This window comes from Triticum urartu, chromosome 3 (genome assembly GCF_003073215.2).
Source record: "Triticum urartu cultivar G1812 chromosome 3, Tu2.1, whole genome shotgun sequence".
Lineage (NCBI taxonomy): Eukaryota > Viridiplantae > Streptophyta > Magnoliopsida > Poales > Poaceae > Triticum > Triticum urartu.
Genome location: NC_053024.1, coordinates 581,306,888 through 581,378,976, shown reverse-complemented (window position 1 = coordinate 581,378,976; position 72,089 = coordinate 581,306,888). Strand labels below are relative to the sequence as shown.

Genomic DNA, 72,089 nt, shown 5'->3' with positions numbered 1-72,089 from the left:
CAGACGTCCAGCCATGACCGGTTATTGCAATGCAGTGAGAAAGCTGGAGAAGAAATTCGAGGGGTTAGAGCTTCATCACATTCCCCGACTGAAAAATCAAGCAGCTGATGATTTGGCAAAAATAGGTTCCAAAAGAGAAGCCATTCCCAGTAATGTGTTTTTGGAACACATCCACACATCCTCAGTTCAGGAGGATCCCTTCACTGACGAAGCCCCGCAGCCAAAAAGTGCCACGGATCCGACTGAAGTTGAAGTTCCAGCTGTGGTCGACCTGGTCATGGAAGTCTTGATCATCACTCCTGACTGGACAATACCGTACATCGCGTACATCCTAAGGAAAGAACTCCTAGAGGACGAGGAAGAGGCTCGATAGATCATCCATCGATCCAAGGCCTTTACAGTCATAAAGGGACAGTTGTATAGAGAAAGCGCGACTGGAGTCAGTCAGAAGTGTATAACACCAGAAGAAGGTCAGATGATCCTCAATGATATCCGCTCGGGGACCTGTGGTCATCATGTGTCCTCTCAGACCATTGTGGCCAAAGCATACCGAGCGGGATTCTACTGGCCAAGGGCCAATGAAATGGCAAAAGAGATAGTCGACAAATGTAAAGGATGTCAGTATTACTCCAATATGTCGCACAAGCCCGCGTCAGCCCTGAAAACCATTCCACTCGTCTGGCCCTTCGCTGTTTGGGGGCTGGACATGGTTGGACCACTGAGAACGGGCAGGAGCGGCTTCACTCATGTGCTAGTAGCAGTCGACAAGTTCACCAAATGGATTGAAGCTAAGCCTATCAAGAATCTTGATGCTTGCACTGCTATCGGTTTCATCAGAGAGTTGATATTCAGATATGGAGTTCCGCACAGCATCATCACTGACAATGGGTCAAACTTCGATTCCGACAAATTCAGGGCCTTTTGCGCCTCTCAAGGCACACGAGTCGACTACGCTTCAGTCGCTCACCCCCAGTCGAATGGACAAGCGGAAAGAGCAAACGACCTAATTCTCAAAGGACTGAAACCTCGATTGATGCGCGATCTCAAGCATGCAACAGGTGCATGGGTCGACGAGCTTCCATCAGTTCTTTGGGGATTGAGGACAACCCCGAACCGATCGACCGGAAGAACCCCATTCTTTCTGGTCTACGGAGCCGAAGCAGTCTTGCCGAGTGACATGCTTCACAACGCCCCCCGAGTCGAGCTCTACTTTGAAGATGAAGCAGAACAAGCCCGGCAGGACGCAGTCGACCTCCTAGAAGAAGAAAGAGAAATGGCCATGATCCGATCGACCATCTATCAGCAAGACTTGCGTCGATTCCATGCCAGAAATGTGAAGAGTCAAGCCTTCCAAGAAGGAGACTTAGTCCTCCGAGTGGATCAGCAGAAACCACACAAACTCGCTCCTACTTGGGAAGGCCCCTTCATAGTCACCAGAGTCCTCCACAATGGAGCGTACCACCTCTATAATGTCGATCGCCAGATTGATGAGCCACGAGACTGGAATGCGGAGCTACTCCGCCCCTTTTATACTTGAATTCTCACTCGGATGAGATGTAATAAGAAAAACTCCTGTAGTTTATTTATCAAAGACAAGAGCGTTATAATTTTCCCAGTGATTGTTATTGTTTTTGTTTGCGTGAGAAATCCCCCAATGGGTGGCTTAGCTGCGAATCCGTTTCGCCTAAGTTTGTAGAAATAATTTCCTACCAAGTGGTGAGCCAGCCTCCCACTCGGGGGCTTAGCTGCGAACCCGTTTCGCCTAAGTATTTGAAAATCCTACCGAGTGGTGAGCCAGCCTCCCACTCGGGGGCTTAGCTACAGTCCAGTACTCGCCTAAGTATTTGAAAATCCTACCGAGTGGTGAGCCAGCCTCCCGCTCGGGGGCTTAGCTGCAGTCCAGTACTCACCTAAGTATTTGAAAATCCTATCGAGTGGTGAGCCAGCCTCCCGCTCGGGGGCTTAGCTGCAGTCCAGTACTCGCCTAAGTATTTTAAAATCCTACCGAGTGGTGAGCCAGCCTCCCGCTCGGGGGCTTAGCTGCAGTCCAGTACTCGCCTAAGTATTTGAAAATCCTACCGAGTGGTGAGCCAGCCTCCCACTCGGGGGCTTAGCTGCAGTCCAGTACTCGCCTAAGTATTTGAAAATCCTACCGAGTGGTGAGCGACCCTCACGCTCGGGGGCTTAGCTGCTGTCCAATACTTGCCTAAGTATTTGAAAATCCTACCGAGTGGTGAGCCAGCCTCCCGCTCGGGGGCTTAGCTGCAGTCCAGTACTCGCCTAAGTATTTGAAAATCCTACCGAGTGGTGAGCCAGCCTCCCACTCGGGGGCTTAGCTGCAGTCCAGTACTCGCCTAAGTATTTGAAAATCCTACCGAGTGGTGAGCGACCCTCACGCTCGGGGGCTTAGCTGCTGTCCAATACTTGCCTAAGTATTTGAAAATCCTACCGAGTGGTGAGCCAGCCTCCCGCTCGGGGGCTTAGCTGCTGTCCAGTACTTGCCTAAGTATTTGAAAATCCTACCGAGTGGTGAGCCAGCCTCCCGCTCGGGGGCTTAGCTGCAGTCCAGTACTCGCCTAAGTATTTGAAAATCCTACTGAGTGGTGAGCCAACCTCCCGCTCGGGGTCTTAGCTGCAGTCCAGTACTCGCCTAAGTATTTGAAAATCCTACCGAGTGGTGAGCGACCCTCCCCCTCGGGGGCTTAGCTGCAGTACAGTACCCGCCTAAGTATTTGAAAATCCTACCGAGTGGTGAGCCAGCCTCCCGCTCGGGGGCTTAGCTGCAGTCCAGTACTCGCCTAAATATTTGAAAATCCTACCGAGTGGTGAGTGACCCTCCCGCTCGGGGGCTTAGCTGTAGTCTAGTACTCGCCTAAGTATTTGAAAATCCTACTGAGTGGTGAGCGACCCTCACGCTCGGGGGCTTAGCTGCTGTCCAGTACTTGCCTAAGTATTTGAAAATCCTACCGAGTGGTGAGCCAGCCTCCCGCTCGGGGGCTTAGCTGCAGTCCAGTACTCGCCTAAGTATTTGAAAATCCTACTGAGTGGTGAGCCAGCCTCCCGCTCGGGGTCTTAGCTGCAGTCCAGTACTCGCCTAAGTATTTGAAAATCCTACCGAGTGGTGAGCGACCCTCCCCCTCGGGGGCTTAGCTGCAGTCCAGTACTCGCCTAAGTATTTGAAAATCCTACCGAGTGGTGAGCGACCCTCCCGCTCGGGGGCTTAGCTGCAGTCTAGTACTCGCCTAAGTATTTGAAAATCCTACCGAGTGGTGAGCGACCCTCCCGCTCGGGGGCTTAGCTGCAGTCCAGTACTCGCCTAAGTGTTTGAAAATCCTATCGAGTGGCGAGCCAGCCTCCCACTCGGGGCTTAGCTACAGTCCAGTACTCGCCTAAGTGTTTGAAAATCCTACCGAGTGGCGAGCCAGCCTCCCACTCGAGGGCTTAGCTGCAGCCCAGTACTCGCCTAAGTACGTGCGCTTCATCGCCCACTCCGCAAAGACGACGAGGTGCAGGTCGACTGCCACCTTCTCCTTGGGAGCTTCGCCACAAATACAACGTGCGCTCCTTCACTGACCCGCAAGGACGACGAGGTGCAGGTCAACTGCCACCTTCTCCTTGGGAGGTTCGCCACAAATACAACGTGCACTCCATCGCCGACCTGCAAGGACGACGAGATGCAGGTCGATTGCTACCTTCTCCTTCGGGGTTGCGCCACAAATACAAAAGTTGTCTCGAGTGAAGAACGAGTTCCACTCGACAGAGGATTCATGAAGACATTCAATGATAAACCAAGTTCAGATAAATCCCAAAGGATCCAGACCACAGATCGAAGTGCTCAGCATTCAGCCCGAAAGAGTTTAACGGTTACAAAAATCACTCGGCATTCCGAGGCAAATTTAAGGTGAGGCATAAAAGTTTGTTCACTCCGCGGGAGGAGGACTAGCAGGCTCGACGAACTCGTCTAGGTCGACATCGTCGGCGATCCGAGTGGCTGCAGCGATGAAAGTCTCCATAAAAGATCGGAAGTCATGCTTCTAGGTGTTGGCGACCTTGATTGCTGCCAGCTTATCTTGTCGCACCTCCTTGCAATGGACACGAACCAAAGACAGAGCCACATCAACACCACACCGGGCAGAAGATTTCTTCCACTCCTGCACTCGGTCAGGGATCTCGTTAAGTCGAGTCATCAGGGACTCAAGATCATTCTGGAACATGGCCTCTGGCCAAAGTGCCGGGTCGATCAGTGATGTGGCGACCTTCAGTCGAGCCAAGTAGTCCACAACACCGTCGATGCGGGATTCCAGTCGGAGCAGATTCATGGCAGTTTCATCATTCACAGGAGAATTGATTGGGTCCAAACCTGGCTCAATCCGCCCAGTCTCTTCCTTGAAGTTCTGGCAAAACTCTGCATTCACGATCCGAGGATAAGTCAATTTTCGTACATTGAGTCGACACAAAAAAAATCAGCCGGAACAAAATGTGCACCTTCAAGCTTGATGAACAACTTCTTGGCAAGGCTCCTCAGATAGCTCTCCAGGTCGTCCCTCCTGCGAGCGATGCCTTCCATCTTCTCGTACAGGTTGAGATTGTCCTTCTTCAAGAGCGTGCACTCCTGGTTGGCTTCGTTCAGAGCAGATTTCATCTTGGTATTCTCTTCTTCCAACTGGCCGACCGAAGCCAGTTTCTGTTCAGCCAGAGCGGTTCTGTCATCAGCTTCCTTTCGAGCAGCAGCCAAATCCTGATCCTTCTTCGCCAGAGCTTCTCTCAGTTTTTCTGCAAAGAAATGATGCTTGATTCAGATAGAGCAGAAGGATACTCAAGCCTAAGACAAACCAGTCGACAAACTTGTCTTACCATTGGCGCCGTCCTTGGCCTTTTGCAGCTCTGTCTTGGCCAGCTCCAAGTCAAGGTTCAGTTGGATCTGTTGTTTCTCCAAGTCAGCAAAGCGAGTTCCAAGATCACAAGATTTCTGAAATCAAAGAGGAGAAGTTATTTTACAGCGAAAAACGACAAAGACAATAAGTACTAAGACTATGGTCGACTGCCCGTAGTCCACCATAGTCTCGGGGACTACACCCAGTGGGTGCACTTTGCATGCCCCCACTGGTTCTAATCCCACTCGACCGGCCCGCCGGAGTCGAGTGCAGGGAGTAAAAAAAGGGGGAGAGAAAGAACTCAGACCACAGTCGACTGCGGTCTCGGGGACTACACCCAGTGGGTGCACTTGGTGTGGCCCCACCGGTTCTGATCCCACTCGACCAGACCGAGTGGAGGAGACAAACTACCAGTTCGTTTTACACTCGACAAAATACAAAGACTACAGTCGACTGCCAGCAGTCCCGTGGTCTTGGAGACTACACCCAGTGGGTGCACTCAGCGTGCCCCCACTAGTTCAAAAATTCAATCGACGCACCCAGTGGGTGTACAGATGCAAAGATTTTTGGAAAGAGTCTTCAGATAGCATATCCTAACAGAACAAGCGGTGACCAACTAACCTGAACGTTGCTTTGGAGAGCTGAGCTGGCGTCGTAGGCGGCCTGACTGGCGTCCCGCACCGCCTTCATCTTCTCCATCATGATGCCCGCCTGGCGTATGGCTTCCTTGGCAGCATTCGCTTCGTCCTCTGGGACATGATGGGTCGCAAAAACTGAAGGTGGGTCGACAGGGGCCTGAGCAGTCGACGAAGAAGGCAAGGGACTCGACAGTGGCACGGCGAAGGTAACAGAACCCCGATTGGCATCGCCAGTTCCTGAACGACTGGTTCCGCCCTCGGCGTTGACTGTGGCACCTTGCTTGCAGGAGCTTGCCTATTCTTCCTCGTCAAAGGCCTCTCGGGCTCTTCATCATCATCGGGGAGGTCGATAATGTTGGGAGCTGTGCAAAGTTCAATCGCCAAAATCACATCACCCAATGGTGCACATTGCAGTTGAGTCGACCAAATAAAGACAGAATGGCAGAAATCATACCCAGATTGGAAGTGACCACATCCTCCATTACCTCATCCTCGTCCCTGTAAGCTGAGGTCCCGGAAGTAGCAGCGCTGCCAGTTCCAAAGTTCGTCTGGTTAAAACAAGAAAAACAAACAGCACGAGGCGTCGAGTGAATACAAAGGGAGACACTCACGCAGAAGCGACGGGGATGTCAATCTTAATCTTCGGCAACGCCTTCCGAGACTTCGGCTCTGCAACTTTGGGATGCTTTGGCGCTTTTTCGGTCGGGGTTGGTGAAGAGATCCGAGGACGCTTTGAAGACTGACCGGCCTGAGCAGTCGCCTTTTCGCGGGCGCTCGGTCGTTCTTGGTCAAGCTTGGATCGCCTCTCCCTGCGAGGAGGCGACTCGACTTCTTCTTCGTCACTTGAGTCGTCGCTTTCTCCGTCCCCTTCACCATCAGAAGTCCATTCGCCACTGTCGCCGCCGCTCGCCTCTCCTTCCAGATCTTGCTATTGCTCTCCATTGGGCATTGAATACATTTCGATAAGGGCCTGAAAGAAAGCAGGAAGAGTAAAGTCAGTCGACGCGGTATAGACAGCTGCGCGAGTGAATTCAGATTACAATCAAAAGCTCGAAATCGGACCTTCTCTGGTACGTGGGACTGGTCGAATGGAGGAACTCTCCTGGCTCCCTTGGGGTTGTCCTTGTTTCCGGTCATGCCTGATAGCCACTTCTCCAGTGTGTCGTCATCGACCTCCTCCGGGTGAATCCGAGTGGAGTCGTCAAGACCCGAATACATCCACATCGGATGGTCTCGGTCTTGAAGAGGCTGGATGCGCTGGTGAAGGAAGACCTCCAAGAGATCCATACTGGTGACCCCGTCACGGATAAGCTGGACCACTCGCTCGACCAGCACCCTCACCTGTGCCTTCTCCTCCAGGAGCACCTTCAAAGAGGAGGGTTTCCTTACTCGGTCCATGGTAAAAGTAGGGAGGCCAGTCGACTGACCTGGCGTCGACTGGTCTTTGCAGTAAAACCAGGTCGACTGCCATCCGCGAACCGAGTCGGGAAGAATCATGGCCGGAAAGGAACTTTTCCCTCTCATCTGAACACCAAGACCCCCACACATCTGAATTACTTGAGTTCTCTCATCACTCGGATTGGCCTTTTTCACCGTCTGAGAGTGACAAGTGAAAATGTGCTGGAAAAGACCCCAGTGAGGCCGACAACCCAGGAAATTCTCACACAAAGAAACGAAAGCGGCGAGATAAACAATTGTGTTGGGAGTGAAGTGGTGGAGTTGTGCCCCAAAGAAGCTCAGAAATCCCCGAAAGAAAGGGTGAGGAGGCAAAGAAAATCCACGGTCGACGTGGGTGGCAAGGAGAACGCGCTCACCCTCCCGAGGTTGCGTCTCGGATTCCTTCCCCGGAAGCCGCGCCGATTCATGGGGGATCAGCCCTCCTTCGGCTAGGTCGTCGAGATCCTCTTGGGTGATCGTCGAGCGGATCCAGTCGCCCTGGATCCAGCCCTTCGGCAGTCCGGTTCTCGAGGAAGATCCACCCCGACTGGTCGCCTTCCCCTTCGGCTTTGCCGTCGCCTTCTTCGCCCGCTCCATCATCGCCGGCGAGACGCGTACGGAGTGGTGGCGCTGGGGCGAGAGCAAGCGCGGCGAAGGAGCCTGAAGAGGAGAAGAGATAATGGGGACGCACGGTTCGAGAGACCCCCGGTCCGACGCCTTATATGAGGCTGCTTCCGAGCAGCTGACTGGTAGGCCCGGGCGGTCCTGTCAAATCCCGTAACAATCGCACGCGCGATACATGGCGAAAAAGGTGGCGCGGGGATCAAGGCGTCTCCGCCCTATCCCATCCGATTACTGCAGCCTCCCCCGTCCCGCGCGCTTCCAAAAATTCGGATCCTGCGAAATCTGCGGGCAGCAGAACAACTTGTCAGACCGAAGATCTCCTCCGCACCGTCACTCGGAGCCTTTCAAGTAAAGAAACTCACTCGACAAAAAACTAAGAATGGATCAAGGCGACTGAAAAGGAAGTTGCTGTCATCACTCAGGTTCATTGATCCGAAACAAGATATGCTCATGACATGAAAAATGAGTCGGAGAAGTGCTCAACCCCTTCCCACGCAAACCTCGATCCATTCGGGGGCTAATGATGAAGCTATGTACCTAGGGTAGGGTCATGGACCTGTCCCAACTACCCTACCCAAGGACATCTCTAGAATAAATCACCTTTCAATCGACTTGGAGGTGTTCCACTCGACAGACTCGAAGACACTCGACCAAGAAGCAATCACTCGACCAAGACCAAACCACTCGACGGCTAGGAGACCTAAAGGCACTCCGCACGCTAACGGTCAGTTATTAAGTAGCTTTTATGGTCATCATAGCACTTTATTAGGGGCGTTACCAGTAACGCCCGGCCTTAATGTATTTAAAACCCTGCACAACTGAGGGCCGGAGGGGTCCGGCGAACTCTATATAAGCCACCCCCTCCTCAGTGTAAAGGTTCGCACCCCTGTAATTCATACACGCATAATCCAGTCGACCGCCTCCGGGCTCCGAGACGTAGGGCTATTACTTCCTCCGAGAAGGGCTTGAACTCGTAAACCTCGTGTGCTTACAACTTATCCATAGCTAAGATCTTGCCTCTCCATACCTACCCCCCTACATTACTGTCAGACTTAGAACCACGACAAGCAGGACGTAGGGTTTTATCTCCATCAAGAGGGCCCGAATCTGGGTAAAACATCGTGTCCCCTGCCTCATGTTACCATCCGGCCTAGACGCACAGTTCGGGACCCCCTACCCGAGATCCGCCGGTTTTGACACCGACATTGGTGCTTTCATTGAGAGTTCCTCTCTGTCGTCACTTTTAGGCCCGATGGCTTCTCCGATCATCAACAGCGATGCGATCCAGGGTGAGACTTTTCTCCCTGGACAGATCTTCGTATTCGGCGGCTTTGCACTGCGGGCCAATTCGCTTGGTCATCTGGAGCAGATCGAAAGCTACGCCCCTGGCCATCAGGTCAGATTTGGAAGTTTGAACTACACGGCTGACATCCGCGGAGACTTGATCTTCGACGGATTCGAGCCACAGCCGAGCGCGCCGCACTGTCACGATGGGCATGATTTAGCTCTGCCGCCGAACAGTGCCCTGGAGGCCGCACCTGTGTCCGCTCCGACCCCTAGCTCGAAGCCGATCACACCAATCGAGAATGGGTGGTTAGACACCGCCTCGAGGGCTGCAATCTCTACGGTGATCGAGCCGAACACCAGCCCTATTCTCTGCGAAGCCCGTGACTCCAAGGAGCCGGACTCCTCTGCAGACTCCGAGCCCTCCGCGCCCCGACCGATCGATTGGGCGCCGATCATGGAGTTCACCACCGCGGACATCTTTCGGCACTCGCCCTTCGGCGATATTCTGAATTCACTAAAGTCTCTCTCTTTATCAGGAGAGCCCTGCCGGACTATGGTCAACAAGGTTGGGATGCGGATGATGAAGAAATTCAAAGCCCACCCACCACCCACTTCGTAGCCACCGTCGATGATTTAAACGACGTGCTTGACTTCGACTCCGAAGACATCGACGGTATGAATGACGATGTAGGAGATGAACACGAACCAACGCCTATAAGGCACTGGACAGCCACCTCATCTCATGATGTATACATGGTGGACACACCCAAAGGAAGCGACGACGAGGAACACAGGGATGCAATGAGGGATCGTTCACTCGAAAAGCTATCAAAGCGGCGACGTAAGCGCCGCTCCAAGCCCCGCCTCGACAGAGACAGCAGCCATACAGACCCAGCCATAGAGCAGGACGAGCCGACGGACAACGAACATGCCTTCGAGCAAGCGTCCGAACAGGGAAACTTGGATAAACAAACCGAACACCCCGTCCCCGGCGAAAACGACAGTCCGGATAAACTCATGGAGCAGAAGAACCTCCACAAAAGGCTCGTCGCCACTGCGCATAGCCTGAAAAAGCAGAAGTGAAAGCTCAAAACTGCGGAAGATGCACTCAGAATCAGATGGAGCAAAGTACCCAATACCGCAGACAAATATGCCGACAGTCGCCGCACAAAAAGCTATCCAAAGCGAAAGCTACTGCCTGAATTTGACGAGGAGGCCTTAGAGCCCCCGCAGTCAAAAAATAGGAAAGCCATCCGGTCAGATGGACGACCGCATGGCCAGCATGGAGCGGCAAGCGGCGCCGCACACAAGCCGGCACGCGATCCACCAAAGGATCCTCATCAAAAAGACGGCCCAGCCAGATCTATATACGGGCCAAGAAAGCAAGCTCTAGTAAGCAATGCAACACAACAAATATCCGAACATCACGGCACACCCAAATACAGGGGTGCCGCACACCCCCTATGTTTCACCGATGAGGTGCTGGACCATGAATTTCCAACGGGATTCAAGCCCGTAAACATAGAGGCGTACGACGAAACAACAGACCCTGGGGTCTGGATCGAGGATTATATCCTCCACATACACATGGCCAGAGGAGATGACCTCCACGCCATAAAATACTTACCCCTCAAGTTTAAAGGGCCAGCCCGACATTGGCTCAAAATCCTTCCCGAAAACACCATTGGAAGTTGGGAAGAGCTTGAGGATGCTTTCCGGGCAAATTTTCAAGGGACCTATGTCCGCCCTCCGGATGCAGACGATCTCAGTCACATAACTCAACAACCCGGAGAGTCAGCCCAGAAATTCTGGAACAGATTTCTTACTAAAAAGAATCAGATAGTCGACTGTCCGGACACCGAAGCCCTAGCAGCTTTTAAGCACAACGTTCGAGACGAATGGCTCGCCAGACACCTCGGCCAAGAAAAGCCAAGAACAATGGCCGCATTAACAAGCCTCATGACCCGCTTCTGCGCAGGAGAGGACAGCTGGTTGGCAAGATGTAGCACCAGCGACCCAAGTACATCCGAAGTTAGGGATGGAAACGGAAAACCCCGACGCAGCAAGGACCAGCGCCAGAATAAGGGAAACATCCCAAAGAGCACGGCGGTCAACGCCAGATTCAAAAGCTCGCGACAGAATCAGAGAAAGCCGTCCCTCAAGGATAACAGGGATGAGCTATCCAACTTAAACAAAAACTTGGACAAGATATGTCAAATACACAGTATTCCCGAGAAGCCTGCGAACCATACCCACAGAGATTGTTGGGTTTTCAAGCAAGCCGGCAAACTCAACGCCGAACACAAGGGGCTCGACACACCAAGTGAGGACGACGACGAACCCACAAGCAGAGCACCAGAAAACAAAAGGATTTCCCACAAGAAGTCAAAACAGTACACTTACTTCACGTGACGAACAGAACGGCGCCCCCAGAGATACGCGCCATACGGCCTATCCCAAAGGAGTCTCGCCAATGGTTGTTAAAATCGATCACCTTCGACCATCAGGATTACTCTAGAAGTATCCGGAACGTAGGCTGGACTGCCTTGGTATTAGATCCAATAATTGGCGGACTCCATTTTACAAATGTCCTGATGGACGGTGGCATTGGTCTAAACCTGTTATACCAGGACACAATCCGCAACATGGGGATAGACCCAACCAAAATTCGCCATAGCAAAACCTCCTTTCAAGGGGTAACACCAGGCCCGGATGCCCGTTGCATGGGTTCTCTCCGGCTAGAAGTTATGTTCGGCTCCCCCGATAACTTCCATTGCGAACAGCTAACTTTCCACATCGCCCCATTCTCAAGTAGCTATCAAGCACTGCTGGGACGCGAAGCTTTCGCCCGCTTTAACACAATACCGCATTATGCATCTCTTACGCTTAAGATGCCCGGTCCACGAGGCATCATCTCATTAGAGGGAAAACATTGAGTGTTCCTCCCGCGCGGAAAATAGTGCGGCTGCCTTGACAGCCCCACAATAAAGCGGCTTCACCAGCCAAAGCATCTAAACAGGTCGTCAAGACCACAGACACGGCTAGACGAGTCCGGCATAAACATGCAATTGATAAAGGCTTAATAATCGTACACCCCTGCACTAGGGGCTCCGCGCATATAAAACAAGAGACAATAAAGCTCAATTTTACCCATTTCGATTTATACTTTGTTTATTTAGTATAACTCATGTTCGACACGATCTTTCTTTAACTAAGTTCCTCTCTTTTACAGATGAACAACGTGCTACGCCCGTCCAGGATACGGCACAACGGAGACACGGGCGCAGACGTGCAGCTGGGACCCGTTCCAAGGATTCTTTTCAGATTAAGACCCTGCGTAAACCTTTTTTACTGTCTCTTGTTGATACACATCCCCTGGTTTCTTGGTATAACTAAGGAGGAGGCTGGCGTTTTGGCATGTGGCCATGTCAGAGTTTTGCGCGTACCTGGACACTAGGGGCTTATTACTAAGGGCGTTATCCCGCCCGCCCTCATAAAGACCGAATACCTTAGGGAGTGTTCGGCGTCGCGAGTTTGGCCTTATATGCATCAGCTCCGAATCATGTCTTTGGTCAAATGTTGGGTTTGCCCGGCTCCTGTGTTTTGCTGCCTTACGTTCCGCTCTATTGGCTAAGGCGGCACCAGGAGAACTACTGCGATTGTGCCCCGGTTCGGCCAGGCGAGCACCTCAGTAGAGAAAGCCGAAAACTGACTGTCATGATATAGCATGAGACTGGTCAACCACTCGATGACTTACCGGAATCTTTAGGATTCCTCCGCATTAACGAAGGGCCGTTTCCCGGCCAGGCACATACGCGGCCCGAGTTCGGGCGAGCGCAGGCGCCACCAGGGGCTATATAAGTAGCCTCAATGTCAAACTCCTATGGCTAAGTGAAAGTGATAAAGCATCATAGTCTGATTGCCTAGTTCGCTGCGCTATCACCTCCTTTGTAGGACCAAGACGGTGGATCAAGTGTGAAAATGCGCCTTCTGCGAACACCCCCACATTATGTGCGTGGGGGCTGAAGCCGACGACTGCCATCTTTCAGATTATATACACGTATATGTTAAACGGCCGCACATGAGGTATTCCAATACTTGCAGGCACAAGTATAAAAAGCTTCTACAATTTATCAAAATATTGTTTTACAATAATACATGCTATTCGAATATAGTATCCTTCGAGCACTGCGTCTCTATTAAACGAGCGCCTTGCAGAACTTCCTAAAAATAGCGCTCGGCAGGTACTCGGCTTCCATCCGAGTCTGGGGATGCAATAGCGGTGGCTTCCATTTCCGCCCAGTATGTCTTGACACGGGCAAGAGCCATCCGCGCACCCTCTATGCACGCTGACCTCTTCATCGCATTGATATGCGGCGCCGCACCAAGGAACTGCTGCACCAAGTTGAAATAACTTTTCGGCTCTGGCCTCTCTGGCCACAGATGATTCATGACATACTTCATGGCGAGTCCGGACAACCTATTTAGCTCGGCCCATTCTGCTAATGACAGTGGACGCTCTGGATTGTGGAACTGCGACCAGAAGAGCTTTTCCACTTCGCGATCTTCTTGATCTTGGAAGTGTTCGGCCGCATCTGCGACACTCGCTGCTAAATCCAGATAGGTGTCCGCCGTACTCCACATCTGGTCTAACGGAGCATGTTTAGGATCACAGAACTTCCTCCGTAGCATAAAGGGCTTTCCAGCCGCGATCTCTCCGGCCTGACGCAGCTCCTCCTTCATAGATCTCATCGCAGAGCGAGCATCCTTGGCATCGGCAACGGCCTTCTTCAGGTCCGTCCGTTCCGCCTGATCTTCTTTTTCAAGAAGCTTGCAACGGTCAGCAGCATTCTTCAGCCTCATGGCCATTTCGTCCATTTCCTTCTTGCTTCGGCAGTGAGCAGCCTGTTCGGCTTTCAGCTCTTCAATTGCCTTTCCAGCAGCCGCATCACTTTTCCTGGCTTGCTCCTTGGCTCGGGCAAGTTCCGCCCGAAGATTCTCCATGGCAGCAGCAACATCTGCATCAAGCGCACACATTGTAAGATACTGGCATAAAGCTCCTCTTACCAGGCGCCGTCGACGGAATTACATACCTTTTGCCTCGTCAAGCCGCTTGTGGACAAGTGCGATGTCGGCATCTGCCATGTCAAGATGCCGCTTTAGCTCGGCAAATCCATCAGTCCGTCTGGCCACCGGACACTTCGCCACCTACGTATAAAGGCGGCATATTAGACCTGGGATTATGATCCTCTGTGCGCCGTCACTTTTGACAACACACAGAGTCTCAGGGGCTACTATCTACACAGGGCGCATCTTATTTATGCGCAACTGTCCAAAAAGGGTACATTATTTTGCATACCTCAAAACCTGTCAGTAAACTCCTGACGGCCTCGTGCAATCCGCTCTCCGCGGATGAAATCCTCTCAATCACCGTACCCATCAATGCACGGTGCTCCTCTGAGATGGATGCTCGCCCTAGCAGATCCTTCAGCTCCTCCGACCGCGCACCAGACAGCGCCGGACTCGTACGATGGCCCTTTTCGAAGGCCGGACGCGGAGGGCTTTGGGGGGCCATATGACTACCTTCCGGCCCCACTGGATTTGGAGAAACCCTCCGCGACGATACCTCAGGGTCGCCCACCTCGCAAGGCGGTACGGCAGGGGGAGGCGTTCCGCTCTCCATCATCTCCGGAAGAAGATCCCCCGAAGACGAGCTCTGCTGAGAAGGGCTAAGGTCCGAGCTACAAGGTAAATTTTCGATTAATTTTCTTAGATATAAAGCAGGGATTTCTCTCGTTTCTTAAAAAGAAAACTCCTCTCTACTTACGGCTCGGTGGAGGGCTGATCCTCTTGAGGGCATAATTCGGCCGAAGTATCCCCCAGCACAGGACCCTCTGGCGAAGATTTCTTCCCCCGCTTTAAGGCCATGGTCTCCGGGTCTTCAGAGGCGGTCCTCTTCTTCCCCTGAGGAGAGGAATTTTCGATTCCTCCCTTCCGTACAACCTCCTTTGAGAATGTTGTAGCTTCCTTGTCCCCTCCCTCGCTTCCCTTTGAAGGCACAACCTCCAACATCCTGACTAGCACGGGACCCGGCGTGGTCTCGGGGAGGGGGGCCGGACACCTGATTAGCTTTGCTTTCGCTACCCACTCCTGTTTAAAGGACATCTCTTTTAGGGGCAATTTTATGATAAATATACGGATAGCAAGTCCGGGCACAAGGCTACTTACTTGAGTATCCGGACGATTGCAGCTCAGACCTGCGTCCTCCGTAGAATCCGGACACACTACTTGTGGTCCGAAGAACAATTTGTACATCTCCACGGGCGTCATGCCAAGAAAATGTTGGAGAACTCGTGGTCCCTCCGGGTTGAACTCCCACAGGCGGAGGGGGCGACGTTTGCAGGGCAGAACTCGGCGAATTAACATAACCTGTGTCACCACGACCAGACTGATGTCTCTTTCTAGGAGATCTCGGATGTGGCCCTGCAACAGGGGCATGTCCTTTGCCGACCCCCAGTCCAGCCCCGTATTGACCCATGACGCCAGTCGTGGCAGGGGACCCGAGCGAAAGGCAGGTGGCGCCACCCACTTAGGGGCCCTGGGAGCGGTAATATAAAACCACTCTCGTTGCCATAAGCTGGACTCCTCTTGAAAAGAGTCCTTGGGCCATGGAGTACCAGCTTTCTTGCTCATAAAAGCACCTCCGCACTCCGCGTGCCATCCCTCGATCATCTTCGGCTCTACTTTGAAGGTCTTGAGCCATAGTCCGAAGTGAGGAGTGATACGGAGGAAGGCTTCACACACGACGATGAATGAGGAAATATGGAGGATGGACTCCGGGGCTAAGTCATGAAATTCCAGCCCATAATAATACATGAGCCCCCTCACGAAGGGATCCGTCGGGAAGCCTAGCCCCCGAAGGAAGTGAGACATGAACACCACACTCTCACCGGGCTTGGGAGTGGGAATGACCTGCCCTTGAGCAGGCAGCCTATGCGAGATTTCGCCGGTCAAGAACCTGGCCTCTCTCAACTTCAGCACGTCGTCCTCCGTGACGGAGGAGGGCATCCATCAGCCTCGAAGGTCGGAACCGGACATTGTCGAAGGTCCAAAGCGCCTGAAATCTGGAACCTTGGGTGTTGGAACTCGAGGCGAAGGGCGAACTCGTTTGAGATTGAAAGAAAGGAGTAAGGCCTTGGTCTCTTTATAAGAGGTTGAATACCAAGGGCCTTCCCCGTGACCATTTGGGACTCGCCTTTGATCGAGAAAATATACCAACGGGTACAGTTGGGTTACCCACGCCCGTATTGATGAGAATCCCGGAATAAGGGGACACGATCTCTGCTTTAACAAGACGTGCCAAGGAAACTGCCTCGCTAAACGTGCTGAGGTGGGACAGTAAAACGATTCGAATAAAGACTTGGTCGTGGTGTGATGTCACGCTACGGAATACGTCAGCAGATTAGATTTGTGTAAATATTATTCTCTCTGTGGCAATATGTGGAAACTTATTTTGCAGAGCCGGACACTACCTTTGTGTTCAAAATCTTCTATGAAGTGCTTGGAGGAGGAACCCGCCTTGCAATGTCGAAGACAATCTGCGCGCCGGACTTGTCGTCATTGAAGCCTGGTTCAGGGGCTACTGAGGGAGTCCTGGATTAGGGGGTGTCCGGATAGCCGGACTATACCTTCGGCCGGACTCCTGGACTATGAAGATACAAGATTGAAGACTTCATCCCGTTCCCGGAAGGGACTTTCCTTGGCGTGGAAGGCAAGCTTGGCGATACGGATATGTAGATCTCCTACCATTGTAACCGACTCTGTGTAACCCTAGCCCTCTCCGGTGTCTATGTAAATCGGAGGGTTTTAGTCCATAGGACGAACAACAATCATACCATAGGCTAGCTTCTAGGGTTTAGCCTCTCTGATCTCGTGGTAGATCTACTCTTGTGCTACCCATATCATCAATATTAATCAAGCAGGATGTAGGGTTTTACCTCCATCAAGAGGGCCCAAACCTGGGTAAAACATCGTGTCCCCTGCCTCCTGTTACCATCCGGCCTAGACGCACAGTTCGGGACCCCCTACCCGAGATCTGCCGGTTTTGACACCGATAGGGTTATCTTTAAAATGGATTTCGAGAAGGCATATGATAAAGTAAAGTGGCATTTCCTTCAGCAGGCAATGCGCATGAAGGGATTTAATGAGACATGGAAGAACCAGATGGATTCCCTAGTCCAAAAAGGTAGTGTTGGAGAAAAGGTTAATGATGATACCAGTCACTAATTTCAGACTCATAAGGGCTTGAGACAGGAGATTCGATGTCTCCTCTCTTATTCAATATAGTGGCTGATATGCTGACCGTTCTTATAGGCTGGGCCAAGGAGAACGGCCAAGTTGTGGACTCGTTCCCCATTTGGTCGATGGGGGAGTACCCATCTTACAATATGCTGACGACACTATTATTTTCATGGAGCATGATCTCGCAAAGACTCGGAATATGAAACTGGTGCTATGTCTCTTTGAACAATTGTCGAGACTAAAAATTAATTTTCACAAGAGCGAATTGTTCTGCTTTGGTAAAGCCAAAGAGGAACAAGATGCATATAAACAATTGTTCGGATGTGAATTGGAATCTCTGCCTTTTAGCTATCTGGGCATCCCGATTCATCATCGTAAACTTACTAATAAAGAATAGAAACGCATCGAAGATCAATTTAAAAAAAAGTTAAGCTGTTGGAAGGGCAAGCTTATGTCTTATGGAGGTCGGCTGGTGCTCATTAATTCAGTCCTAACTAGTATGCCAATATTCCTGTTATCATTCTTCGAAATACCTAAAGGGGTACAGAAGAGACTAGATTTCTATCGATCTTGATTCTTTTGACAGTCAGATGATGTTAAGACAAAATATCGCCTAGCAAAATGGGATATCATTTGCCGACCCAAGGACCAGGGGGGTCTCGGAATTGAGAAATCGGAGATTAAAAATAAATGCCTGATGAGTAAATGGCTATATAGGTTATCAGTAGAGACTGATGGTATGTGGGCACATATATTACCAAACAAATATTTACAATCTAAATCTCTGCCCAAGTTACCGCAAGACCTAATGATTCGTCATTCCAGAAGGGGCTTATGAGAACAAAAGACATGTTCTTTCGTAGGGCCAAATTCTTTGTTGGCAATGGGATGACAATAAGATTTTGGGAGGATACGTGGTTAGGGGAGATGCCTCTAGCCCTACAGTACCTCACCTTATATAATATTGTACAACGTAAGGAGGATTACGTGGCTATAGTATTACAGGCGGTGCCCTTAAATATTCAGTTTAGGCGATCTTTAGTTGGGGAGTGTTGGAATTCCTAGCTACACTTGGTATGGAGGTTGATGGAGATTCAAATATCCGGCCAATCCTAATTCCTTTCACCGGATGTTAACTAGAAACGGAGTGTTTACGGTAAAATCTATGTATTTGGATCTAATTAATTCTGGCCCAATCCCAAGAACGATACATATTTGGAAAATTAAGGTTCCCTTGCGTATCAAAATTTTTATGTGGTTTACCCACAAGCAAGTGATCCTTACCAAAGATAATTTACTAAAGTGACGATGAGTAGGTAATGCACGATGTTGTTTTTATGATCACGACGAAACAATACAACACCTTTTCGAATGATTCATATAGCCTTTAACATTACTCCTCAAGTTAGCATTGAAGCGTTATCTGGGACGTGGCTATCTGGAGTAGACCATATCACCACATATCATATTCGGATTGGAATATGCGCACTTATTTGGGCTATATGGAACTGCAGGAACGATATGATCGTCAACAGAAAACATATTTTAACTTTCTTGCGGGTCATCTTCAGAGCTACGACATGGATCCGTACGTAGTCCTTACTCACTCCTACGAACTCCAGGGAGCCTTCGGTTACTGGGTGCAACCAGTGGGAGATGGTAGCACGGGCTATATTCAACCGGTTTGGATGACGGTCTCATAATATGATAAGAGTCTAGTGATCTTGTCCTTTTTTCGTGCTGGCTGTGGCAATGAGTTTTTATTTATCATTTTGCTCCATTTGCGAGCTGTAATGGATATAAGACTATGTTTTGCTTCGAACTTTTCAATAATATGACCGCATGCATCTTTCGGATGCAGAGGCCGGGGGTGAGCCTTCTTTTCCAAAAAAAGTGAGCAACCTTGTCAAGCTTGACCAGCGTGGGAGCGTGTAACGCCCCGTATGTAACCTGCCTTATTTGTATTCCAACTCTTGCCATTTCCGGCACTAAGTTATGATATTTCCTCGTTGTTGGGTTTTTGTCTGCGTATTGTTTTGTCTTTGTCATGCATCTTATATCATGTCATCATGTGCATCGCATTTGCATACGTGTTCGTCTCATGCATCCGAGCATTTTCCCCGTTGTCCGTTTTGCATTCCGGCGCTCCTATGTCCTCCGGTGTTCCCTTTTACCTCTTTTCGTGTGCGGGTGTTAAACATTTTCGGATTGGACCATGACTTGCCAAGCGGCCTTCGTTTACTACCGGTAGACCGCCTGTCAAGTTTTGTGCCATTTGGACTTCGTTTGATACTCCAACGGTTAACCGAAGAACCGGAAAGGCCTCGTGTGTGTTGCAGCCCAACACCTCTCCAAAGTGGCCTAAAACCCACCTAAACCCCCTCCATCATCTCGGTCGTTCGATTACGATCGCGTGGCCGCAAACCGTGCTCAATTTGGAGCCTCCTAGCTCCCTCTACCTATAAAAAGGCTTCTCCCTCGAAATTTTCGGATCAAACCCTAGCCCCCTCCCTCTTCTCGTGCCGCCGGACACAAACCACTAGGCCGGACGTGTCCGTCCGGCTCCACCCGACGAACCCCGCACCGCCACGTGGCCCGCCGCTGCCTCCCGCGCCGCCGGCTAGCCAAGCCCAGGGCGGGCCCCCGAGGCTCGGTCGCCGCCGCCACTCGCCCGAGGCGAGCGCCCCTCGCCGCGCCGCCCGTCCCTTCGCCGTGCCGCCCCGCTCCGCCCTGCTCCACCTTGACGCCGGCGCCGCCTCGCCGTCGACGCCGACAAGCGCCACCGTCCGCCGCACTCGCTCCGGCGCCGCGCCACCGCCGCCCTCGCCGTCCCTCGCCGCCTCGCGCCGCCCCGGCGACCGGATCCAGCCAAGTCCGGCCACCGCGGCCTCTGCTCCGGCGAGAAGCTCCGGTCCTCCTCGAAGTCCGTGCCCGATCTAGATCCGGATATGAGAGGTTGACCTAATTTTGCCCTAAGTCCTACTAATTTTAGCGTTTTTCATCGCATCATATCTCTGCATCCGTGGCTCCGTTTCGGGCGTGCAGCATATCAAATTGTTCGTCTCGACGAGTACTTCATTTCATTCCATTGCACCATGTTCATTTGAGTTCATCTTGTTGCCCTAAATGATGTTGCAAGAGTGCTATGCAATGTTAGTTTCAGATTCTTATCAGTAATTGGACATTTGTCATTTTTGCCATGATTAATGTGTGCCTCCTATGAACTTGAGCCCTACATGTGTTTTGAAGTATGCCATGCCATCTTTACAGGGGTGTATACCATGTATTTTTGTGATCTCTGTGGTGACTAGCACAAGCATGCAAAGTAGCCCTCGTAATGTTGCTGATTTCAGGGACTTAGAAATCTTCTAAGTCTTTTCCCTGATAATATTTTTATGCCATGTATTCTTGTTGCTACAGAGTGATCCATGCCTCTTTTGAGCATGTTCAGTAAGGGTGATTTTGAGATAATGTTATGCTCTATCCATCCATGTCTTTGTTTGCAATTATGGAGCACCCTAGCATGACTCAATCGAGCTCTACTTTTGCTATAAAATGTTCCTGGTAGATTGTGTACATGTTAAGCAATTTTGCTGAGGTTGTTGTAGTTGATCCGTGCATGCTATGAGGTTGTTCTTGCCATGTTTAGCTTCTATGTCATGTCTACTTGCTGGGTGTATGCTTATTTTGTCATGCAATGCCTTGTGGTGAGTGCATCGAGCTCGTAAACATGCCTACATGAATCTGTTTTGCCATGTTCCAGTTTTCTACTAAGTCTGAATCTGTTAACGAAAGTTGTTGTGTTCACATGGTTTTCATTGTATTTTCTGATCCCTTTTGGCTCATGGTCAGTAAGGGACTTTTTTTGTATGCTTTGAGTATCTTCATGCCATGCCTTGCTTTGCCATGATATGTTCCTGTAGCATGTTGTTATCTTGCTCTAAACATTGCTTCCTGATGTTAAATCCTGACATGTTGTTATTTTCTCTAAGTCTGTAACCTGTTATCTTTTGCACTTTTTCCATGCTTGTTTGAACCTGCTATTGAGTGAATTAGCCGTAGCTCAGTGTTCATCTTTTGTCAAGCATCTTGAGTGGATCCCTTCCATGTGCTTTGTTGCTATGTTAGACTGCAGTAGCTTGTTGTTCTTGTTGCATTTAGATGGCCCCGTGCTGTTAATCGCAGCTTTGCGCCATTATTGTTTTGCTTGCCATTTGCAAACCGTGCATCCGATTCCGGTGATCTTTATATCGATTTCGACCGAAATCAACTCATCTTTCCAGTGGCACTCTTGGTTTTCCAAGATGAGGCTAGGTTCAATCTTTCCTTTCCAAAACATGCATATGCATCGCATATCACGTCCCGCATATCATGCCATGTTTTGCATCATGTTGCTTGTGCATTGCACCGTGGTTGATCGTGTGTCCCTTTGCTTGTGTTCTTGCTTTGGGTAGAGCCGGGAGACGAGTACGTGATCGAGGAGCCCATTGAGTACGTTTACGAGGATCAAGCTAACATCAACTCGGAGAACTTTGCAGGCAAGATGACCATACCCTCGAAATCACTTCTATCTTTGCTTGCTAGATGCTCACTCTTTTGCTATGCCTATGCTACGATACCTACCACTTGCTTATCATGCCACCCATATTGCCATGTCAAACCTCTAACCCACCTTGTCCTAGCAAACTGTTGTTTGGCTATGTTACCGCTTTGCTCAGCCCCTCTTATAGTGTTGCTAGTTGCAGGTGAAGATTAGAGTTTGTTCCTTGTTGGAACATGTTTATTGTTGGGATATCATTATTATATCTTGTCTACTTTAACGCATCTATATACTTGGTAAAGGGTGGAAAGCTCGGCCTTATGCCTGGTGTTTTGTTCCACTCTTGCCGCCCTAGTTTCCGTCATACCGGTGTTATGTTCCTTGATTTTGCGTTCCCTTGCACGGTTGGGTTATAATGGGAACCCCTTGACAGTTCGCCTTGAATAAAACTCCTTCAGCAAGGCCCAACCTTGGTTTTACCATTTGCCACCTAGCCTTTTTCCCTTGGGTTTCACGGACTCAAGGGTCATCCTTATTTTAATCCCCCCAGGCCAGTGCTTCTCTAAGCGTTGGTCCAAACTGGGCGATGTCTGGCGCCCCCTGGGCAACCAGGGTCTATGCCAACCCGACGTCTTGCCCATACGGTGTGCCCTGAGAACGAGATATGTGCAGCTCCTATCAGATTTGTCGGCACATTCGGGTGGCTTTGCTGGTTTAGTTTTACCATTGTCGAGATGTCTTGTAACCGGGATTCCGAGTCTGATGTCTTGGGAGAAGGAATATCCTTCGTTGACCGTGAGAGCTTGTGATGGGCTAAGTTGGGACACCCCTGCAGGGATTTGAACTTTCGAAAGCCGTGCCCGCGGTTATGGGCAGATGGGAATTTGTTAATGTCCGGTTGTAAAAAAACTTGAAACTTAAACTTAATTAAAATGAATCAACAGCGTGTGTGGCCGTGATGGTCTCTTTTCGGCGGAGTCCGGGAAGAGAACACGGTCTCGTGTTATGCTTGATCGTAGGTTGTTCTACGATCACTTCTTGATCATAGTTTATTGACCGTGCCTTTGCCTTCTCTTCTCGCTCTCATTTGCGTATGTTAGCCACCATATATGCTAGTGCTTGCTGCAGCTCCACCTCATACCTTTTACCCTTCTTATAGGCTTAAATAGTCTTGATCGCGAGGGTGTGAGATTGCTGAGTCCCCGTGACTCACAGATTCCTTCAAAACCAGATGCAGGGACCGATGATACCGCTCCAGGAGATACGGCTGAGCTCAAGTGGGAGTTCGATGAGGACTCAGGACGATACTACGTTTCCTTTCCAGACGATCAGTAGTGGAGCCCAGTTGGGGCGATCGGGGACATTATGCATTTGGGGTTGTCTTTATTTTGGTTCCATAGTCGGACCTTGATTGTATCTGGATGAATGTAATGATATTTATGCTATTGTGTGACGTGGCGAGTGTAAGCCAACTATGTACCTCTTTTCCCTTTTTCATTACATGGGTTGTGTGAAGATTACCCCACTTGCGACATTGCTTACAATGCGGTTATGCCTCTAAGTCGTACTTCGACACGTGGGAGATATAGCCGCATCGTGGGCGTTACAGAGCGGCACGCTCGTTAGACCATGTGTAACGACGACCATGAAGGTACAACTCTTTGAGCTCGCAATCATTTAGGAAGCAGGAAAATCTCCCCCTCATGTGGCGGCGAAGATTGTCATATTTTTTGTCCTCGCCATGCTAGCTACTCCCTCCGTTCCTATATATTTGTCTTTCTAGAGATTTCAACAAATGACTATATATGGAGCAAAATGAGTGAATCTACAATCTAAAATATGTCTATATACATCCGTATGTGGTAGTCCATTTGACATCTCTAAAAGACAAATATTATTTAGGAACGAAGGGAGTAGTTCATATTAAAGTCACCGGAGGCATGGATAGGCAATTTGCACCTCTCACATCTCGTCGAGGAAAGCAATCTTGTCCGCGTCCTCCTACGGACCGTACATACAAGTCAACCACCGGTGGCCTCCAGCGGATAACCATCAAAATCCGTGTCTAAGGCTTCCATAACGAAAACAGAAGAAATATCCAACAAATTGGTTTCCTGGAGACAGACAACATACGCGCATGTTGTGGTGAGCGGTGGTAATGTAAGCCGCGATGATCTCGCCAGAGATCTTCTCCTCTCCCTCGACCAAGCCCAATGTTAATTACTGAATTGTGAATTATCCTAGCTCACAAAGAGGATCTCCTTTTCAATTCTTTCTTCCTTCTGTTCCTCCCTCATTTGTAACATACTTTTTGTTTATGTAATGAAAAAATACCATAGAACAATAGTTCTACGGTTTGCGGCTACAAAAAAGGGAAGAGTAGTACAGTCTCGTACTATGTATCGGAGTGTCATTGTCTTGGACTGATCAATGGCGCCGTACAAAAATGCAAGTGGCGAAAAACAGGCGATGAAGTGTTGGTGCTGCCAACAATTGTTCCTTGGCTGGTCACACTCAACTTACGCAGCCTGGGCTCGCTGACTTTGCTAGCCAGTTGTCTTGCCGGGAGACCCGTTAGTAGGGAGCACATGTGGCTGCATCGTCATTGGCTCCTTCATCCGCTGGGTACCACCCTACATTTTTCTAAGGCGCCTGCTTCATTCAACGAATTGAAGCAACTATGATATGACTCCATCCAATATTATCTGAATTTTGTGTCATCAATAGATGGCGTGAATCCACAGCCCGTGTGGCGACCCCAAGAGCGCCTACATAAAATATCGATAATGCTAATAATCTGACGCCAGATTTTTAAGCATGACAAATCAAAGGTTTTTAATAGCAAATTTAGTTGGCGTGAGGATGGCAAATTTAGTTTAAGACACGACAAAATCCTAGCATAGGCCAGATTTGTCATGCTTACTAACTAAACTTGTCGTCCTCGACAACACAATTTGCCATAAAAAAGTTTAATTTGCCATGATAAAAAATCTGACGTCAGATTTTTAGCGGAGTCCTAAAATATGGCTGAACTAGCACCATACATAGGCAGCACTCGTGTGTTCATAAGGTGAATGCTACGTGTGCGCGCGTGTGTGAACGTGTGCGTTTATATCGTGTCAGACGCAACAAAATAATAAGCCGCGCGAGTAAACTAGTGATTAGTACTGGTGTCAACTGCCAAGGCCGTGCCGCGTCCTGTTGCCCCCACACCTGTTCGTACTACGTTGAAGCTCCACTGGGTCGTGCCGCGGACGCCGCAATCGCGAACGGGCGGCCGGGTACAAAAGGTGGACGCCTCGCTTACCCGTAGTCGCCGTCGGGGAGGAAGCGTCCGCGTCCGCATTTGCTCGCCTGCGCCCGAGCTCTGGAGTCGTCTCCGGCCAGGTATCCGCCGGCTGCTGCTCCTCTCTGCTGTATCGACGCAGCTGCGTTGAATCGGACCAATTCAATTGCTGTCTGGGAGCAGGGCTTGAGGTCAGTTTCTCCTTCTCTTTCCATTCTTTCTACGCCCGCTAATGTTCTGTTTTTTTTTGGCCGAAATTACGTTAACGTTCTGTTGGGTAAAGAAGAAACTCATTGATTTTCCGGTCGCTAGTTCACTTCACCTTTCTTCTTCTTCTTGTTCTGATTGAAGTTTTTTTCACTCGAGCTGTGTTCACAGTCTTTCCTTCATCTGTTCATCACAGTTTTCTTGGTTTCTTGGTTCTTTTTTTTTTGGATTCTCGTACTTCCCCGTTTCCACCTTCCATTTTCCAAAGGCATCTGTGTCTGCATAACTGAAAACTGACATAGTGGCCAATGTTTTGTGGAAACGTGTATGCTACTACCGTGCAAAATTTTACCTGTACATCTGGAGTCATTTACTCCAATTTACCTTCTCGCTAAAAAAAGACCCTCCAATTTAACTTGTGCACGGCCTTAACGGAACCGGATCCTCTAACATTGATAAGGAATGTTAGATAAGCTACAGGATCCTAATTTCCCTTCTTTCTATCCATATAATGAAGACTAAAATGACTTAAATTATTTTGTAAATTGATGATCTACTGTGTACATTTATAGTAATTATATATAAACAAATTGATGGTGAAATAAAATTAATTTCGAATTATTTATATTTATAGTACATAACAACAGTAAACAACCTGCTAGCTACTCCCTCCGGTCCTTTTTAGTCTGCATATAAGTTTTGTCTGAAGTCAAAGCATCTTTACTTTGACCAAGCTAATAGAAATATGAATCAACATTTACAATGCGAAATCAATATTGTTAGATTCATTATGAAATCTAGTTTCATGGAATATATATTTGATATGATAGATGTTGATATTTTTTAGTATATATTTGGTCAAACTTTGCAAAGTTTGACTTGACTCAAATCTAATACGCGGAGTAAAAAGGACCGGAGGGAGTACCTACTAAGAGTCTCTAACTTTTCTTCTTTATTTTACACTAGACTAGCACTGTAGCACCGTGACTTTCCTTTTGAATGTTACGCATTGTACAATGGGAGGTGCTTAGAGAGGTGCTTAGGAAAATAAACCGAGTTTTTCTGAAGCACCGGTGCTTATTTCTACAAGAGAGACGCTTAGTTAAGCGTCTACCCTGTACAAATAAGCACCGATGCTTAAGAAAAGCCTGGTTTATTTCTCTAAGCACCTCTCCTAAGCACCTCCCATCGTACAAGGCCTAAGGATCCGGTTCCGGCCTTAACAGGCCTGATCAAGTCTGAATTTCTTATCTAAAAAAAAGTCTCAATTGCTGTTTTGGACATTGTTAAATGTAATTTTTATCATCAGTTGTGGAGTTTAATACCCCCTCTGCCCTAAATATAATGCTTATTAGAATTTCTTGAATCAAATCTTGCAAAATTTGATCAAATTTCTAGAAATAATTATCGACATATAGAGTACCAAATCAATGCCATTGGACTGATCATGAATGGTATTTTCATATTTGATATTGTCAATATAGATTATTTTCTTCATAAACTTGGTTAACATTAGTGTAGCTTGACTTTTGCAAAAAAACACTATTATTATAAGACGGTGGGAGTAGTGAGTATATTGTGAGTTGACTTACTTTCTCTAATGATTTAATTCAATCTTTTACCCCTAAGTTTCACATCTGTGTCAGGTTTTATCCCATTTAAAGAAATTCCTCTATTTAACTCCATTTAATCAAACTGCTATCAGTATTACCTTAAAAAATGTCAATCTGACAAGTTAGACCCACAAATCACTGCTTATGTGGCATTCCTATGTACCCCCTCTACAACAACAACAACAAAGCCTTTAGTCCCAAACAAGTTAGGGTAGGCTAGAGGTGAAACCCATAAGATCTCGCAACCAATTCATGGCTCTGTTTCAAAATAATTGAAGTTCTAGGATTGTCTTAAGTCAAGCTTCATTAAATTTGACCAAGTCTAGAAAAATATATAAACATCTAGAAAACCAAATTTTACTTCACTAGATTCATTATGAAATGCATTTTCATTAATATCGTAGATGATTGCGGGTTTTTCTATATACTTGGTCAAACTTCAAATGTTTGACTTAAGAAAATCCTAAAACTTCAATTATTTTGGTGCAGAGGAAGTAGATGGTAGTACGGTTTGATGGTGGTTGTGTTGTCAACCGCTAGTGTGGTAGTCTGGTTTATTCAATTCTTGGAGGTCTGACCCTAGGTTGGTGTATGAATCGGTGTCATACACTTTTGCTCTATTCGGTAGATCTTAGGTGCATCCGCAACCTGCTATTGCATCTACCATGGATAGTATGGGCAGTGGACCGTGAAGGATCCCATAGTGTGACTTGGTTGCATGGGGCCAGTTTATGAGTTTCGAGGGATATATGTCTGTGTTGCGGTAGACAAGGGATGCAACGCTGTGTGGTGGTGTAGTGTTCTGAAGGCGGGTGCCATCTGGCACCGGTTCGAGGCGACCGACTCGTGACCACGTCTGTCTTCTTCAAAGCGGGAGCGACCCAACCTTGCCTTCTCCTCAGAGTTGTTAGACAAACATTACAACCGGTGTTTTGGCCTAGTCTTGGCTTTATACTATTGAGGAAATTGCACAAATATAAAACTTTTGGAGCTGGGGTAGCACAAAACCACAACTCCAGGGGATTTTAACAGACAACCACAACTCCAGGACTCGGTAACAAGAAACACAAATTTGTTCTGATTAGTTAGTTAAGGAGAATTATGACATGTGGGTTCAATCTTAAATGATCAATCTGGGAAATTTTCAGCCAATTTAGCCCATCCATTTTAAAATCTGGACAACTTTTGTAAGTATGGGTCAATTTTTCTTCAAAAATTCAAAGTAAAAAAACTATTTTTTACAGTAATTCGAAACATCTTAAATGATCAATCTAGGGAATTTTCAGCCAATTTAGCCCAACCATTCAAAACTTGGACAGTTTTTGTAAGATAAAACTAGTTCATTTGTGTTTCTTTGTTACCGATTAGTCCTGGAGTTGTTGTTTTGTGTTACCTCAGCCCCAAAAGTTGTGTATTTGTGCAATTTCCTCTATATAGTTATACATCTTCCTTTCCATCAATTCGTCGAGACGTAAGCTTTGCGTTTTCTTGGAATAAAAACCTTAGATGGCGGGAATAAGCACCTCCATTTTGAAGGCATCAATCTATTGAATGGTCCTAAGCATTTGTTTTTATGCCTGTTTGTGATCTCAGATTCTTAGCAATTGACACCGGTACCAAGTTGCTGCCAGTTCTCTTTTTTTTCGAAAAGGGGGGCTCCCCGGCCTCTGCATCAGAACGATGCATACGGCCATCTTATTAATCAATAAACAAAGAGTGCCAACAAGGTTCCACAATCACCGGCCAGACAAAAGCAAAAGAAAAATGCAGCTCACACAGAGGCTGGCTAAAAATAGATAGGGAAACTAATTGCCTATCCTATTACAAGACCACCATCCAAACCGGTTGAAGATATCCCGAGCTACCATCTCCCAACGGATAGACCCAGTAACCAAATGCTCCCTGGCCTCCATCAGAGTGAGTAGCGACCATGAACGGATCAGTGCCGTAGCTCGGAAAATAACCTGCAAAAAATGAATCCGTGATGTTCTGTTAAAAACCAAATCATTTCTGCAATTCCAGATAGTCCATAACAAAGCGCAAACTCCAACCCGAATATGTCTTGCTAATGCAGGCTCAACCCCATTAAGCCATGTCCCAAATAAGGCATTGACCGAAGTCGGTGGAGTAATATTAAAAGCAATATTGACCGTCCGCCAAAGAACTTTGGCCAACGGGCAATCAAAGAATAGATGTTTAATCGTCTCATCCCGATCACAGAAACTACACCTAGTAGGTCCTGTCCAATTGCGCTTAATCAAGTTGTCCTTTGTCAAAATAATTTGTTTATGGACAAACCACATAAACACTTTAATTTTTAAAGGAACTTTGACACCCCAAACATGCTTGGAAGTTGGAATAGCATTCGAATTAATAACATCAATATACATTGATTTAACTGTAAATACTCCAGAGCTAGTCAACTTCCAGCGCAATATATCGGGTTGGTGAGACAGTTGAACCTCCATCAGTCTCCTAACTAGATGGAGCCATTGTTCCCACCGATTGCCCGCTAGCGACCGTCGAAGCTGAATATTAAGGGGAACAGATTGGAATACCGTTGCCACAAACACCTCGTGTCGTTGAGCAATCCGATATAAAGACGGATATTGAATGGCCAAAGGTGATTCACCAAGCCAAGTATCCTCCCAGAAACGTGTACTTGTACCGTCTCCAATAACAAATCTCGTCCTATTGAACATAGATTGTTTGACTTTCATTAGTCCTTTCCAGAAAGGCGAATCAGTCGGCCTGACTGCGACCTGGGACAATGTTTTAGTCTGGAGGTACTTGCTGCGTAGGATCTGCGCCCACATGGCCTCAGTCCCGGAAGACAGCTTCCACAACCACTTACTAAGAAGGCATCTGTTCTTAACTTCAAGATTTTCGATACCAAGACCCCCTTGGTCTTTCGGTCTACATATGATGTCCCATTTAGCAAGCTGGTATTTTCTTTTAAAGTCATCACCCTGCCAAAAGAAACGCGATCGATAAAAGTCCAGTCTTTTCCTAACACCAACTGGGACCTCAAAGAAAGATAAGAGAAACATAGGCATACTCGTGAGCACCGAATTAATCAATATCAAGCGGCCTCCGTATGACATGAGCTTACCCTTCCAACAGCTCAGTTTTTTCTCAAATCGATCCTCGATGCACTTCCATTCTCTGTTTGTAAGCCTGCGATGGTGAATCGGAATACCAAGGTAAAAGAAGGATAAACTCCCCAACTCGCACCCAAACAATTTCCTGTAAGACTCCTGGTCATCTTTGGCTCTACCAAAGCAGAACAACTCGCTCTTATGAAAGTTAATCTTTAACCCGGTCAATTGTTCAAATAGGCATAACACTAGCTTCATATTTCTCGCCTTGGCCAAATCATGCTCCATAAAGATGATTGTATCATCAGCGTACTGAAGGATGGAGACACCTCCCTCAACAAGATGAGGTACCAACCCGCCCACTTGACCATTCTCCTTAGCCCTTCCTATCAAAATTGCTAACATATCCACCACAATGTTAAACAGGATAGGGGACATCGGATCTCCTTGTCTTAGGCCTTTATGTGTCTGGAAGTAATGACCTATGTCGTCATTCACTTTAATTCCCACACTCCCTTTTTGCGTAAAGGACTCGACCTGTCGGCGCCAGGCTTCATCAAAACCTTTCATACGCAGTGCCTGTTGGAGGAATGGCCACTTAACCTTATCGTACGCTTTTTCGAAATCCACCTTAAAAATTACTCCATCTAATTTTTTGGAATGGATTTCATGGAGCGTTTCATGAAGAACAACCACCCCTTCAAGGATGTTCCTGTCCGGCATGAAAGCAGTTTGGGATTGCTGCACCACAGACTGCGCAATCTGTGTGAGCCTATTAGTCCCGACCTTGGTGAATATTTTGAAACTAACATTGAGGATGCTGCCAGTTCTCTTGTACAGACATGGCTAGATCTGGAGGATTCCCGTATGCAGCAATCCTGCTTATTCTGTGCATTTTCCAGATGACAGTTGTAAGGGGACAAAGCACTCACCCTATTGAAGGTAACCTGTAGTTGTTAGTTGGAAGCTACCCTTTGGCTCCTAATTGTTCACTATTGGCTTATTGCACGCTACCTTATTGTATTAGATCCCATTTTCTTATTGCACGCTCTGCTTGTGCAGGTTTTGTTAGATTTATTTGTTTGTATGTATGGACATCTTCAAGAGTTCCACAAGTAATCGGTTTTCTCAATTTTCTCAAGATGTGATGTATATTCCACAAGTAATTAGTTAATACTCATGGACTAATCAAAGTAGTCTCGCATTTCTTTGCGTAATCACCGGGGGTGAAAGTAGTCTCACATTAACACACACGATATCCTATTAGTTAGTAACATAGTGGATATAAGCATAACTAGATGGTGGTTTTTACAGAGATAATATATCAACATTATATCCCTCTGAAGATTGACATTGTCTCTCTTACATGCAGCAAATGCTCTCAATGCTATCAAAGCCAGGTTAATTGATCCTATAAACAACCTTAAGAAATGGAATAGAGGAGATCCATGCACATCAAACTGGACAGGAGTCATCTGCCACAAGATACCCAGTGATACATATCTTCATGTAACAGAGTTGTATGATTGGCACACCATTCTTATTTAAATCAAAAATTCCTTTTTCCCATTCATGTTAATGGTTAGCTCCGATGTTTTTCTCCTGTGTAACAGTGAACCCTTTGCTGAAGCAATTAATATTGCAAGTCGCAACAAACTTCTGCTCACAGATAATGGCAACAACCATAAAAGCCTAAAAGGAGCTACCAAGTTAAATTATAACTGAAATAGCTAGAGACTTCCACATCTCCAATTTTCTTTTAAGGATATCCATGGATTTCGTATGAGTCTCTCCCATATTTTGTTAGACCAAAGGCTATAACAGTCAAACTTTATTACTGAAACCTTATAAAGTCATTAAATCCCCCACACCCCTATTTAACATTGTTTTTAGCATTATTTGTATTGTACTGTACTCCTCTTGTTTACTATTTCAGACCATGTTTGCAGTCCCTGGTCAAAATAATGGCCATTGGTTGATGCTTTTGTTGCTTACTCTATTTTGTGTCTACAAATCTGCTTGTTATTCATTTAACTACCGTTTCTGTATAATGCATAATATGTTGATCGGATACCAATTACCATGTCCTGTTCCGCTTAATAATGCATACGTTTTCCCCACGTAGGGAGTTGTTTAAGATGAATCTTTCTGGAACTTTGGCACCAGAGATTGGTCTCCTGTCTCAGCTGAGAAACTTGTAAGTGTAGTATAATTGTATTATTATTTAAAGTTGCTAACCACTCCCTTCGTTCATAAATGCGAGATGTTCTAACTTTTTTGAATTGAATGTATACAGACACATTTTAATGTGTTTGTCCACTCATTTCAGCACGTATATAGTTCATATTGAAATATTCAAAACACATTATATTTGTGAACAGACGAAGTAAATTCAGTGCTTTCAAGTGGTTCTTCAATATTACCTAAAAAAGTGTTTTTGTTTCAATATTGCACTTCATGTTTTCTTGTTAAAGGGAACCACTTCATGTTTTAGATGTAAAGTGGTTTTTTTAGCAAGGCCCAGATGGTCTGACAAAATATATTTATGGAAATGACATAACTAGAATGTTCCATTTGAACCATTTCTATCTTTATTCTGCATTGTGCCATTAGGTACCAAACGTATGTGAACTAACTGCTATATTTCTCTATTTTGGAAGGAATTTTATGTGGAACAATTTGACTGGTAACATCCCGAAAGAGATAGGCAATATAACAACACTCAATCTTATGTAAGTTCTCTTATCTAAGCTAACTTTCATACTCATTTGCCAGTGTGGACATGAACCCCTTGTACTGTTTGTCTTGCTAGGCCACATGTTGAAAATGACATAATATTTATATCATCCTTTTCTCCGTTTTGTTCTCCAAAACAAAGAAAATCCGATGTATCTAATTCAACATTTAGGGTTAGCATTTGTCTTTTGCCTCATCTTTTTAATAACAAGCAGATTTGTAGACACAAAATAGAGTAAGCAATGGGCTTAAATAGAGTATTAGACAGCACAATGGTTCAATTCTATTTTCTGTTGTTTATCTAAAATCTGAAGTAAATGGGCTTAAACAACATGGCTTTGGATGTACAAAACTTTAAAATGCATATTTTCTCTCAAATATATATGTACATAACTTCCTAGCCACTTTTGTGTATATCTGATTTTACCTCATCTTAATTAGTTTAGCACATCTTTGAACATTTTTTTCATCTTGTGGCAATATTTGGTGTGGATTTTTCCTTGTACCCTTCTACATTCCCTTTTGTCCAGACATAAATGTGTCACTGTCTAGTATTTTCCTTCAATTCTACATGGAAGATGAGTATAATATCTCTAGATACAAGTAAACATTCATAATAATCTTCATTTTCTGCAGAGCTTTAAATGGTAATCAACTATCTGGTTCCCTACCAGATGAGATTGGCTATCTGAAGAACTTAAATAGATTGCAAATCGACCAAAATCAAATATCTGGACCCATACCTAAGTCGTTTGCTAATTTAACAAGCATAAAACATCTGTAAGTTTCAGGATCATAACCTTCTCACTTGCATTCGTACATTGCCTCTTATTTAAGCATCTTTTTAATATTGACTCTCCTTTTACCATTAGTCACATGAACAATAATTCATTAAGTGGGCAAATTCCATCTGAGTTGTCCAGATTGCCTGAGCTCCTTCATTTGTAAGTGGACCCTGCTTTTATTTTGAGTTCTAAGTTTTTCCCCAGTTATGCAATATCGGTTGTGTGTAAAATTGTCTCGTAATATTATCTGTGCAGGCTTGTGGATGCCAATAATTTGTCTGGACCTCTTCCTCCAAAATTAGCGGAGACACGTAGTTTGAAAATCATGTAAGCACAATTTATATACTCAATGAGACTCTTCTTTGACATAGGAAATTACTTTATTTAAGACTGTGTTCTGGTTTCTTTCAAAGAATATACATATATGATGTTGGTAGCGTGATGATTATTTTGGTTTTGCTCGTTTGAGAATATTAAGTGATGGTACAAATTTTAGGAGTATACTCTATGATATACCTTCGCTGGTGTATTAGTGTCACTTAAATATAATTTGGTTTTGCCTTTCTTGTGTTACTAAACAATAGCAAATATTTTTCACTCAGAATTTTTGTCTCCTTTAAGATCATATTGATGTTGGATATCTGTCAGCTAACAACATTCATTCCTTACATCTGTATCTTTCTACTTCTAGTCAGGCTGATAATAATAACTTCAGTGGAAGTTCCATCCCTGATGCATACAACAACATAGGGACACTTTTAAAGCTGTGAGTACAACGCCTTTCCTCCTTGTCGTCCTTCCTTTCCGTTTTAGTACTTGAGTAAGGTGCAGGGATACCATTGTATTAGAATCCAAATTACCACCTCTGGAAGTCTTGAAAAACTCTGAAAGAGAAGTCGACAACACTGACACAACTTGCATCTGCCTTTCATAAAACCTTTTCAACTTCAAATTTATTTACACATGGTCAGACTAAGAGCGAAATCATGCTGAGGATACTGGATAGTACCGAGCTAAAAGTTCTGCTGCGTATCAACTATTCGCAGCAGGATTTGTAGTTTCCGTTTCTTGATGTGGATAATTTAGATTTTCAAAATTTGGGCATGGTAGATGCCTGTTGTATCAATGTTGTGGATTATTTTTCAGTTTATTCTTGACTTGTAGACATGCTAATTTTTGGATGTCATTTAACTAAGAATTTGTTTTAGTTGCAAAGAGTTGTGCAATGATATGGCTATCGAGACCTGATAAAAGGTAACTAAACACAAGAAACACACAGTAAAGCCTATTCCCATGGCAGTTCGTGCGACTGGTGGTGGAATGCACTCCGTCGGTTCTCGGTTCCACCATGATGTCTGAAGCCACTGCCTGCATATTGTGCTTCTTCCTTTGGAAGGCCCTCTCTTTTTTTGTGAAAAAATTCTTCCGATCTATTAGTAAGATGTAATAACAACATATTTAGACAAGTAAAAAGATTACAACTAGGTCCATGGACCACCTAGCAACTGTTATCGCCCCTCCCTCACTGGAGCCAAGAAAAACTTGTTGTAGTTGACAGTCGGGAAGCCGTCGTGCTAAGGCCCTAAAAGGCCAGCGCACCAGAGTAGCAACCATCGCTGAAAAAGAAAAACATAGATAGGAAGGACCATAGTTGCAAACACAGAAACAACCACGAGCTTTGGTCAAATCCAGATGAGGCCGGTGATGCAATGGGAGGAGTGCCATATAGTAGCCAGATCAGGATGCACTGAGTCCACATCTCTATAAACCTCTATAATTCTAAATTTCTAGTTCTGCCTCGAGGGTTGTTTGGATGATGGGCATTTCTTCTGGGTTTGTTGAGATTAGTTCAAACAAAAAGTAAATCTTTTGTATTTTTTATCATACTTAATATAGAAATAGAGATATATATGTTCAAGTTCATAATCCTTTTCATGTCACCAGGAGTCTTAGGAATTGCAGTTTGCAAGGATTTATTCCCGATCTGAGTGGTGTACCTGAACTTGGCTATTTGTAAGTCCAAATCAAGATGAATGCTGCACTTTCTTTTCATTCTTACTATTGTTTGCATCCTACTATCAGAGATTATCCTTTGTTTGTTGTTCATAGCTTTGCCTAGAATATACTTCTATGTAATTATCTTCCAGTAAGAAAATCACCCATCCTACTATATAGTTTGCCTTCCTTCAGTGAGGCGTTTTGGCACCTGCGCCGAATAAAAAAATCAAAACAAATACTAGAAAAATTCAAACAAATCCAATTTTTTTCATGGTAGATAATTTGGTGTGTGATGTCCGGTCCAAATTTCAAATCATTTGGACACCTGAGTAGCTCTCGGCAAAAAGACAAATTTGGGGTCCGTTAAATAGTGTACTGTTTGTATACTGTTCTGACCCAATTTTTTTTTTGCTGAGAGCTACTCAAATGTCCAAATGCTCTGAAATTTGGAGCGCACCTCACACACCAAATTATCTACCATGCACAAATTTTTTGGATTTTTTGAATTCTTTTGGATTTTTTATGAATTATTTCTTGACCGGGTGCAGATGAGCCCGGGCTCAGAATTGGATATTCAGCATTCTTTTTCTTTCTTTCTTCGGCTTTATTTTTTTCTATTGTTGTTGTACTTTTGCGTCATCTTGGCGTTTTCTTATAATATACAAAGATGCATGCTTATGTGCATGTTCGAGAAAAAAAATATCCATGAGATTATTCTGCATCTCTTTGCTAATTCTGGCATGCGCTTTCAGGGATCTTAGCTGGAACCAACTGACAGGATCTATAGCAGTTGATAGACTTGCTTCAAATATCACCACGATGTATGCTGTTTTTTCAACCTTTTATACCTTGTATTTACAATAACCAGACTAACCTCTAGTTTCTGACAGTGATTTATCACATAACTTTCTGAATGGAACTATTCCGGCAAACTTCTCCGGGCTGCCTAATCTTCAATTCTTGTAAGTAATGTTTAACTTAAAGCCATGCTCCAATCCTTAACGACTGTGCTTTTGTAGTGCTAGCTAACCTTTCATGCCACTGATGATCATGTTTTCACTATTGAACTAGAGATTACCATGTTCTTTCTACAAAACAATTAGTGAGTGAAAAAATAAGTTCGCGAAAACTGATATTAGTGTGTCAGTGTTCTCTAGGTTTGTGGAGGTTTTTCCTTACCTTGTGATCAAGAACTTTTGACATTTTCTTGTAAATTAGCTTGTTTTTCTGCTTAATGAAAAGATGAGCAAAACTTTTGCACATTATCTGAACATACTTACTTTACAAGTACAAGTATGTCGGCCAACACTAGTTTGCTACTTATTTTGTTAGAGATATATGAAGATGCCATTTTACAGGTTGTTTGAAGCAAACTGTCTCGACGGTGCTGTTCCATCAGCAATATGTTTGTTATATGCATGTGTAATGTTTTTTATAATGCAGGAACTTTGAAAGCAACTCCCTTGACACAATTCCAGCTGCATTTGAGCCTCCAAAAGCTGTCATTATACTGTATGTTCTTTTCCATGGAAAATTTCCTTGTCAGTTTGCACTTCCTGCACAAACAGCTGTATAGTTTGCTGGGAATATGCAAATTCTATTGCTATTACTAGTGCATACAAAAGATCCAATAATATGGAAAAATACAATATTGATCACAGGAGTTTTATAAATCAAATCATTTCTCTGTCTGATATGACAAGTAATAGTTGCCATCATTTATTCTGTAGGATTTCTGGAAACCCTGTATGTGACAATCCAGCTCGAGCAGCGGGACTTTGTCAACCCAAATTTGTAAGTGAAGCACCATCTGGACAGGGACCACAAGTTAGTATAGACTGTGCTTCTTGCCCGATGGATAAAAATTATGAATACAACCCATTATCCCCTATACCTTGCATTTGTGCCGCGCCTCTCGGAGTTGGATTTCGGCTGAAGAGTCCAGGGATCTCGGACTTCCGCTCCTACAAAAAAGCCTTTGAGATGGACTCAACCTCTGTACTGAACCTGAGTATATACCAACTATACATTGAGCGGTACACATGGGAGGCTGGTCCAAGGCTGAATATGCATTTGAAGTTATTCCCCAATAACACCAATTTATTCACTATGTCGGAAGTTGTGCGGCTCAGACAATTACTTGCTGGATGGGAGATTACTCTGTTAGACATTTTCGGTCCTTACGAGCTTCTCAATTTCACGCTTGGTTCCTATGCAGATGGTATGTTAATTTACTTTGTACCAAAGGATTTCATTCATAATTCTATCATATTAAACAAATTGTTGAAATGTGTGATCCTTGTGTACATTTATTTTGCCAAGACAAGTGACAAAATATCAACAGAGCTTCTGTGGCTGTTTTATATGCTAGTAGAATCAAAAACCCATGAATTTCTTAATTTGATTCTCCTAGCATACGAAATATGTGCTATATAGTTCATACGGTTGTTTAGTGTTATTATGGTAAATATCGATAAATTATTGCACACAACATAATGTATCTTGGTTTTTCTTTTCCTTCTTAAAGCCTATATGCCATGATTTTTTATTGTATATTTAAGGTAATTCATAACATGATAATTGTAAGTGGGCCTACCCTTGTTCATATCCCTAGAATTTCTCAAAAGAAGGGGACCTTCACAAGGGGCTCACGAAGGTAAGGGGATTGGGGAATTTAGGATCCCATACCCTAATATGTGTTTCCCGGTGTTCATGGCAACCCAAACTCTCCTAAGAGATGGGAGGAACCAACCACAGAAATAATGAATTTTTTTCACTAACTTAACGAGGAATCAGAGCATATTTTTTTCTTAAAATTCACTACTTCATGTTTCATACTGATACTTTAATCATAACATGTTTTATTTTGTCGCAGAATTCCCAGAAGCGGTGCCATCAGGTTTGAAAAAGGGCACACTAGCTGGGATTTTGGCAGGAACAATTATTGGTGCTATTGCAGTTTCTGTGGTTGCAACATTTTTTATAATGAGAAGACGCTCAAAACGTCGAATAGTTTCGAGGCCTTCAAGTAAGTCACTATATTTGTTTAGCAAACATAGTTTGTCATTTCACGATGAAATTTTGCAAGCCTTGTAAACTTTTGTCAATGGTTGTGATTAAAAAGTTTCAGATTTTTTTTTTCAATATTTTTCGATCTTACTGTTCACCCATGAGCTCGGGACTAGAAGAGTACTAGACATGGATTTTCTTAGCCCAAGCTCATATGAGCTCGTGTGAACATTAACATAAAAGAACTAAAAGCATTTTTTAAAAAATGAACATTTTTAGTGACAAAAAATTTCAAGGCTTGCAAAATTTCATCGTGATTGTAGAATCCGTGGCTAAAAAAACAAAATTTATGCTCCAACAATGTCATTTCCAAAAGCATTTTTGAGTGATTATTTTTTTCCATTTCACGGCTTCTACAAATGTCATTTCATGATGAAATTTTTCAATGCTTGTCACTAAAAAAATCTAAAATTCTTTGAATTTTTTTCAATATTTTTTTATTTTACTGTTCACCCGAGCTCATTTGAGCTCGGGACTAGAAAATTACTCCCGGTTTTTCATGTGCTACACATAAAATCCTTGCTGTTTGACAAATTGGAAATGCCTTGCTGCTTTGTACTAAAACCACGACAAGTGTTTTGGAACGGAAGGAGTAACTAGTACTGTAACATATCGAAGCATCATTATTTTAGTCAGAAGCTACTCAATCACAATCTCTGTAATACCGGAAACTAGATTTAAACTGTGAATTTATTATTGTCAGCCTCATCAAGTACATTAGATCCGAGTTATAAAGAGACAACATCTTATATGTTTCAAGTCTATGGCAAGTAAACTTTAAAATTACAGTAGGCATTAAATTCAATCTAGAACAACTTAAGAAGTAGATAATTTTGCAGTACTGTCGAGGCTTTCTATCAAGGTTGATGGTGTGAGATCCTTCACGTTGGAAGAAATGGCTACAGCAACAAATAATTTCAATGATTCAGCTGAAATTGGTCTGGGAGGTTATGGAAAAGTCTATAAAGGAAATTTAGCTGATGGGGCAACTGTTGCAATCAAACGAGCACATGAAGATTCTCTCCAAGGTTCAAATGAATTTGTCACGGAAATAGAATTGCTGTCAAGATTGCATCATCGTAATTTGGTATCTCTAATTGGCTATTGTGATGAAGAAGTTGAACAGGTGTGTCTCAATTTTCAAATAATTTACATAGAATAAAATATTGTATTTAGAAAAATATATTGGTAATGTTGTACTAAACATGCTTATGATAGGGTTTTCAGGTTACCTTAGGTTTGCTGAGCTTATAATATATGGAAGAGTATCTGCAAACTGCAGTAATTGTTGCTCATAGATAATTATGTTTTGCAGATGCTGGTGTATGAATTCATGCCAAATGGCACTCTACGTGATCATCTTTCTGGTGAGTAAGAGGAAAAATTGCACATTCAACTTTCCCTAGCTTCTTTTCATCTCGCATAACCATGTTTATTACATCAAGGTTGGCCATGATTCCAGACAACCTCCTAAAATGTATATTTGGTGTGTTTATAAGTGATGTGTGTTGGTATATTTAGTGCTCTCTTTCTTAAATTGGAGGAATTTTGGAGGGTTGAATTCCTATAGAAAAAATTCCTATGGTGCCATTTGGAACAAAGGAATAGCTCACCAAAATTCCTATGGAATGGGGCAATGCATAGGATTTTTTTAGGAAAACAAACATCAGGTCTTACCTTATGTTTTCTCTGTCTTGTGTCTAGAATTCCTATGTTTTTACTGTGTGGTATCCAAATGACAATTTTGGAGTATTCCTCTATTTTGGTTCTTGTAAGAATTTAGACTACATGACATCTCATTTCTTGCTGTTTTTCATTCCTCAAAGTGCATGGTTTGAACTTGTGTTGGATGTAAAGCACCTAATCTAATTGAACACTTCATGTAGAAACTTGTAAACGACCTCTGAACTTTTCTCAGAGGTTGAATGTTGCGTTGGGCGCTGCAAAGGGAATCCTCTATCTACACACCGAGGCAGATCCTCCTATATTTCACCGTGACGTTAAGACCACCAACATTTTATTGGACTCCAAGTTCATAGCGAAGGTGGCTGACTTTGGTCTTTCAAAGCTTGCTCCGATCCCGGATGTTGAAGGAACATTGGCAGAACATATCTCCACTGTTGTTAAGGGCACTCCGGTAAGTCTTATCACGCCTAGCAACGTAGCGAGATCTTCACCCACTATGATCTAATCACTGATGTTCCATGCAACACAATGGGAAACAGCTGATCCTACTACTTATTGAACTTGTAGTGTGCTAGTTGGGCTAATCATATCCATCATGTTTTTCTTTTGGTAGGGCTATCTTGATCCAGAATACTTCCTAACAAATAAGCTGACAGAAAAAAGTGATGTCTATAGCCTTGGTGTTGTGCTTCTTGAACTATTGACCGGAATGAAGCCAATCCAGTTCGGTAAAAACATTGTTAGAGAGGTAAAGAGGTTCCCACCCTGATCCATATCCAAATGTACAGTCCAGTTATCTGTTTGCAGATGACAAGCAGGGTACATATAGTATCAATTTTTAGCTTTTGGCGCTTTTCTGACTGTTCAGTAAGAGTGTCAGTAGTAATTTGGTAGAATTTTATCTGTGACATATCTAACCTGATCCTTGATGTAGGTTAAGGCAGCTTACCAATCGGGAGACATTTCTAGGATCATTGATAGCCGAATGTCTTGGTGCCCTCCGGAATTCGCCACGAGGTTCCTCTTGCTAGCCCTGAAGTGCTGCCAAGACGACACCGACGCAAGGCCTTACATGGCCGACATCGCCAGGGAGCTCGATGACATCCGTAGTGCTCTACCTGGAGGAGAAGACCTCCTATCTGTAACCTCCATGGAGACGGGCCCCTTGGTCACACTGACTCCATCTACATCGAATTCCATCATAACGATCACCGAAGAGCATTTCGATTTGTCCCACACCTCCGGCAGTGGCCTTATGGACAGCGGCGTCCCTTCCAGGATGGCGGTGACTCCTCGTTAGCACCGCCATGCCGGTGCTCTTCGTATTGTGAATGGGTTTGGATAGTAGGCACGTAAGTGATACTCCATAATCTGTTCTAAAATTTCTATATGTTCACTTATTTTGTGGACAGAGGGAGTAGCTTTGAAGAACGCTGGTCTGGCCTGCCCGGCGGTTTATTTTTCTGTAAATGAAATTATTCTGTGTTTGAAGATCAAAGGATTAAATAATTAAGGAGGTGTATTTGGTGACACTATTGACGAGGGCGAATGAAGAATTCTAACCAATTCTTTTTAGCTACGGTCATATGTTGGTTTTTTCGAATAGCGAACATATATTGGTTGGAAACTCCTTCCATTTTCATTGCTTTCGACTAAGTGAGGTGTACAACCAAAAATGCCACTATACATCCACGGATGGTTTGCATAGATTTTACAAAGCATCTTTACAAATGTAATAAATCCCCCTCCCTCTTTGAATTTCACTGGGTGCCCCCCACCTCCTTCTTGAATAAAATCTCTCCACATCATCCCGTCTCTATAGTCCATGAAACTTCTCCATGCATGTGGGGTTAAGGAATCTCCAACAGCGATCCGCAAATTTTTCCCCGCATCCATCTACGGACAGAGGAGGACCAGTGCACGGACATAGATATGATAGGCCGCCATCCAACGCTGCCCGCACACATTTCAACTACCATCCGAACTAACCAGACGAAATTTGTGTAAACACGGCCGGATTTCATTCAAGTTCAGATATAATTTACATAAACGGACGTCATTCATGCAAACACGGCGGGTTTTCATTATATTTCAAACATTTAGAAGAAAAAAACTACGACGACCACCGACGTCCAAGCCCTTGTTGTTCCCTTCCTAGGACCGTTTCCTCCATCCATCGTCTCCATAAGCACCAGCGATAGGACAAGTGAAGTGAATATGCGGTCTCCAGTGAGGAAGAGTAGAACACAGGAGACAGACCGACCCACATGGGACACGAGGCCTTGCAGGCTCCCGTGCCCAACTCATCCTTGGAGGAGTCTGCGGCCTCTCCATCGCCTGTTGATGTGAGGTCCACGATGGAAATGGTGGCGCCCACGCCGTCATCGTCCCACCGGGCCATTGGATAGTTCGTCAGTGGCGTGTAGCAGGCGCAACTAGCACTATTCTCCTGCGCAATCGCCTTGAGTTGCGCCTTCGCGGCGGCCGCTTTCTAGCGAGCGGCGGCTTGAGCGCAGACGACCTCATAGATGGCACATTGCTCCATGATGAAGTTGGGGTTCACCGTGGCCATGGCCTCCACGGCCTCCTCGCTCGCCCGGTCGCCGTAGATCCGCCCCTCTGCCAGCCGGTGTTGCTCCCGTTGTTCTTTCTACGCCTGCTGGAACACCGATATAGGCGCCGGCGTAGGCTGCACCTCTGCCATGTCGGCGTTGTAGTGCGCCTGCTCCATGGTGATGCTGGCGTGCACAGGCGCGGGCTCCGGTGCGGTGTCATCGGAGCCCATCTCCATCACGGGGTCATCCTAGTTGTCAGAGACCTCGAGTGAGCTGGCCGACAAGCTAGCCTCGATCCACCTGGCATGGCAGCTCTGCCAGATGGCCGCAAGGGCGACGACCTCGTGCTTCATCTCCGTAGAAAGGCTCTCCCACAAAACTTCACCACCTGCAATCATGGCAGATGCAGTGCAAGGGAGGATGATGGGGAGCGGCTTGTGTTGTGGCGTGGAGTTAGTCGAGTGTGACCGCCTTTAAATAGCGGGTTTAGGTGAGGCCAGGCATCCGGGTGCGTCAATGCACAACACCGGAGTTGGTTTCTCGGCCAGCGAGCCTGCTTAATGGCGGCATATGGATGGATGGGGCGTTGAACGGGCATGACATCCGTTTGGTCCCTCCAGTAACGCGTCTCTGGCATTGAACAGGCGTGGACACCAGGGAAGCGTCGCGGGCGGCGCCCTCGGCCAGTGTGTCGCTTCAATGGCAGTGGCAGTGAGATCGCGTCCGCTTTGGGTCAGCTTCAATGTGGAGCGGCCAGTGTATAGCTGCATGAATGTGGGCAGCTGGCGCCGGGCGGAAACTTGCGTGGGTGAGGGAGGAGGGGGTTTGGGTGTGTCAGTGCGGTCAGAAGCGAGCATGGGTGCTACCTAGACACACCCAAAGCATCCCATGTTTGTCTCTAGTTTGCGGGAAAAAGTACGTCAGGACTGCCCTGCGGACTGATACATGCCAACGTTGAATGACACAACATATTCGAACTGCACAGTTCAAACACTTTGAAGGTCAGCGTTGAAGATGTCCTTACTCATGTAGAACCTCACCAACCGTAACCCACCCAACCCTCGGCAACCTTCTCCTAGAATCCCTATCCCTTCCACTTTACCCAAAACCTCCCGAACTGGAAACGCCGTTGGAAGGAGGGCGTGACATGCAGTCCATGAGAAGGGAAATAGTGGCCAGACATAACGGTAGAGAGATAATGAAGCCAACAACCGGGGTGCAACTCCTACAAGTCCACCATGTATAAGGACATCTTCAACGGCCACCCGCAAATTTTCTCCCGCATTCGTTCGCGGACACGAATGCGGGAAGCCGCCATCCAACGCTATCCGCATACATTCGGCCTCCCTCATTTTTTATAGTCCGCGCGTTTAAATAGCTGCAGACATAGAGTTCAGACGTTCAATTAGCCGCATACATAGAGTACAAACATTCAAATAGCCGCATGCAGCACTAGTTGAAATTTAAAAAAAGTGCAAATTTTACATCCCAACATTGTTGTTCCCTTTAACCCCCCACTGATGCTCAATCAGATTTTCCTTCAGCTGCTCGTGAGTTGGTCGACTCAACGTAGTGCTCGTAGTCCTCCTCGTCGGACGAGCTGTCGGACGACTCAACATAGTTCCCGTATATGTACTCCAAATCGGAATCCATTGCTAGAAAGGAGAAGGGAAAACCTTTTTTATGTCCGACAATTCATCGAACAGTTGCCGGGCATGGTGATTATAGTAGCAGTGGATGGTACCTGGTGGGGCGGTCGGAGGACAGGGTTGAACGGCAATGGAGGAGAAGCGGGTGGAGCCCGGCTGGAACACTGGAGGTGACGGAGACATAGAGTTCCAGCAGGGGTGTGGCGTGGCGGCTGGGGAGGTGGAGCGGCAGTGAAGGCAAGAGAGAAAGGAAGGAGAGAAAATGGGGAGGATGGAGGCGCGGGTCTGAAAAGGGTTTTGGGTGGGGCGAGGTGTCGGAGTCCTACGTGTCTGCTGTCCGGACTCCCACAAAGCCCCCACATTTGTGTCAGGTTTGTCGAAAAAGGTACGTCTGAACCACTCGGCGAACCCATAAAGACTCGTGTTCAAGGACAAACCACGTCCTGACGGCGCAGTCTGGACATATGCGGGCGGTTTAAGAGTCCACGGTGGAGATGCCCTGGCCCCTTAGGTCTTGACCAGCGTGGGAGCGCCATGCTTGGTTGCACCAACAACCGTGAAAATGCAACTCTTTTGAGCTTGCAATCATTTAAAAAGTGGCGAAATCTTTTCATCATGTCGCGGTGGAGGTTGTCGTTGTTCTTGTCCTCGTCGTGGTAGGTCATATTGAAGTCACCGCAAACAAATCAGAGGAGGGGGGCATTTGAGCCGTAACGCAATTGTTTGATAAGTAGTTGTTGACTATCGCTGAGCACTCTCACCTGAGAATTCTAAACATGTAATCAATTCTTTATAACCAATCGCCAAATATATTAGTAACATTACATGAAGGATAAAAGGCAGAAATTACTTGGACGACTGACGTATAGAATTGATCTAGTTCTCATGGAATTACCACTGTATCAGGGCTACCAAGAGAGGCCATAACGCGGACGAGCGCACATGCTCCTGTTATTTGGGCCAATGAAATAGCGTGTGGCCGGAGGTGGCATTAATTGATCGCTGAAACAAGTGGAGTTTTGAAGACGTAAGGCTGGCCATAGTGGGGTAACATAACTAGTATTATGTATTTGGGACTCGCAAACATACTTACGTGGCAGATAATTAAAGAAGAGAGAGAGGGTCATAGTAACATAGATAGATACCGTAACAAAATAAATGTTATGCTACTATGTGTTATGCATAGCAATAAATGAGACCACCTATGATACTACTTTATCATACTATGCACTATGAATGTAGTATCATACACTAGTATGATATGCATGATACTAGTATATATTATTCCTCACTATAACCAATCTAAATTGTCTACATACAGGACTGGACCTGTATATCGAAACGGCTACATGGTGTGTTGCGATGACAACAAAGTGACAACGTTCCGTCGAAACAGGAAGCCAACCTTCTTGGACCGCGGTGCGCAAACGGCGTCGGGGTGAGATTTTTTTTTTTACCAATTTGAGGTCATTCCTGTCAGGTAGACTCGTCGCTGGTGCCCGTGGCATAGCAGAGGTTTGAGAGGAAGAACATCGAATTAGGCATGGTAGATTTGATTAATTTTTGCTTGCCTTCATCTTACACAATGTACACTTTTTAGTGAACGGTAATGTTTTTGAAATACAATATGAGCACTTTTTAAACGCACAATGAACGTTTTCTAAATACACGATGAATGGTTGCCTAATTTGTGATGAAACACTTTTTAATGCACAATGAACATTTTCTAAATACACAATGAAGCGGTTGTCTAATGTGTGATGAACACCTTCTTAAAAGTGTTGACACAACTTTAAAAATGCTAATGTAATTGTAAAAAGTGTTAACGCACAATGACATTTTCATGAACATTTTTTGAATATACTATGATTTTTTTATGAGCGACATTTAAAAAAATACATGATAAACTTTTTACAAAAGACTCTCAATAAAACATGAACAAGTTTTAAAGACAAGATGAACATTCTTAACACACGCTGAACATTTGTTTTTTATGTGTATAAACATATTTTTCAAAATAAACATGAACATTTATTGTATCCATAACCATTTTTTATGCACGTGAACTTTTTTAAAAACATGTATTTTACACAAAGAGCAATGAAAACACATAAATGTAAAAAAAAAGTAAAAGGAAGAAAAAAATAGTGCTCGCTTTGCTCCTTTTTACGTTTTGTGTTCCTTGCCTTTTCTTTGTCAGAGGAAGTGTCTCTAGCATTTTGGCTCCTTAAGAAATGATTGTGAGATGTAAACCATCGAGAAGCGGTCTGCCGGACGTCAGTTTTGCTGTTTTGGATGCCGTTATCATGGAGGCAACTACAGGACGTCATGTCTGCAGTGAACGATCGAAACTCAGCTGTGACGCAGCGCATGTGGGTCTGCACGAGGGAATACTTAATTTACGCGCTGCCTACCCAACGGTACCTGACACGGCCCATATCCCGGTACAAACGTGTGCTCGCCGGTTCCGTGAGCACGCGAGCCAGTCCACTCCTATGGATTTTGGCAGGGCTATCTCAGTATCTTATTTGTTCGATCATATACTTTGTTCGATTGTTGTTTTATAAATATAAAGCGAAGCGAAAATCTGTTCTGAGAAACACAATAGAAGCCCCTGATTTTCTCATATTCCTTGGTTATTAAATTCTCCAAGTGGTTAAACATATGCCCGCAGACAAGTCCCCAGGTCCAGATGGTTTTAATGCTAAATTTCTCAAGGCATGCTGGGACATCATAGCTCCTGACTTCTATAAGCTAATAGAAGATTTTCAGAAGAGGACTGTTAACATTCAGAGCATAAACTATTCTTTCATCACACTTATTTCAAAGAAAGATGCTGCTTTTTTACCAAATGACTTTAGACCTATCTCTCTCCTGAACTGCACATTCAAAATCATCATCAAACTTTTGGCTAACAGACTGCAGAAAGTTATCCTTTCTCTAGTGCATCAAAATCAATATGGTTTTCTATTTAACAAATGCATTAAAGATTGTCTAGCATGGTCATATGAATATATTTATCAGTGCAAGCAATCCATCAAGGAACTGGTTTTATTGAAACTGGATTTTGAGAAGGCATTTGATATGCTTAATCATGATACCATTGTGGAAATTCTGGAAGCCAAAGGGTTTGGGAACAAATGGATTAGGTGGATTAAGATGATCTACAGTACTGGGTTTTCTTCTGTCCTGCTTAATGAGGTCCCAGGTAAACAGTTCAAGTGTAAATGTGGAGTCAGACAAGGTGATCCCCTGTCTCCTCTGATCTTTGTACTAGCAGCAGATATCCTTCAGACTATGTTGAATGAGGCAAAAAGAAGTGATCTGATTTCAGCACCATCGGTACACCATTCCAGCCAAGATTATCTCATTATTCAATATGCTGATGATACCATTTTGATAGCAAATGCTGATGCTACCGAACTTCATAACATCAAGAACTTGTTGCTTCACTTTGCTGCATATACTAGTTTGAAAGTTAATTACTCTAAATCTACAATGATCTCCATCAATACTGCTAAACACAAGATGCAGGCTCTCTCAAACCTTTTGGCATGTCAGATAGGCACTTTGCCACTTCAGTACCTAGGTCTTCCACTCAGTATCAGCAAACCAAGGATTGAAGATTTTATTCCTCTGCTAAAAAGAGTAGAGAACAGACTGCTGGGTTGCTCAACTTTGCTATCTACTGGAGATAAGCTCACCCTCATTAAGTCTGTCTTTTCCAGTCTGCCCATTTACTTCATGTGCTCCCTACATATACCTATAACAGTGGTGAATCAACTTCACAGTTATTTCAGAATTTTTTTTGGAGGAAATATGGACCTCAAGAGAGAGGAGCAGTACTGATTGCTTGGAATATTGCTTGTCAACCCAAGGCTAATGGGGGACTAGGCATTCTAAACATTGAGGTGCACAACAAAGCATTGCTATTGAAACAAGTGCACAAATTTCTCAATAAGGAGAATATCCCATGGGTGAATATCATTTGGGAATCATACTATCAAACCTCTTTGCCTGGAGAAAGAATGTTGGGATATTTTTGGTGGGAAACTATGCTCAAACTACTGCCCCTCTACAAAGAATTTGCTATTTCTTCAGCTCAATCTAGCAACACAACACTTTTCTGGTCAGATTTCTAGTGGGATCAGCCTCTCCAAAACAAATTTCCTGAGCTAAGTTCTTTCAAAAATAACAACACTGTTTCTCTTCAGCAAATACTGAACTCAGAAGATCTGGCAACTCATTTTCACACACCTTTATCACATCAAGCATATCTTCAGTTCAACACCCTCCAAGGGTTTCTACAAGAAAGAAGTGAAATGCAAGGAAATGACAGATGGTCAGTAATTGGGTACTCTAGAGGCTATTCATCCATTAAGATGTATGCTCATATGATGGGACCAAGTAAAGTTCATACTCTGTTCCAGGATATTTGGAAATCTTCTTGCTGAGCGAGACACCAAATTTTCTTTTGGTTGCTCTTACATGATAGAGTCAACTCCAGGAACTTACTTCACCAGATATCAATGGTCCTAGACAGCTACAATTGTGCTCTCTGTGCAGAAAGTACTGAAGAAACTAGCCCGCGCTTATTCTATAATTGTCCTTTTGCTTTGCTTTGTTGCGATAGGATCATCCCAGATAGGAAAAGAGGCATCTCGGTTCTAGATGATATTCAATTGGCTCTTCAACAACTGCCCCCAAGCATAGCCTAGAGATTGTCATCATGGGATGTTGGGGGATCTGGTCGGTCAGGAATGACAAAATTTTCAGACATGCTGCCTGTCATGTTCAAGGATGATGCTACTATCTTTAGGAAGGGCTCAAAGCAGTGCAAATCAGAGCAAAACAAGCTAAGGCGCAAAGGATCAGGGCTTGGATAAAACAACACTGTTAATTTACATGTTTCATAAAACTGATATTGGTTGAAGTTGGGCATGTGTTCGATGTAACTTATGTAAATATTTATTAATAATAAAAATACCGTAGAACAATTATTCTACGGTCAGTGCTTAAAAAAAGGGAATAGTACCACGGGGCTCGCACTAAGTATAGGAGTGTCATTATCCTGGACTGATCAACGGCGCCGTACTAAAATGAAAGTCGCACGCGTCGACCAATCGACCCCCCTTGTACAAAATCAAGAGACGCAATGTTGCCAACAATTGTTTCTTCGCTCGTCACACTCAACCGCAACCCATCTCGCTGACTTTGGTAGCCAGTTGTTTTGCCGGGAGACCAAGTAGGGAGTACGTGTAGCTGAATCATCATTGGCTCCTTGCATCTACTGGGTAGACATACGTACTGCCCTACTATATTCAAGCCGCGTACTTCACTCGACGAATTGAAGCCAGTACGATACGATTCCATCAAATATTATCTAAATTCTGTGTTCCTCAATAGATATTGTGAATTCACAGTTGGTAAGGTACGTTTAAATGGAATTGTCATACCATATAGGAGTATTTTTTTTTTTTTTTGCGGGGGATATAGGAGTATTGTTCATGATTGGAAATGGCAAATCCGTTGGGCTGCAGCTTTTTTTAATTTCTAATGTGACTAATTGGGCAAATCTACATGGAGAAAAGTACAATAGACAAGCGAATCAACCTGTGGTTGAGTTGGTTAGGTGGACAGTGGTATCCCCAACCCACCAGGGTTCAAATCCTGGTGTTCGCATTATTCCTGAATTTATTTCAGGATTTCCGGCGATGCGCTTTCAGTGGGAGGAGACGTTCCCGTCGACGACGAGGCGCCTACGATGACTTCGTAAATCTCAAGATGATATGCCGGCTCAGTCTCTCGAAGGTGCTCATAGAGGTAGGGTGTGCGTGTGTGCGTTCATAGGAGTGAGTGTATGCGTGTGTATATGAGCGCTTGTGTCTGTACTGATGCTCAAAAAAAAGTACAACATACAAGTTTCTATGCGTTGAAGAATGTGCGGACACACAAACACGCAATGCAACAAAAATACTGGAGTCTATCCGTTGAATATTGCTTGGAGACACTAACTTGTATACAAAATACAAAGGAAAAAAGAACACAAGGGTTCTGTTTACAAACTGTATTTCTTGCACTAATTTTTTTGTTTTGTAAAATTAAATGATTAATTTTCCGGGCGTCATGCAATGTTGAAACTGGCTTACCGAGTGGCAAAAAGCAATGTCGTATTGTGGCCAACATCAACATGCTACTCTCGTCATCTCGTGACCAACATAACCACCAAAACAACCGCCTTCATGAAGTAAGCGATGCCTTCATTATGCAGTTGTTAGATTGACCCAATGAAGTCACATAGTCTTATTTTTCTTTTTCCCCGCAAAAAATAGTCTTATTCTTCGGCAGAATGAAAGGCTACTATGAGAAATGACGCACTTGGGATGATAATTTTTTTTGAGGTAATGTGGCCATCAAAGTCAACGATGCTAATGTTATGCTCGCACGTCTGATGGAGCACACAAAAACTTCAGGAGAGATTGCAGAGGTAGGGCCATACATGGTGGTTGGTGGTCTCTCTATCTTATAATATGTCGATGAAACGATTCTTTTCATGAAACATGACCTTGAAAAACTAAAAATCTAAAGCGTCTTCAACATTTGAACAACTATTGAGTCTAAAAATCAACTTTTAGGGTTTGTTGAGTTGTGCCCTTAGCAGAACTCATTTGTGTTGTCTTGTGCTACTTCTCTGTGTGTGTGTGTGTGCGGTGAACTTGTGTCAGATTTTGTGCTCTGGTGGTTTGCTTTATATATAAAGCAGGATGAAAGCTTCTTTCCGTAAAATCAACTTCCATTAAAGCAAATTGTTTGTTTTGGAGAAGCCCATGAAACAGCTACACAATACGCCGAACTATTTGATTGCAAGCAAGACCGATTCCACTTCAATATTTAGGAACTTCCATATATTATCAATGACTCTCCGATGCTCATTGGAAATATGTGAAGGAACACTTAGAGAAAATACCGAGTAGTTGAAAAGGCAAGCTCCTTTTCGCTGGAGGGATGCTCATCCTTATCGACGTTGTCCTAAAGCGGTATGGTTCTTTGTATATATTTTTATTCAAAGTTCCCACATGGGTATAAAAGATGGTGTATAGATCCCGTTTATTCTTACAAAAATGATAATAAAAATGTCTTGAAAAATATCAGCTGGCCCAATGGAACATTGTTTGTCAACCTAAGGATCTAGGTGGCCTTGATATTAAAGATCTCCCGGCTCTGATGAGGGAGGTGCGATGACAGCGGTGTGCCTTTGGCTCGGTCCAATGTTTGTAGTCATGGCTAGGTGGTCTACGGACCTGAATGTATGTTTTTTCTTCTGGTGTTCTTTATACTACCTTGATAGTTGATAAATAGATTGGAAGTTTTCCTTGCAAAATAAAAATACTACATCAAGTTAATGACATTTTAAGCTTCTTACTGAGGAAGGTGTTTCACAAAGACCCATATGCAATACGTATATTGGCCAAAAATCCATGTCCTTGATCTATTGAAAACGTGGGGTTAACACATTTAGGTTGGTCTAATTACGAGAGAGAAATGTTTGTTTCACTTTGAATCTTTAGCAACTAGATACGGCTAGGAAATCCGTCTTTGCGAAGATAAGTGGTTGGGAAATGCCACCATCCATCTTGTCATGTTGCCCCCAACAAGAAATATACAACCTTGTACTATGTTGCTTGCAACAAAAGTGATACAATTGCGCGAGTTTTGAGTAGGTGTCCAACCTAACATGTCGTTCGTATGGGATCTGGTCAAGCCTCGTCTCGTGGCATGGCAATGGTCATCTCCGGAAGTGGCGGCATGGAGATAAGGCTTTTGAAACCCTGTCATTGTGATGGATGTCGAATAGGTAGTCTAACATCAATAGAAACAAATAAATAACCTAAATAATAAGTGTTCCATGTGTGGCACGAAGCAATCTGACCCTAACGTTTTTAACAACTAAAGTTGCCATCCTAAAAGAAAAAACAAACCAAAAAAAACTGAAACTTGTCATCCAAAAAGAAAGTTACCATGCTTCATAACTAAAGTTGCCATCCTTGTGTCACTAAACTTTCGGAATTGTCATGTGTTCATGCCACACATATGACACTTATCAGGATCCATAAATAAACAAGACAACACTAAATACTTACATTCTAAGGGCATGTACAATGTTGCTATCTTAGGAGTTCCATGTAGGATAAATGCTGAAGTGGAAGGGAGAGAAATTATAAGAAAAAACTTGTCTTCTCTTATTTAAGAGATGATCTCTTAGCACAATATGCCTTACCATATTTTTAGAAATAGCTAGTTATTGAAGATAAGGCTAAGATATAACCCATTGTAGACATACATTTTTGTCATCTCTAAATTAAATGTAAGGCTTAAGATAAGACTGCCTTATCAACCATTGTACATGCCCTAAGGCTGCTTCATGTGGCAATGTGGCTCCACCTGGGCTCGGGTAGGCATGCCCGCAACATTGATGTTCAGCTGATGACCATCTATTGCAGTTCCTATACTCTATAGTTTCTCATAATTGTTAGGGTTGGATATGTCACACTAGTATACTTGTACATCATATGTACCGTGGTTCAAATGTTGGAAATATTCCCTAGAGGCAATAATAAAGTGGTTATTATTATATTTCCTTAATCATGGTAAATGTTCATTGTTCATTCTAGAATTGTATTGACCAGAAACTTAAATATATGTGTGGATACATAAACAAATACAGTGTCCCTAGTAAGCCTTTACTAGACTAGCTTGTTGATCAAAAGATGATTAATGTTTCCTAACCATAGACATGTGTTGTCGCTTGATGACGGGATCACATCATTAGAAGAATGATGTGATGGACAAGACCCATCTGTTAGCTTAGCATATGATTGTTCAGTTTATTGCTACCGCTTTCTTATTGTCAAATACACATTCCTTCGACAATGAGATCATGCAACCCCCGGATACCGGAGCAATACCTTGTGTGCTATCAAACATCACAGCATAACTGGATGATCATAAAGATGCTCCATAGGTATCTTCGAAGGTGTCTGCTGAGTTGGCATTAATCGAGATTGGGATTTGTCACTCCGTATGACGGAGAGGTATCTCTAGGCCCTCTCGGTAATACAACATCACAAGAAGCTTGCAAGCAAATTGACTAAGGAGTTAGTTACAAGATGATGTATTACAGAACGAGTAAAGAGACTTGCTGGTAACGAGATTGAACTAGGTATGGAGATACCGACGATCGAATCTCGGGCAAGTAACATACCGACGAACAAAGGGAACTACGCATATTGTCATAAAGGTTTGACCGATAAAGATCTTCGTAGAATATGTAGGAACCAATATGGGCATCCAGGTCCCGCTATTGGTTATTGACCAGAGAAGCGTCGCGGTCATGTCTACATCATTCTCGAACCCGTAGGGTTCGCACGCTTAACGTTCTTTGACGATATAATATTATATGAGTTATGTATGTTGGTGATCGAATGTTGTTCGGAGTCCCGGATCAGATCACGGGCGTGTGGTCCTGGAGTCCGAGAAGGACTCTTGCCTTGCGTGCCAAACCGACTTTGAGGAGGCTCTTTCTCCAAGAAATGACCACAGGGCTCAACATATAAATAGAGGGGCAGGGCTAGCACCCGGAACACATCAAGATTCACCAAGCCGTGTGCCGGCAACCCCGCCCCCTCTAATTTATCCTCCATCGTAGTTTTCGTTGTGCTTGGCGAAGCCCTGCGGATATTGTTCTTCACCAGCACTATCACCACACCGTCGTGCTGCCGGAACTCATCTACTACTTCGCCCCTCTTGCTGGATCAAGAAGGCGGGGACATCATCAAGCTGAACATGTGTTGAACGCAGAGGTGTCATACGTTCGGTACTAGATCGGGGCAGATCGTGAAGGTGTACGACTACATCAACCACGTTGATAAACGCTCGCGCTTAGCGATCTACAAGGGTATGCAGATGCTCTCCCCCTCTCGTAGCTATACATCTCCATGGATAGATCTTATGTGTGCGTAGAAATTTTTTGTTTTCCATGCAACGTTCCCCAACAGTGGCATCATGAGCGGTGGGCACTGTTGGGGAACGTTGCATGGAAAACATTGCCGGGGTGATCTACGCTCAAGTCAAGACATACCAAGTACCCATCATAAACTCTTCTCCCACGCATTACATTATTTGCCATTTGCCTCTCGTTTTCCTCTCCCCCACTTGACCTTTGCCGTTTTATTCACCCCTTTTCCGTTCGCCTCTTTCCGCTTGCCTCTTGTGTGTTCACTCTTAGTGTGGTTTGTTGCAATCATGTTTGAAAGTGGGGAGGTTATCATTGAAAAGGGTAGTAGTAACGATGGGGGAAACGTTGATGCTTTTGATTATCCTCATGAAGAACCTACTATTTTACACACTAAAAAGTTTCAGATTGGTAGTGGTAATATTATTGGAAAAAGAGTTATTCAAGATTTCTTTAATTGCACCGGCGCTTTACCCACTATGGGCGGGTCTATTCTTCATAAAACTAGTAGTCTTGAGGATGCTATATCTTTGCTCGTGGTTGAACTTGAAAGACAATTTATCCACATGCATCCTTGCATACAGAGGATTTTTCTAAAATTTTCCAATATTGACCATTCTTCTGTTCAGCGAGCAACTAATATCTTTTTAGCTCATGAGTTTAGATTTATAATAAAAGAGGCCAACGAAAGTTTTGCGCATTATATGGTGGATGCCGGCCGTCCTCCCATAGAATCGATCATTTTTATCAAGAATACATAATGCGCTTACGATCTTTAGATCATGTTGCTTTTAATGAAAACCTTAGGAAAAAGGTTCCTACCGATGTTCTAGTTGACAGGATTTCTGAACTTAATGATAACTTTGCTATCCAGAACAATGGGTTAGGTTTTTCCCTTGAATAAAGGCTCATGCCTTTTTTGCCAAAAGAATGCTTATAATGATGAATTGGTTGTGCAATATGAGGGGCCAAAGGAGAAACCAATACCTCCCGAGCTTGATCTTGGGGACTTTTGTCCCATTAAATTTAGCCCTTTTGATTACTTTTTCTTGCCACAAAGAAAACTTGCTGCTGAACGTAGGGAGTATGAGATGAGTTTTCGCGATTTGCCTTATCATTATCATGACAATACCTAAATCTATTCTTGCTTTTATGCCTAGCTAGGGGCGTTACACGATAGCGCTTGTTGGGAGGCAACCCAATTTTATTTTTGTTCTTTACTTTTTGTTCCTGTTTAGTAATAAATAATTTATCTATTCTCTGCTATGATTGTGTTTTTTATGTTTTAATTAGAGTTTGTGCCAAGTAAAGCCTTTAGGATCTTCATGGGTGATTGTTGTTTGATCTTGCTGAAAAAAACAGAAAGTATGCGCTCACAAAAATCATTTTGATTTTTATCAGAGAGTGATAAAATACCAATTCCAACTGAAGTAGATAAATATACAAATTATTTAGGTCGTCCTAATTTTTCAGAATTTTTGGAGTTGAAGAAGTATTCGAAACCTCCAGATTGCTACAAACTATTCTGTTTTAACAGATTCTGTTTTTTCGTGCGTTGTTTGCTTATTTTGATAAATCTATGGCTAGTATCGGGGGGTATGAACCATAGAGAAGTTCAAATACAGTAGGTTTAACACCAATATAAATAAATAATGAGTTAATTACAGTACATTAAAGTGGTGGTTTGCTTTCTTATACTAACGAAGCTCATGCGATTTTGTGTTGAGTTTTGTGTTGTGAAGTTTTCAAGTTTTTGGATAAAGATTTGATGGATTTTGGAACAAGGAGTGGCAAGAGCCTAAGCTTGGGGATGCCCCGGAAGGCATCCCCTCTTTCGTCTTCATCTATCAGTAACTTTACTTGAGGCTATATTTTTATTCACCACATGATATGTGTTTTGCTTGGAGCATCTTCTATGATTTGAGTCTTTGCTTTTTAGTTTACCACAATTATCCTTGTTGTACACACCTTTTGGGAGAGACACACATGAATCGGAATTTATTAGAATACTCTATGTGCTTCACTTATATCTTTTGAGCTAGATAATTTTGCTCTAGTGCTTCGCTTATATCTTTTTAGAGCACGGTGATGGTTTTATTTTATAGAAATTATTGATCTCTCATGCTTCACTTATATTATTTTTAGAGTCTTTTAGAACAACATGGTAATGTGCTTTGGTTATAAAATTAGTCCTAATATGATGGACATCCAAGATGGGTATAATAAAAACTTTCATATATGGTGCATTAAAAACTATGAATAGTTTGATACTTGATAATTGTTTTGAGATATAAAGATGGTAATATTAGAGTCGTGCTAGTTGAGTAATTGTGAAATTGAGAAATACTTGTGTTGAGGTTGGCAAGTCCCGCAACATGCACGTATGGTAACCATCGTGTGACTAATTTGAAGCATGAGGTGTTCTTTGAGTGCCTTCCTTATGAGTGGCGGTCGGGGATGAGCGATGGTCTTTTCCTACCAATCTATCCCTCTAGGAGCATGCGCGTAGTGCTTAGTTTTGATGACTTATATATTTTTGCAATAAGTATGCGAGTTCTTTATGAAGGAAATATGCCCTAGAGGCAATAATAAAGTTATTATTTATTTCCTTATTTCATGATAAATGTTTATTATTCATGCTAGAATTGTATTAACCAGAAACATAATACATGTGTGAATACATAGACAAAACAGAGTGTCACTAGTATGCCTCTACTTGACTAGCTCATTGATCAAAGATGGTTAAGTTTCCTAGCCATAGACATGAGTTGTCATTTGATAAACGGGATCACATCATTAGGAGAATGATGTGATTGACTTGACCCATTCCGTTAGTTAGCACTTGATCGTTTAGTATGTTGCTATTGCTTTCTTCATGACTTATACATGTTCCTATGACCATGAGATTATGCAACTCCCGTTTACCGGAGGAACACTTTGTGTGCTACCAAACGTCACAACATAAGTGGGTGATTATAAAGGTGCTCTACAGGTGTCTACGAAGGTACTTGTTGGGTTGGCGTATTTCAAGATTAGGATTTGTCACTCCGATTGTCGGAGAGGTATCTCTGGGCCCACTCGGTAATGCACATCACTATAAGCCTTGCAAGCATTGCAACTAATGAGTTAGTTGAGGGATGATGTATTACAGAACGAGTAACGAGACTTGCCGGTAACGAGATTGAACTAGGTATTAAGATACCGACGATCGAATCTCGGGCAAGTAACATACCGATGACAAAAGGAACAACGTATGTTGTTATGCGGTTTGACCGATAAAGATCTTCGTAGAATATGTAGGAGCCAATATGAGCATCCAGGTTCCGCTATTGGTTATTGACCGGAGACATGTCTCGGTCATGTCTACATAGTTCTCGAACTCGTAGGGTCCGCACGCTTAAAGTTCGATGACGGTTATATTATGAGTTTATGTGTTTTGATGTACCGAAGGTAGTTTGGAGTCCCGGATGTGACCACAGACATGACGAGGAGTCTCGAAATGGTCGAGACATAAAGATTGATATATTGGAAGCCTATATTTGGATATCGAAAGTGTTCCGGGTGAAATCGAGATTTTGCCGGAGCACCGGGGGTTACCGGAACCCCCCGGGGGTTTAATGGGCCAAGATGGGCCTTAGTGGAGAAGAGGAGGGGCGGCCAGGGCAGGCTGCACGCCCCTCCCCCTCTAGTCCGAATTGGACAAGGAGGGGGCGGCCTTTCCTTCCTCTCTCCCTCTTCCTTCCCCCTTCTCCTACTCCAACTAGGAAAGGAGGGAGTCCTACTCCCGGTGGGAGTAGGACTCCTCCCTGGCGTACCTCCTCCTGGCCGGCTGATGTCTACTGCACAACCTTCTTCTTGTAGACGTTATTGGGCCTCCAAGTGCAGAGGTTTGTAGGACAGTAGCAAATTTCCCTCAAGTGGATGACCTAAGGTTTATCAATCCATAGGAGGCGTAGGATGAAGATGGTCTCTCTCAAACAACCCTGCAACCAAATAACAGAGTCTCTTGTGTCCCCAACACACCCAATACAATGGTAAATTGTATAGGTGCAATAGTTCGGCGAAGAGATAGTGATACAAGTGGTATATGGATAGTAGATAAAGGTTTTTGTAATCTGAAAATATAAAAACAGCAAGGTAACTAATGATAAAAGTGAGCGTAAACGGTATTGCAATGCTAGGAAATAAGGCCTAGGGTTCATACTTTCGCAAGTGCAAGTTCCCTCAACAATAATAACATAATTGGATCACATAACTATCCCTCAACATGCAACAAAGAGTCACTTCAAAGTCACTAATAGCGGAGAACAAACGAAGAGATTATGGTAGGGTACGAAACCACCTCAAAGTTATTCTTTCCAATCAATCCGTTGGGCTATTCCTATAAGTGTCACAAACAGCCCTAGAGTTCGTACTAGAATAACACCTTAAGACACAAATCAACCAAAACCCTAATGTCACCTAGATACCCCAATGTCACCTCAAGTATACGTGGGTATGATTATACGATATGCATCACACAATCTCAGATTCATCTATTCAACCAACACATAGAACCTCAAAGAGTGCCCCAAAGTTTCTACCGGAGAGTCAAGACGAAAAGGTGTGCCAACCCCTATGCATAGGTTCATGCATGGGTGGAACGCGCAAGTTGATCACCAAAATATACATCAACTGAATCAATAGAATAACCAATTGTCACCACGGTTATCCCACGCAAGACATACACCAAGTGTTCTGAAATCCTTAAAGACTCGATCCGATAAGATAACTTCAAAGGGAAAACTCAATCCATTACAAGAGAGTAGAGGGGGGGGGGAAGAAACATCATATGATCCAAATATAATAGAAAAGCTCGCAATACATCAAGATTGTATCACCTCAAGAACACGAGAGAGAGAGAGATCAAACACATAGCTACTGGTACATACCCTCAGCCCCGAGGGAGAACTACTCCCTCCTCGTCATGGAGAGCACCGGGATGATGAAGATGGCCACCGGAAAGGGATTGCCCCCTCTGGCAGGGTGCCACAATGGGTCTAGATTGGCTTTCGGTGGCTACGGAGCCTTCTGGCGGCGGAACTCTCGATCTATTGTGCTCCCCGATCGTGTTAGGGTATATGGGTATATATAGGAGGAAGAGGTGCGTCAGGGGGGCCACGAGGGGCCCATGAGGGTGGAGGGCGCACCCAGGGGGGTGGGCGCGCCCCCCTACCTCATGGCTTCCTCGAAGCTCCCCTTACGTGGACTCCAAGTCTCCCGGGTTGCTTTCCTTCCAAAAATAAGTTCCGTGAAGTTTCAGGTCAATTGGACTCCGTTTGATTTTCCTTTTCTGCGATACTCTAAAAAAAGGAAAAAATAGAAACTGGCACTGGGCTCTGGGTCAATAGGTTAGTACAAAAAATAATATAAAAGTGTATAATAAAGCCCATAAACATCCAAAACACATAATATAATAGCATGGAACAATCAAAAATTATAGATACGTTGGAGACGTATCAGCATCCCCAAGCATAATTCTTGCTCGTCCTCGAGTAGGTAATGATAAAAACAGAATTTTTGATGTGGAATGATACTTAGCATAATTTCAATGTAATTCTTCTTAATTGTGTTATGAATATTAAGATCCGAAAGATTCAAGATAAAAGTTCATATTGACATAAAAATAATAATAGTTCAAGCATACTAACTAAGCAATTGTGTCCTCTCAAAATAACATGGACAAAGTAAGTTCATCCCTACAAAATCATATAGTTTAGTCATGCTCCATTTTCGTTACACAAGAATGCTCTCATCATGCACAACTCTGATGACAAGCCAAGCAATTGTTTCATACTTTAGTAATCTCAAACCTATAAACTTTCACGCAATATATGAGCGCGAGCCATGGATATAGCACTATGGGTGGAATATAATATGATGATGGGGGTTATGTGGAGAAGACAAAAAAGGAGTAAGTCTCACATCAACGAGGCTAATCAATGGGCTATGGAGATGCCCATCGAATGATGTTAATGCAAGGAGTAGGGATTGCCATGCAACGGATGCACTAGAGCTATAAATGTATGAAAGCTCAACAAAAGAAACTAAGTGGGTGTGCATCCAACTTGCTTGCTCACGAAGACCTAGGGCACTTGAGGAGGCCCATTGTTGGAATATACAAGCCAAGTTCTATAATGAAAAATTCCCACTAGTATATGAAAGTGACAAAACAAGAGACTCTCTATCATGAAGATCATGGTGCTACTTTGAAGCACAAGTGTGGAAAAAGGATAGCAGCATTGCCCCTTATTTTTTTTTTATTTTTTTATTTGGCCTTCCTCTTTTTTTGGCCTTTCTTTTTTTTTTTGGGACAATGCTCTATTAATGATGATCATCAAACTTCTATTTATTTACAACTCAATGATTACAACTCGATACTTAGAACAAGATATGACTCTATATGAATGCCTCCGGCAGTGTACCGGGATGTGCAATGAATCAAGAGCGACATGTATGAAAAATTATGAACGGTGGCTTTGCCACAAATACGATGTCAACTACATGATCATGCAAAGCAATATGACAATGATGATGCGTGTCATAATAAACGGAACGGTGGAAAATTGCATGGCAATATATCTCGGAATGGCTATGGAAATGCCATAATAGGTAGGTATGGTGGCTGTTTTGAGGAAGATATAAGGAGGTTTATGTGTAAAAGAGCGTATCATATCACGGGGTTTGGATGCACCGACGAAGTTTGCACCAACTCTCAAGGTAAGAAAGGGCAATGCACGGTATCGAAGAGGCTAGAAATGATGGAAGGGTGAGAGTGCGTATAATCCATGGACTCAACATTAGTCATAAAGAACTCACATACTTATTGCAAAAATCTACAAGTCGTCAAAAACCAAGCACTACGTGAATGCTCCTAGGGGGATAGATTGGTAGGAAAAGACCATCGCTCGTCCCCGACCGCCACTCATAAGGAAGACAATCAAAGAACACCTCATGTTTCAAATTTGTTACATAACGTTTACCATACGTGCATGCTACGGAACTTGCAAACTTCAACACAAGCACTTCTCAAATTCACAACTACTCAACTAGCATGACTTTGATATTATTACCCCCATATCTCAAAAAATCATCAAGCATCAAACTTCTCTTAGTATTCAACACACTCATAAGAAAGTTTTTACTATTCTTGGATGCCTAGCATATTAGGATTATTTAAGCAAATTACCATGCTATTTAAGACTCTCAGAATAATATAAGTGAAGCATGAGAGTTCATCTATTTCTACAAAAGAAAACCACCACCGTGCTCTAAAAAGATATAAGTGAAGCACTAGAGCAAATGACAAACTACTCCGAAAGATATAAGTGAAGATCAATGAGTAGTCGAATAATTATGCAACTATGTGAAGACTCTCTAACATTTAAGAATTTCAGATCTTGGTATTTTATTCAAACATCAAGCAAAACTAAATAAAATAAAATGACGCTCCAAGCAAAACACGTATCATGTGGCGAATAAAAATATAGCTCCAAGTAAAGTTACCGATAGAAGTAGACGAAAAGAGGGGATGCCTTCTGGGGCATCCCCAAGCTTTGGCTTTTAGCTGTCCTTAGATTATCTTGGGGGTGCCATGGGCATCCCCAAGCTTAGGCTCTTGCCACTCCTTGTTCCATAATCCGTCAAATCTTTACCCAAAACTTGAAAACTTCACAACACAAAATTTAAAGTAGAAAATCTCGTAAGCTCCGTTAGTATAAGAAAATAAATCACCACTTAGGTACTGTTGTGAACTCATTCTAAATTCATATTTGTGTAATATCTACTGTATTCCAACTTCTCTATGGTTTATACCCTCCGATACTACTCATAGATTTATCAAAATAAGCAAACAACACATAGAAAACAGAATCTATCAAAAACAGAACCGCTTGTAGTAATCTGGATCAAACGTATACTTCTGGAACCCCAAAAATTCTAAAATAAATTTCTGGACGTGAGGAATTTATCTATTAATCATCTGAAAAAATAATTAACTAAATATCACTCTCCAATAAAAAATGGCAGCAAATCTCGTGAGCGCTAAAGTTTCTGTGTTTTTACAGCATGATCAACAAGACTTTCCCCAAGTCTTCCCAACGGTTCTACTTGGCACAAACACTAATTAGAACATAAAAATTCAATCATAACAGAGGCTAGATGAATTATTTATTACTAAACAGGAACAAAAAGCAAGGAACAAAAATAAAGTTGGGTTGCCTCCCAACAAGCGCTATCGTTTAACGCCCCTAGCTAGGCATGATGATTTCAATGATGCTCACATAAAAGATAAGAATTGAAACATAAAGAGAGCATCATGAAGAATATGACTAGCACATTTAAGTCTAACCCACTTCCTATGCATAGGGATTTTGTGAGAAAAAAACTTATGAGAAAAATAATCAACTAGCATAGGAAGGCAAAACAAGCATAACTTTAGAACTTTAAGCACATAGAGAGGAAACTTGGTATTATTGCAATTCCTACAAGCATATGTTCCTCCCTCATAATAATTTTCAGTAGCATCATGAATGAATTCAACAATATAACCAACACCTAAAGCATTCTTTTCATGATCTACAAGCATAGAAATTTTATTACTCTCCACATAAGCAAAATTCTTCTCATGAATAATAGTGGGAGCAAACTCAAAAAAATAATTATCATGTGAGGCAAACTCCAATTGAAAACTAAAATAATGATGACAAGTTTCATGGATATCATTATTCTTGATAGCATACAAGTCATCACAATAATCATCATAGATAGCAACTTTGTTCTCATAATCAATTGGAACCTCTTCCGGAATAGTGGATTCATCACAAAATAAAGTCATGACCTCTCCAAATCCACTTTCATCAATATAATAATCATAAATAGGAGGCATGCTTTCATCATAATAAATTTTCTCATCAAAACTTGGGGGACAAAAAATATCATCTTCATCAAACATAGCTTCCCCAAGCCTGTGACTTTGCATATCATTAGCATCATGGATATTCAAGGAATTCATACTAACAACATTGCAATCATGCTCATCATTCAAATATTTAGTGCCAAACATTTTAATGCATTCTTCTTCTAACACTTTGGCACAATTTTCCTTTCCATCATACTCACGAAAGAAATTAAAAAGATGAAGCGTATGAGGCAAACTTAATTCCATATTTTTAATTTTCTTTTATAAACTAAACTAGTGATAAAACAAGAAACTAAAAGACTTGATTGCAAGATCTAAAGCTATACCTTCAAGCACTCACCTCCCCAGCAACGGCACCAGAAAAGAGCTTGATGTCTACTACACAACCTTCTTCTTGTAGACGTTGTTGGGCCTCCAAGTGCAGAGGTTTGTAGGAAGTAGCAAATTTCCCTCAAGTGGATGACCTAAGGTTTATCAATCCGTAGGAGGCGTAGGATGAAGATTGTCTCTCTCAAACAACCCTGCAACCAAATAACAAAGAGTCTCTTGTGTCCCCAACACACCCAATACAATGGTAAATTGTATAGGTGCACTAGTTCGGTGAAGAGATAGTGATACAAGTGGTATATGGATAGTAGATAAAGGTTTTTGTAATCTGAAAATATAAAAACAGAAAGGTAACTAATGATAAAAGTGAGCGTAAACGGTATTGCAATGCTAGGAAATAAGGCCTAGGGTTCATACTTTCTCTAGTGCAAGTTCCCTCAACAATAATAACATAATTGGATCACATTACTATCCCTCAACATGCAACAAAGAGTCACTCCAAAGTCACTAATAGCGGAGAACAAACGAAGAGATTATGGTAGGGTACGAAACCACCTCAAAGTTATTCTTTCCAATCAATCCGTTGGGCTATTCCTATAAGTGTCACAAACAGCCCTAGAGTTAGTACTAGAATAACACCTTAAGACACAAATCAACCAAAACCCTAATGTCACCTAGATACTCCAATGCCACCTCAAGTATCCGTGGGTATGATTATACGATATGCATCACACAATCTCAGATTCATCTATTCAACCAACACATAGAACCTCAAAGAGTGCCCCAAAGTTTCTACCGGTGAGTCAAGACGAAAACGTGTGCCAACCCCTATGCATAGGTTCATGGGTGGAACCCGCAAGTTGATCACCAAAACATACATCAAGTGAATCAATAGAATAACCCATTGTCACCACAGTTATCCCACACAATACATACATCAAGTGTTCTCAAATCCTTAAAGACTCAATCCGATAAGATAACTTCAAAGGGAAAACTCAATCCATTACAAGAGAGTAGAGGGGGGAAGAAACATCATAGGATCCAAATATAATAGCAAAGCTCGCAATACATCAAGATCGTATCACCTCAAGAACACGAGAGAGAGAGATCAAACAGATAGCCACTGGTACATACCCTCAGCCCCGAGGGAGAACTACTCCCTCCTCGACATGGAGAGCACCGAGATGATGAAGATGGCCACCGGAGAGGGATTGCCCCCTCCGGCAGGGTGCCGGAACGGTCTAGATTGGCTTTCGGTGGCTATGGAGGCTTCTGGCGGCGGAACTCCCGATCTATTGTGCTTCCCGATCGTTTTAGGGTATATGGGTATATATAGGAGGAAGAGGTGCGTCAGGGGGGCCACGAGGGGCTCACGAGGGTGCAGGGCGCGCCCAGGGGGGTGGGCGCGCCCCCCTACGTCGTGGCTTCCTTGAAGCTCCCCTTGCGTGGACTCCAAGTCTCCCGGGTTGCTTTCCTTCCAAAAATAAGTTCCGTGAAGTTTCAGGTCAATTGGACTCCGTTTGATTTTCGTTTCCTGCGATACTCTAAAACAAGGAAAAAAATAGAAACTGGCACTGGGCTCTGGGTCAATAGGTTAGTCCCAAAAATAATATAAAAGTGTATAATAAAGCCCATAAACATCCAAAACACATAATATAATAGCATGGAACAATCAAAAATTATAGATACGTATCACCGGCCGCCTCTCCCCCCTTGCTCCTTTATATACGGGGCAAGGGGCACCTCTAGACACAACAATTGATCTCTTGGATCTCTTAGCAGTGTGCGGTGCCCCCCTCCACCATAGTCCACCTCGATAATATCGTACGAGTGCTTAGGCGAAGCCCTGCGTCGGTAGAACATCATCATCGTCACCACGCCGTCGTGCTGACGGAACTCTCCCTCAAAGCTCGGCTGGATCGGAGTTCGAGGGACGTCATCGAGCTGAACGTGTGCTGAACTCGGAGGTGCCGTACGTTCGGTAGTTGATCGGTCGAATCATGAAGACGTATGACTACATCAACCGTGTTGTGCTAACGCTTCCGCTTTCGGTCTATGAGGGTACGTGGACAACACTCTCCCCTCTCGTTGCTATGCATCACCATGATCCTGTGTGTGCGTAGGAATTTTTTTGAAATTACTACGTTCCCAACACTTTATGACTAATGTTGAGTCCATGGATTATACGCACTCTCACCCTTCCATCATTGCTAGCCTCTCTTGTGCCGCGCAACTTTCGCCGGTACCATAAACCCATCATTTACCTTCCTCAAAACAGCCATACCTACCTATTATGGCATTTCCATAGCCATTCCGAGATATATTGCCTTGCAACTTTCCACCGTTCCGTTTATTATGAAACGCTTCATCATAGTCATATTGCTTTGCATGATCATGAAGTTGACATCGTATTTGTGGCATGGCCACCTTTCATAATTTTTATAAATGTCACTCTTGATTCATCACACATCCCGGTACACCACCGGAGGCATTCACATAGAGTCAAATTTTGTTCTAAGTATCGAGTTGTAATTCTTGAGTTGTAAGTAAATAAAAGTGTGATGATCTTCATTATTAGAGCATTGTCCCATGCGAGGAAAGGATGATGGGGACTATGATTCCCCCACAAGTCGGGATGAGACTCCGGACGAAAAAAAGGAGGCCAAAAAAAGAAGAAGGCCCAAACAAAAAAATGAGAGAAAAAGAGAGAATGGGCAATGTTACTATCCTTTTTCCACACTTGTGCTTCAAAGTAGCACCATGATCTTCATGATAGAGAGTTTCTTATGTTGTCACTTTCATATACTAGTGGGAATTTTACATCATAGAACTTGGCTTGTATATTCCAATGACAGGCTTCCTCAAATTGCCCTAGGTCTTATTGAGCAAGCAAGTTGGATGCACACCCACTTAGTTTCTTTTGTTGAGCTTTCATACACTTATAGCTCTAGTGCATCCGTTGTATGGCAATCCCTACTCACTCACATTGATATCTATCGATGGACATCTCCATAGCCCGTTGATACGCCTAGTTGATGTGAGACTATCTTCCTCCCTTTTGTCTTCTCCACAACCACCATTCTATTCCACCCATAGTGATATGTCCATGGCTCGCGCTCATATATTGCGTAAAAGTTGAAAAAGTTTGAAAAGGCTAAGTATGAAATAATTGCTTGGCTTGTCATCGGGGTTGTGCATGATGGGAGCATTTTGTGTGACGGAGATGAAGCATGGCCAAACTATATGATTTTCTAGGGATGAGTTTTCTTTGGCTATGTTACTTTGAGAAGACATAATTGCTTGGTTAGTATGCTTGAAGTATTATTATTATTATTATTATTATTATTATTATTATTATTATTATTATTATTATGCCAATACTAAACTTTTGTCTTGAATCTTTCAGATCTGAACTTTCATGCCACAATAAAGAAAATTACATTGAAAATTATGTTAGGTAGCATTCCACATCAAAAATTCTGTTTTTATCATTTACCTACTCGAGGACGAGCAGGAATTAAGCTTGGGGATGCTTGATACATCTCCAACGTATCTATAATTTTTTATTGTTCCATGCTATTATATTATCTATTTTGGATGTTTAATGGGCTTTAATATGCTCTTTTATATTATTTTTGGGACTAACCTATTAACCGGAGGCCCAGTGCCAGTTTTTGTGTTTTTTTTGCGTATTTTAGTGTTTCACAGAAAATGAATATCAAACGGAATCCAAATGGAAGGAAACCTTCGCGAGGATCTTTCTTGGAACAAGCACAAACCATGAGACTTGGAGTGGAAGTCTGGAAGTGCAGGAAGCTTCCACAAGGCAGGAGGGCGCGCCCAAGGGGGTAGGCACGCCCCCACCCTCGTGGGCCCCACGGATCTCCACTGACGTACTTCCTTCGCCTATATATACTCTTATACCCTAAAAACATCAGGGGGAGCCACGAAACCACTTTTCCACCGCCGCAACCTTCTGTACCCATGAGATCTCATCTGGGGCCTTTTCCGGCGATCTGCCGGAGGGGGATTCGATCACGGACGGCTTCTACATCAACACCATAACCTCTCCGATGATCTGTGAGTAGTTTACCACAGACCTTCGGGTCCATAGTTATTAGCTAGATGGCTTCTTCTCTCTCTTTGGTTCTCAATACCAAGTTCTCCTCGATGTTCTTGGACATCTATTCAATGTAATACTTTTTGCAGTGTGTTTGCCGAGATCCGATGAATTGTGGATTTATGATCAAGTTTATCTATGAACAATATTTGGTTCTTCTATGAATTCTTATACGAATGATTTGATATCATTGCAAGTCTGTTCGAATTATCGGTTTAGTTTGGCCTACTAGATTGATCTTTCTTGCAATGAGAGAAGTGCTTAGCTTTGGGTTCAATCTTGCGGTGTCGTTTCCCAGTGACAGTAGGGGCAGCAAGGCACGTATTGTATTGTTGCCATCGAGGATAAAAAGATGGGGTTTATATCATATTGCTTGAGTTTATCCCTCTACATCATGTCATCTTGCCTAAAGCATTACTCTGTTATTATGAACTTAATACTCTAGATGCATGTTGGATAGCGGTCGATGTGTGGAGTAATAGTAGTAGATGCAGAATCGTTTCGATCTACTTAACACGGACGTGATGCCTATGTTCATAATCATTGCCTAGATATTCTCATAATTATGCGCTTTTCTATCAATTGCTCGGCAGTAATTTGTTCACACACCGTAATACTTGCTATCATGAGAGAAGCCACTAGTGAAACCTATGGCCCCCGGGTCTCTTACTTATTATATTGCATCTCTTTTTATTATCGCATCTCGTTTACTATTTTGCAATCTTTACTTTCCAATCTATACAACAAAAATACCAAAAATATTTATCTTACTATCTTTATCAGATCCCACTTTCGCAAGTGACCATGAAGGGATTGACAACCCCTTTATCATGTTGGTTGCGAGGTTCTTGATTGTTTGTGCAGGTATTAGGTGACTTGCATGTTATGTCCTACTGGATTGATACCTTGGTTCTCAAAAACTAAGGGAAATACTTACGCTACTTTGCTGCATCACCCTTTCCTCTTCAAGGGAAAACCAATGCATGCTCAAGAGGTAGCACATGTACAAACATGGTCTCGAAACACTGGAGACCAAAAGGTCGAATGTGAGTCATATAGTAGATATGAGCAACATAGAGATGTTTACCATTGAAGACTACCCCATCTCACGTGATAATCGAACATGGGTTAGTTGATTTGGATCATGTGTCACTTAGACAACTCGAGGGATGTTATTTTTAGTGGGAGTTTATTAGTAATTTGATTATTTGAACTAAAGTTTATCATGAACTTAGTCTTAATAGTTTTTGCATATCTATGTTGTAGATCAATGGCCCGTGCTTCCGTTCCCTTGAATTTTAATGTGTTCCTAGAGAAAGCTAAGTTGAAAGTTGCTGGTAGCAACTACATGGACTGGGTCCGTAACTTGAGGATTATCCTCACTACTGCACAGAAGAGTTATGTCCTTGATGCACCGCTAGGTGACAGACCCGTTGCAGGAGCTGATGCAGATGCTATGAACTTATGGCAGGCTCGATTTGATGACAACTTAATAGTTCAGTGTGTAATGATTTACGGCATAGAACCGGGACTTCAAAGATGTTTTGAATGGAGCATACGAGATATTACAAGAGCTGAAGTTGATATTTCAAGCTAATGCTTGGGTTGAGACATATGAAGTCTCCAACAAGTTCTATAGCTGTAAGATGAGGAGAACAATTATGTCAGTGAACACATACTCAAAATTTCTAGGTATCTGATACGTCTCCAACGTATCTATAATTTTTGATTGTTCCATTCTATTATATTATCAATCTTGGATGTTTTATAATCATTTTATATTTTTTTGGTACTAACCTATTGACATAGTGCCAAGTGCGAGTTGCCGTTTTTGCATGTTTTTTACACGGCAGAAAATCAATGCCAAACGGAGTCCAAATGCCATGAAACTTTATGGATATTTTTTATGGACCAGAAGACACCTACTTGGCCAAGGCTGTGCCTAGGGAGTGCTTCGAGGAGAGCACAACCCACCAGGATGCGCCAGGAGGCCTAGGTGCGCCTTGGTGGGTTGTGCCCAACTCGGGTGCCCCCGGACCGCCTCTTTGCTCTATAAGTACTCCAATATTCCAGAAACCCTAGGGGAGTCGACAAAAAATCAATTCCAGCCGCCGCAGAGTCCAGAACCACCAGATCCAATTTAGACACCATCACAGATGGGGTTCACCACCCCCATTGGTGCCTCTCTGATGATGTGTGAGTAGTTCTTTGTATACCTTCGGGTCCATAGTTAGTAGCTAGATGGCTTCCTCTCTCTCGTTTGATGCTGAATACAATGGTCTCTTGGAGATCCATATGATGTAACTTTTTTGCGGTGTGTTTGTTGGGATCGGATGAACTTTGAGTTTATGATCAGATCTATCTTTTTATATCCCTGAAAGTATTTGAGTTTCTTTGATCTCTTTTATGCATGATTGCTTATAGCCTCGTACTTCTTCTCCGGTATTTGGGTTTTGTTTGGCCAACTTGATCTATTTATCTTGCAATGGGAAGAGGTGCTTTGTAGTGGGATTCGATCTTACGATGCTTGATCCCAGTGACAGAAGGGGAACCGACACGTATGTATCGTTGCTACTAAGGATAAAACGATGGGGTCTATCTCTACATACATAGATCTTTTCTACATCATGTCATCATTCTTGTTGCATTACACCGTTTCTCCATGAACATAATACACTATATGCATGCTGGATAGCGGTCGATGTGTGGAGTAATAGTAGTAGATGCAGGCAGGAGTCGGTCTACTAATCTTGAACGTGATGCCTATGTAATGATCATTGCCTAGATATCGTCATGATTATTTGAAGTTCTATCAATTGCCCAACAATAATTTGTTTACCCACCGTTTGCTATTTTTCTCAAGAGAAGCCACTAGTGAAACCTACGGCCCCCAGGTCTCTTTCTCATATTACTTGCCTTTGCGATCTACTTTTATTTGCCTTTTATTTTTAGATATACTAAACCAAAAATACAAAAATACCTTGCTGCAATTTATTTTATTTGCCGTTCGATCTATCAATATTTACAACTCTCTCACGTCTGTTTGCCAATTTCTGACGCCGCTACCCGAAAGGGATTGACAACCCTTTTACATGTCGGGTTGTGAGTAGTTGTTATTTGTGTGCAGGTGCTGTTTACATTGTGTTGCTTGATTCTCCTACTGGTTCGATAACCTTGGTTTCACATCTGAGGGAAATACCTACCGCCGATGTGCTGCATCATCCCTTCCTGTTTGGGGAAATACCGACGTAGCTTCAAGCGACATCAAAAGGAATTTCTGGCGCCGTTGCCGGGGAGGATCTTCAACATATACCAGGTTCCTAATCACAAATCTCATCTCCTCGTAATTTACATTTTTTGCCATTTGCCTCTCATTTTCCTCTCCCCACTTCAAAAAAAATTGCCGTTTTATTCGCCCTCTTTTTCGTTCGCTATTTTTCTTCCATTCTCTTAAATTCTCTTCTCTGTCGCCATGACCGACTGTAGAGAAGCTAAGGGTTTTCTCCTGAGTTTTAATGCTTTGGATAACCCCTCTGTCCTCTCTAAGCTCATAAATAATGATGTTATGGAAAGACTTACTGAGGTTGCTAAGGAATCTTTGAAAGATGCTTGGGATAGGCTGTTGAGAATTCGAGCTAGCTATGTGCCCCAATATGAGATAGAGATATACTTGAATTTTTTTTATGTTGGTCTACCTTCTTCCTTCAAGCAAGTTGTGGATTCTATATTTGAAAATGGTTTTCTTGAAGGGGATGTCGTTGATACTTATGAAAAGATGAAAACCATATTTGGGCACCCCAAGGGAGAAAATGTTGAATCAACTACCCTTATGTGTTTTTATGAAATTGAAACAATTAAAGAGATGAAGGCTAGTTTAGATACGAATTTTCGCAACGTCATTAATCTTTCTTCTGCTATCAATGGCCATGTGCTTTCACAAAATAGAAAATTAAATGCCATTGATAGGAAATTTTCCCTTTGCTTTCAAAAGGACAAGGATGACAAAACTTAGATCCTTGCTTTATGCCTAGCTAAGGGCGTAAAACTATAGCGCTTGTTGGGAGGCAACCCAATGAATAAAATTTATTTATGCTATCTACGTTGAAGACTTACCAGACTGATTGGGCGAGGACTGGGTGTCCTTAGGTCAAGGGGAATAAGGTGAAGAAGCGGTCTTCTGAGTTAAATCTCAACCTCCCTAACCAGACGTACAGTTGTCACAGCAACTGGAACTGGTCTACCAAATCTCTGTCTTCACCAAGCAACTGGTTCTATCTCCCACTTCCCT

At 43.7% G+C, this 72,089-nt stretch overlaps 1 protein-coding gene across 1 annotated transcript; it reads left to right on the top strand.

Moving 5' to 3' along the window:
- The first annotated feature begins 30,659 nt into the window (after positions 1-30,659).
- Positions 30,660-41,714, top strand: LOC125548747 (probable LRR receptor-like serine/threonine-protein kinase At1g06840). Its single transcript, XM_048712295.1, has 19 exons — positions 30,660-30,847; positions 31,278-31,425; positions 32,031-32,102; positions 32,566-32,637; positions 33,278-33,421; positions 33,514-33,585; positions 33,682-33,753; positions 34,118-34,192; positions 35,371-35,439; positions 36,177-36,245; positions 36,315-36,386; positions 36,868-36,936; positions 37,155-37,645; positions 38,300-38,452; positions 39,333-39,619; positions 39,809-39,860; positions 40,380-40,630; positions 40,793-40,927; positions 41,114-41,714. The coding sequence occupies exons 1-19, from the start codon at positions 30,748-30,750 to the stop codon at positions 41,477-41,479; spliced, it is 2,769 nt and encodes a 922-aa protein (XP_048568252.1). The 5' UTR covers positions 30,660-30,747; the 3' UTR covers positions 41,480-41,714.
- Positions 41,715-72,089: the final 30,375 nt, after the last annotated feature.

Bases quoted from the DNA above. Each gene is read 5' to 3' on its own strand.
- LOC125548747 (XM_048712295.1), top strand. From the start codon at position 30,748: ATGGCTAGATCTGGAGGATTCCCGTATGCAGCAATCCTGCTTATTCTG. The intron at 30,848-31,277 runs GTAACCTGTAGT...TCTTACATGCAG, and splicing joins AAGCACTCACCCTATTGAAG to CAAATGCTCTCAATGCTATC. The intron at 33,586-33,681 runs GTAAGTGGACCC...TTATCTGTGCAG, and splicing joins TTGCCTGAGCTCCTTCATTT to GCTTGTGGATGCCAATAATT.